Below are 72089 nucleotides of genomic sequence, written 5' to 3'. Positions count from 1 at the left end.
CCAAATCCCATTATTTCTCATCTGGTTCGTCCATGCTACTTCCATTTTCTCCCAAACTGAAACTGTTTCCTTTCAAAATTTAAATCTTCCAATCCGCCGTAAAGCTCGAATCTTTAACCCGAAGGTGTTGGAACTGCGTCGCATACAAGACAGGAACAATGCCGTTACTCTATTTTGGTTCCTGCATTCGACCCCTTGCTTATTCTCGATTTTGGGGTGTAAGTGTTCTTCCTTCTTTTTCCCGGTAGTATAGAATTTTAATTTAATTTTTTGTTGAATTAGTATTATCATTATAATAATCCCTTCTCTGTTATAAATATTGGTTGCAGTTAATTAGTTAAATGTTGTACTTAATTAAATTATTATCTACAACAATCCGTTTGTATAAAAGTTTATTTTTATTGCAATGAAAAATATAGTTCATCTAATATTATAAGTTTAGAGCAGGTTAAGCCGCATATCAATTTTGAGTAAATTTTATCAAAAACCTAATACTTTTACGATTTAAAAATTGAATTGTAATTTGATTTTTTAAATTTTAAAAACACCTTAGAAACACTTCTAAGCATCTGTGGACAAAAGTCAAACCTCTTATATTTCATTTTCGGTAAAATGACAAGTAAGAAAGGTTCAAGTAAGTTGTAGCATGGTGCCTTGCTTTCTGCTTTAATGTAAATATTTTGCTGATGTTTAAGGAAATTGTTGGTTCTATTTATAAAAAAGAACAGTCAACAGTTACTGCAGGAGTGCGGCTTTGGGTTGCCATAATGATAAACTATGAATTTGGATTCCATCTTTTAAAAACTCCTGTTTATATATTCTAATTGTATTTTGTATTTTGGAAATCGTAAAACTGCTTATTTGTTATTGGTTATTGTTATTTACCATGTGTAGGTCTAAGTATATCATAAAACTAGAGGCATTCGTATGTCTATTTTATATGTTAATGGGAATTATTATTGAAGTTGCAGTTGTTTATGCACCGAACTACCGAAAACAAATACTATTTTCGTTTGACTAAGTTTTATCTTAGTAGTTTTCTACCCTTAGATTTGACTAAGTTTTATCCTCTATAATATTTTTTGTATTCTTGTATATATTCTGACTTGTTAATACTTGTCGGCAGCCCTCTGCTGCATTTAATCAGTTACTGCTTCCTGCTCCTCCTGCAACTATATTGGTTCAACTGAAGCTGGCATTTAATCTTCGAATTGTGGAATGGTAGTGATATTAATAAAGTTTTTATATTTGGTTCAACTGACTTACATAATATTTTCATGTGCTAATCGTATAATCTTACATCTGTTCTAGGTACTATCGAGCACCTGAATTAATATTTGGTGCAATCGAATACACCTGAATTAATATTGCTTGGGTAGGTACATGATTCGTTGCAAAATTTATTTGCTTATTTATATGCATTTTCCCTTTAAATTACTCAACAAATACCATTTTTCTGACTGCAGCCTCTGTTTGCCAGTGAGAGTGGAGTAGTCCAGGGTGTTGAAATTATTAAGGTACCTTTTAGTTCAAAATTCTAATCAATAATAGTTTTATCATGATGATTTCTGAAAATTTAATCTTTTGGGGCTCCAATTATGTATAGATTTAATTGTTGGATTTCCTTTCAATTATTTGGACTAATTGATATGGTGGTATTATGGTGGTGCATACTGCTACTGCCGCTTCTTTTTTAATATATAATCATTCATCTATTACAAGTCTCTATTTAATTTATTTAAGGAAAGAATGCACATTTATTTAATTCACCCAAATACCATAAATATTTTGGGAAAAAATGTCTCAGATAATGGAGCAAATTTAGACAGTAGTATAATGTGGAATATTTGATTTGATTTTGTATAAATTTTGTATATTAATGTATAGGGACTAATTGATGATACTTTTACTAAAGGAATCTAAATATAATGTTTTCATGTGCCCTGCCATCAGCATTGCCGTTAATTACAGCATCGATTACTGCATAGGATTCGTATGACCCAAATTAAATAAATAATTAAATTACATAATTGTATAAAATTGGGAGTATCCTTTTCTAATCTAATTTCTTTTCACATTTAACTTTCATTCATATCGATTATGATACCCTGTTTAAATCTTCTTCCATTTGTCAACTATTTCATTTCCAAAATCCATTTGTCAACTATTTCATTTCCAAAAATATATTTTGGTTTGTTCTCTTTTATTTTTTATTTACCTAATTAAATAAATTTTATTTAAAGTTATATTTTAAATATTTTAATTTATTTTAATCACGAATTTTTTAAAATATATTTTTTTAAAGTTCAAATTTCATAACTTACGTATTTTACATCATTTACATAATTCATAATTTACAAATTTAAATATATAATACTTGGTTCTACATAACTTATTAATATTTATATATAGTTTTAATACATATAATTTTAAAATTATATATCCTACATAATATCCTAACTTACATAGTATCGTACATAATAACTTACAAAAACTTACATAATAACCTACATAATAACTTATATAACAATACATAACCTACATAAATTAAAAAAGTTCTACGCATAACACACAAAAACAATAACTTACATAACTTACATAAATTAAGTAACTTACATAACTTACATAACCTACATTAGAGGTGCTCATGGGCCGGGCGGCCCGGCCCGGCCCGATGGCCCGCCCGAAATATGGGAGGGTTTGGGTAAAAATATAGGCCCGAAATATGGGCTTGGGCAAAAAAACGAGGCCCGTTTAGAAAACGGGCCGGGCCTCGGGCACCACTTTTTCAGCCCGGGCCCGGCCCGGCCCGGCCCGATATAATAAATATAGTTATTTTTTTAATTTTAAAATATTTTTTACATACTTTTTTAATTTTTTTTAAATTTTAAAATATTTTTAAAATACTTTTTTTAATTTTTTTTAATTTTAAAATATTTTTAAAATACTTTTTAATTTTTTTTAATTTTAAAATATTTTTAAAATATTTTTAAAATACTTTTTTAAATTTTTAAAATAAAAATGGGCCGGGCCGGGCCCAGGCTTATGATTTTTTTCCCGGGCCGGGCCTAGGCAAAATCTTAGGCCCATATTTCGGGCCAGGCTGGGCCCGGGCCTAGGATCCGGGCTGAAATTTTTTTATGGGCCCGGCACGAACCCGGCCCGGCCCGGCCCATGAGCACCTCTAACCTACATAAATAAAATAACTTACATAACTTACATAACCTACATAACTTACATAACTTACATAAACTTGCATAAATTAAATAACTTACATAACTTACATAACGTACATAAATTAAATAACTTACATAACTTACATAAATTAAGTAACTTGCCCGTGCAAATTCTTGTCAACGTCAGACTTCAAGAATTAAGAAATGGACCGGTCTTGGATGAATTTGTCAAGGGTTAGCAACGACTATCGAAATGGAGTACAGTATTTTCTAAATTTTGCATTTCAATATGCAAGCCAAGAGAACATGATTCTTTGCCCCTGTAAGAAGTGTGTCAACATAAACTGGCATTATCGTGAGGTTGTATATGAGCATCTAATTGTTGATGGGTTTATTCGGGGTTATAGACAATGGTTATTTCATGGAGAATGTCCGCCTAGTATTTCCTCTTCAAGAATGGATGTGTCTTATTCTGGTACTACTTACCATCAGTCTGATAGAGGGGATGACATGGAAGGTATGTTGCGGGATGCATTTAATATGCACAATCATGGTGTCCAGTCGTTCCCAGCGGACTTTGTGACTTCCGAGGATTGTAATATTGGGAGAAATGCTTTTACCGAACCGGGAAGTAGTGTACCTCATGAAGAGCCGAATGAAGAAGCGGTGAAGTTCTACGCGCTACTTAATGACATGAACGAAGAACTGTATGAGGGGTCAAAATTTTCAAAAATGTCTTTCTCTGTTCGTCTTTTTCAGTTAAAATGTTTGGGAGGGTGGACCGGAAACTCGTTGACAATGCTGTTAGAGTTTTTACGAGAAATGTTTCCGTTTTCAAAATCCCTCAGTCATGCAAAGACATGAAGAAAATGATAAAAGATTTAGGCCTTGGGTACAACAAAATCCATAGTTGCCAAAATGACTGTATGTTGTATTGGGGCGAGAGAAATGACCAACAGTGCTGTCATGTATGCGGCCAATCCCGTTGGATTAGTAGAAAACAGAAGATGGGAAGGACGATGAAAATGGTGCACAGTCGAGAAAGAAGCCAGTCAATATTTTGCGGTATTTTCCCCTGATACTAAGGCTTCAAAGGTTATTCATGTCGTCCAAGACAGCGGAGTCAATGACGTGGCACCATGATGGACGAACCGATGATGGATTACTAAGGCATCCGACAGATTCTTTAGCTTGGAAATCATTTGACAATAAATTTCCAGGCTTTGCAAGCGATCCTAGGAGTGTGAGGCTTGGGCTAGCATCTGATGGATTTAATCCTTTCAAGATCATGAGCACTGCGTACAGTACTTGGCTAGTAGTGCTTGTTCCTTATAATCTGCCTCCGTGGATTTGCATGAAGCAATCTTCCCTTATCTTATCTATGATTATCCCTGGTGAGAAAGGGCCCGGGAATGATATCGACATTTATTTACAGCCACTTATTGAAGAGTTAAAACAATTATGGGCTGGTGTCGAGACATATGATGTGGTGAGAAAGAAGAACTTTAATTTACGTGCGGCTTTGATGTGGACCATTAATGACTTTCCCGCTTATGCCAATTTATCTGGTTGGAGTACCAAGGGTCGTTATGCGTGTCCTTGCTGTGCTGCACAAACATGTTCGCAATGGTTGTACAATGGGAAGAAGTTTTCTTACATGGGGCATCGTCGGTGGTTATCGGAAAATCATAGATTTAGATTTCAGAGTTCTGTATTTGACGGCACTGAAGAGTTCAGAGAAGCTCCTTCCCGGACCAGTGGCTCTGAAATCTTGTTCATGTTGGAATATATGAATTTTATATATGGGAAGATGAACCAACCGCCAAACACACAGAGAAACAGAAGATCAAATGATGAAGCTGATGAAAGCTCTGACGAAGAGGACGATCCCAATGAGGCGGACTTGTAGAAAAAAAGAAGTATTTTTTTGAGTTACCTTATTGGGAGCTTCACCTTTTACGACACAATCTTGATGTTATGCACATTAAGAAAAATGTCTGCGAGAACATTGTGGGTACAATTTTGAACGTCGACGGAAAATCAAAAGACAATCTTCAGAGTCGACTTGATTTAGTCCAAATGAGAATCCAACCTGATCTTCATCCCAATCCACTCCCGAATGGGAAATATCGGTTGCCGCCTTCTATTTTTTCAATGTCGAAGATGGAAAAAGACGTGTTTTGCACGGTGTTGAAGGATATAAAGGTTCCAGATGCGTATGCATCAAATATATCTCAATGTGTTAGTGTTAAAGATCGAAGATTATATTCGCTAAAATCACATGACTATCACATCTTGATGCAAGATTTACTGCCAGTTGCTCTACGATGTTGTATGTCGAAGAAGGTAACGTCTTGTATAATTGAACTGTCCAATATAATGAAAGCCATTTGTGGCAAAGTTTTGGATGTTCAAGAACTTCAGAAGGTACAAGATCGAGCTGCTTTGACTTTATGCAACTTGGAGAAAATCTTCCCACCTTCTTTCTTCACTATTATGGTTCACTTGATAATCCATCTCCCGCATGAAGCAATTCTTGGCGGACCTATTTTCTATCGATGGATGTATCCCATAGAAAGGTGTTAATTTATTTTTAAAATTTTTCCTCATTCACCTAAAGTTGTTTTAGTTACAACTTTTGATAATTTGTATATTGTTTTTAGGGTCCTATCCAAACTAAAGTCTTATTGCCGCAACAAGCGTTATCCAGAAGGATCGATTGCTGAAGGCTACTAGGCAGAAGAATGTATGACCTTCTGTTCAAGATATTTGGAAGATGTTGAAACAAGGTTGAACAGACCAAGTAGAAATGTTGGACTCACGGAACATAACTCTACCGATTCTTATCTGTTCCAAAGTTTTGGAGAACCAATCGGCAAAGTTGATATTGCAGAATTAGATGATTTATCGTGGGTACAAGCACATCGATATGTTCTGTTTCACCATGAATCAATGGAACCATTACGGAAGTAAGTTGTAGAAATTTGATAAATATTCATCAATCCAAAATTGTTTATATTCTAACAAAGTGAACATTTTTTAACATAGTGAGTACAAACAAATATTGAGATCTCGTTCGCGCTCCCGAAGAACACAACATCGAGATTCAATAAGTTGTTCACTGAAACTTTTCATGAATGCTTAAGCCAAACGGTATGTAATTGGAGCTTCATTTAAAAATAATAAAGTTTTCTCATTACATTTTTAATTACTCAGTTTACTTTCCATTCAATAGGTTTGGAGTGGGAAGAATGTGAATGATGAAGTTAAATGGCTTTCCCAAGGTCCAAATCGAGTGGTTAAAAGATATAGTGCATTCCTCATCAACGGATTCAGATTTCATACAAAATATCGCGAGAGACTGAGGAGAACGCAAAATTGTGGAATAGTTGTTAATTCCTCAATTACAAGTTATGCTAGTGCTAGGGACAATAATCCTGTCCAGGGAAATGTGGAGTATTTCGGACTTCTTACTGACATAATTGAGTTAGATTACTACGACAAATGGAAAGTTGTCTTATTTCGAGGTGATTGGGCCGATGTTAATACTGCTCGTGGAATTAAGCAAGATCAATTTGGTTTTACAATGGTCAACTTCGCTCGATTGATTCACACAGGACAACAACTGATAGATGAGCCGTATGTATTCTCATCTCAAGTCAGACAAGTTTTTTACTCAAAAGATCCAACCGACGAGTGTTGGTACGTTGTACTTCGTAACATCCCTAGAGACTTGTTTGATATGGGCAGTGGAAGTAGAGATAATATCGATGATAGATCAGAAACTGTGCCCTTTCCGGAACAACACTTAAACGAAAATATCCCTAGTACTAGTACGCAATTTCAATGGGCTCGCCAGGATGCAGATGAAGATATTTACGAATAATGATGTAGTAAGAATATACGATTGTTTAATTATATGTATATCATAATTTAAATCTTGGTCTTATTATATATTTCGACTATTTGATATTCGCTGTTACTGTTGTAATTAGTTACTAAGTTTTCAACTATTTTATATGTATTGCAGTTCAAAATGCCCAGAAGAAAATGCGAGAGGTAGGCATTGTTCAAAGTGCTCCAAACTCGGCAGAAATAAATAGTGAAGAACAGACAGGAATTGGATCTTCGAATGTTCCGATTATACCTGAGGATCCTACAGAAGTTCAAAGTAATTTTACATTTAATTTACATACGTGTTGACTTGTAATTGGTTTATTTTTCAAAATCTTATATTATAATATACCATTTTTCAGCTGAAAATGGTAGGACGCGCAGAGGTCGAGGTCGTACGCTACTTAGCGAGTTGTACGAGTTAGATCCAGTCGAGTGTCAAAGTATGCAGAAACAGTTTTGGTCAGCCTGTTGGAACAGAAGCTCGACTATTAGCAGGATACATGGCATTTTAGCACGAAATGCGAATATGTTGCCTATCAACTACGACTCATGGCATCAAATGCCCGATAGTAACAAAAATCAAGCCCTCGATAATATTAACGTAACAAAACGTTAATGTCATCTGTAATACTTGGGAATTAGTTTCACTTATATTTACTTTCTTAACTTGTGTTCTTTGTAGGCGAGGTTTGCCTTAGAGGTCTCGGATGCCTATGTAAAGAAGGCATTGGGAAAAAGATGGAGAGACCATAAAAGTACTTTAAAGAGAGATTATTATAAGGTAAAAACAACCCTCGATGAGAAATTGCAAAATGTCCCGCCGGGTATGCTGAGGTACCAATGGGAAGATGCGGTTAGATTTTGGCATTCGAAGAAAGGCGAGGTATGATGTACTTCTAAACTCTTGTAATTATTTTGGTTTATTGTATTTACTATTTACGTACTAATAATTTCATAACGTAGGATCGTGAACGGGTTGGAAAAACAGCAGGGAGAAACAAAATTCACGCACACAGCCGGGTCGAAAGTTTTGCTTGTGTAGCTGAGGCTGAGGTATTTTTAATTTTTTTAATACTGTCAAATATGTGTTACTTTCCATTAAATAATATTTTTACTACTATATTGTAGGAACGGTCGTCCGGTCAAAAAGTTGGACGCCTTCAACTTTTTGAGATTACACATAAGAAGAAAGATGGATCTCCTATGACTCCTGAAGCTGCAGAAATAATTGTACGTTTACTTAATACGATTTTCTAATAGTTTAATTCATTGCTTGTAATGCTACTATTGTTAACTTGTGTTGCATTTGTTTTTTTAATATATATTGTGTTCCTAAATATGTGATTTATTTATTAGGAGAAACTAAATAATAATAAAAAGGCAGAGTACGAAGCGATTGCTTCTAGTGATAGTTCTGTTCATCTTGAAGACATTGATAACCGGATTATTACTGAAGTTATGGGTCCTGAAAGGTATGGCCGGGTTCGATTTCAAGGATCTTTTGTTAGCCCAACCCAATATTTTGGATCCAGCTTGCAGCAATACATGCGTTCGGGGAGTCTGGCTCAAGCTAAAGTTCAGAGGTTAAAAGACCAGATGGCTCAGATGCAAGCGACCACAGTTGAGGTTCAAAAGAAATATGAAGAACTCCAGCTACAACTTAGAGCAGATGCGGCAGCGAGAGAAGCAGAGGTTCAAAAGAAATATGAAGAACTCCAGCAACAACTTAAAGCTGATGCATCATCCAGAGAAGCAGAGGCTGCAGCGAGAGAAGCAGAGCAGAACAGAAAGTATGACGAACTCCAACAACAGCTTCAGAGTATGATGAAGATGTTTCAGCACTCCCAACCTCCGTCGTCATAGTGTATTGTATAAATATTTTTATCATTTTAACATTTTTGTGAAATAATAGAATATTGATATTAATATTATATTATTCGTTTAATTTGAAATATTATATAAATTTATTGCTATTGGCTGGTCTAGATTTAGTTGCTTTTGATTTGTTGCTACATGAGGGTTGAAAAAAAATTTTGGTATTTTTAAAAAACCCCAAAATTAGTGGCGTTTTTTAAAAAAGCGCCGCTAAAACAACCAAACAAAAAGTGGTGTTTGTGAAAAAAGCGCCGCTAAAGAACATTAGCTTTAGCGGCGTTTGTGTTAGAAGCGCCGCTAAAGAACATGTTCTTTAGCGGCGTTTATTTTTAAAAGCGCCGCTAAAGAACATGTGCTTTAGCGGCGTTTGTGTAAAAAGCGCCGCTAAAGCAGCTAAAGAACATGTGCTTTAGCGGCGTTTGTATAAAATGCGCCGCTAAAGAACATGTTCTTTAGCGGCGCTTTTAAAAATAAACGCCGCAAATATTTGTGGCGTTGTCATTAGTGGCAATTTTAGTGGCGCTTTAGGAAGCGCCGCAAATACTTTTAGTGGCGCTAAAAAGCGCCGCCAAAGGCTTAAAAAAACGCCGCTAAAAACTTGTTTTGGTGTAGTGCCTTCTAACAAAATACACAGATCATTACATCAATTTTAATGTGAGAAGAAAAATTAAAGAGAAAAATATGAAAATGATTTGGGTATTTTAGATTGAGATATCTGGAGTATCTAAATTTCAATTTTCATAACTTCTTTTTCCGTTAAATTATGAAAAGTTTTAAAATAGTTAACTAACTATTTAATTTTATGTTTTTTAGTCACCAACCGTTAAATTATGAAAAGTTTTAAAATAGTTAACTAACTATTTGATTTTATGCTTTTTGGTCACCAACCGTTAAATTACTAAGTTAAAAATAACTTGACAACTTTTAAAATTGGCATAATAGTAACTTTAACCTTCAACAGTTATATGTTATATCAATTTAGTATTTATTTTAAAAATTTAACCCTCAACATTTACAGATTGTTTTTTTTTGTTTGTAGCTTTGTTTTTGAATTGTGATACTAGAATGTCGATAGTGACAATGTATCGCAAAGAAAAGAAAGAAAAATAGAACACACAAATTTTATGTGGAAACTCTTTCGGGGAAAAATTACGGGCAGAGGAGAAGAAAATTTACTATGTTGAATTTGAATAATACAATAGGAGAGACGACTACGTCTATTCATAGGTTTGTAAAACCATATTCTAATCAAAGTCAAATAGAAGTAATGCAGTAAGGTTAAAACACTTTATTCTAATCAACATCAAATAGAGGTAGTATACTTCTATACGAATTTCACTCCGGCCCTCGGCCTTCGCCCTCATAGATCCCTATCTTGTCACTTGTATTTTAATTTAACAAGAATTTAGGTCACATATCTTTAACCTGATTTAAAGTAGATAGATGACTAATTTGGATGAGGTTGGTAATTACAAAGACGTAGAAGGGTGATGGTGGGATGGCAGTGGAAATCCTCAAAAATGGGTACTGTCATGAATTGAATCAGCTCTCACTTGCATGGGATATAGGGGAACACTGCAATCGACAATGAAGAATTCGTGTACAGCAACATGTGTATGGTGGGGTGGAGAAACCTGGTTAATTGCTGATTATGTTGCAACCTAAACCAGGGATGTAGCCCTCCACCTCCTCACTTTCCAAAGCCCTCAGCTTGAGTTTGTGAGTTGTTAACGAGGTCACCTATGATTATAATATATAACATATTTAAATGGATTATTATTTTCTATATTACAAGTGATTAATTTCGTAAACATATTTGAGATAATGATATGTATCTTTTAAAATATTTTTGAATTTTAGAAAAAATGAACTTTTTGAAAAAAGAAAACTTTTCATTAGGAGGGTATATAATAATAACCCTATTTTAAATATAATAAGCACATTTAATAATGTTGATACAAGATTTTAACAAGGGAATATTACAATGAAAAAAAATGGTAGGGGTTTGAAATGATTCACATGTGTAGAATAAAGAGCCATCAATGATTGAGATAAAATGAAGAAGTAATGGACAGTTCTCATAGTGGACGAAAGAGCTAAAGAGATATGTATTGATACGAACTCACTTACGGGATATAATTGAGTCGTTTGTTTGCCCGATCGTAAATTAAGTAGTTTTTGTTTTGGTTTAACAAAAGGCTAAATTTAAAGAAGATAGTTTAATAAGCAGAGGATAAAAATAAATATAGTTTCATGGAAAGATGGATAAACAAACTTAAAACAAGAAAGAACCCTTAATAGCGATTAAGGACCCAAATCTTATAAGTTTTAAGGTGGAAATGGTTTGATGAAAACGGACCATGACCCACTATCTAATAAGATAGGAACCAAACGATATCAAGATGAACGCCACACTCGGAAGAGTGATAAGTTTAGAAAAAGAAACAAGTTTGACGCCACTAGCTTAGCTAGATAAGTCAAGTTGAATCTCAAAGAAAAACGAGAGTGAATAACTCACAAAGTTATATTTCATATATCAAAGTCTTATATTCTGAAATGTTTACAAAAGGAACTATTTATAGCCTGAGGAATAACCAATCGAATGGACAAGAATTAAATACAAAGTAATTAAGCTGAATTAATTAAATATCCAGCTGAAAAACATTCTAATGAATTCAGTAAAGTGAGGTATCGAACAGCCTTGGTTCATGGCTTCGATATGTGAACTGAATGTAGCTTGATTCGGTGAATGAAGATAATGTCTAAGAGGTGCACCGAATGAGAAGTAAGCTGGTGAATGTACTTGATGGAAGCCAAATGGTCTTTGGGTGTGAACATTTGGTTATGAAGGTGTGAACAACAATCACCGAAAGGTCACTTGAAAAGTTAGCTAACTCATAACCGTTGGCTAAGGGTTCATGAATAATTCGGTTGAGTGAATGTAGAACCAGCTCTCTAAATGCATGCACAATTGGGTGCATTACTCTTCATTAAATAGCTTCAATGTATCAGCAAGATACATGAATGTCCAGCTGAAAAATAGCTCCCATTGTTTATGCACAATCGGATGCATGCTTCATATTAATGAACTTCAATAAATTAGCTAGATTCATGGATGTATGTTCAGCCGAATATTGGATGTTCAGCCGCCCATTCCAACAACCTATTAAGACACAATTAAACACACAGTTAAAGCTTAACTAAGACAAATTGAACACAATTAAATATATAATTAACGCTATTGACACCATTTTTTTTGATAAAACGGGGTCAACTTGGATTTTGAAAACGAAAACGAATACGGGTCGCCACCAATATTTTTTGATGAGGTGTGATCGGGTCATCTCGAAAAGTGGTTTTTTTAATAAACGATTTGATTTTATTAAAACAACGATTTTGGTCCACAAAATTAAAAAAAAACGGGTTCGGGAGTTGATTAAGTACGATGAAGGATTAGCACCCTCGTAATGCCCAAAAATTGGTACATAGTTGATTAATTAGTGTCTTAGTGTCGAAGATTAAAAACTTTAAAGAGTTTTAAAAAATACGATCCTTAAAAAACTCAAATAACATGGATTGGAATTTAAGATTCTCTTGTTCTGAAGGAATATCACATCGAGCACGTTAGGATACAAACTCCAAACCCTCGAAACCAAGATTATCTTATGAGTAAAAAAACCATACTTTGAAGTTTTAAGAGGATATTTGGATATTTAGTCAAACGAGAAATCGAAACTCAGCACATTAGGGCACGCTTTCTCGAATTTCCAAATGCAAAATATTACCTTTATTATTTTTTAGAAAAATCCTCATCTCGAGAAAACAACATGTCATATCCAATACGTTAGGACACAACGTATCGAATTCCCAATACGAGAATACATGCCGAAAAATTTACTTATTTGAAAGACATTCGATTATCTCGATTTTAAGAAAAGACCATATTCCGTAAGTTAGAACACAATCTGTTATTAATTCCTGAGATTATAAAAAAAATTATGTTTGAAAAGATTCGTGTATTTGGATTTATCGAGAAAATCGAAACCCCGTAAGTTAGGGTACGACTTTTCCTAATCTCAAAATACGAAATGATATTTATTTAAACAAAATTTGATATATCGAGTAAAATGGAACGCGATGTCATAATAAAAAGAATGCGAAAACAAATTATATTGTTGATATGCATAACAGAATAAATACGAATGCATTAATATGAACAATAATATAAAGAACGAAAATGAAATAAAATAAACAAGTCGAAGATAAAAGGACGAGTATTAAATATGGCAAATTTACGATTTGAAACTAAAAAGCTGATATTAAATAAATGAATAAAACATAAAGCAATTTAGAAACGAAAATATTAATAACGACGATAAATAATAATAACCATAAACAATTTAAGGCTATGCAATATAAAAAAATAGAAATTATGTAAAAAGATACAAAACTAATATGTAAAAATGCATTTAAAGAACTAATATATAAATAAGACAAATGTATTTAGTATGAATATAAAAAATGTAATGGAAATTATGTAAAAGAATAATTAATTAAACAATGTGACGATAATAAATATATAATAAAAAGGGGAACATAATAATAATAATAATAATAATAATAACATCAAACACATTAATATTAAATAAAATAACAAAAAAAATGAAAGACTAAATTGAATTTTAAAATAAGATTAGGGGCTTTAAATTGCAGTGAGTTAGAGGCGCAAAGGAGATGTGACATGACGAAGGCGTGCGAGGGACGGTGGCAAGTGCGCCATTTGCGCTGATGGCGGCAGAAGTCAGAAGACCCTAGGTGCGGCGCACCTAGGGTTTGTTTTTGCTGTTTATTTTTCTGATTCTGTTGGGCTAGGGTTGTTAGGTTATTTGGGTGTTGGGCCTGTTGTAATTGGGTTTAGTTTAGTTTGTTGGGCTGGGGTATTTTGGGTTAATGTTTTTAGCACTAGACCCGGGTAAAATTGGGTTTGTACAAACGCTATAAGAAACTTAAACAAAATTAATATAATTATTGTAAATGAATTGTAAATGTCTTAGCAGCTGAGTTAGCTAGCTAAGTTAGACTAGCTAAGTTAGGTTCAGCTTCAAATAAGTTGAAAATGTCCATTGCTGAACCATCTAGGTCATGGCTAACGAGTCCACTTGTAGTTTCCTTCCAAACTCGATCAATTAAAGTCGATATTGACTCCTTAAAACGTTTAGCTTGTGCTCAGTGATTGGTCCAATAAGAAGCTTGATAGAATCTCGATTGGAGTCAGTTGAGTCCTTAGGTTGGTTTGTATTATTCCCCCCCTCTTCAAGGCAATTTATCTTCAAATCAGCGGCTATATCAAGAAGAGACAAAGCAGATACGTTCAAACTCGCATTGGCATGAGACTTACCTAGTAGGTCCAATCGATATGCATCAACAATTGGCTACAACACTTGTAACGGGACATCATCTCTAGGCAACATTACTTCAAAACGATTCATTATTAAATCGGGCCATTTGCTGGAAAAGAAATTTTGTTGTTCACGATTCCTTGAACTATGTCCTCCTTTCATCGGGTTGAACACAAATCTTTCCGGAACCTTAACTCCGAGATCAAAAACAAGGTTTTATCTTACCATTTCAATTTGACTCCAGAGTTTCATAGCTGGCAACATAAAAGATACATGAAGTAATTAAAGATTATAAACATGCCAAATATGCCAAATATGTAGAATAATAATCTCCGCAATCAAAAAGTTGATTTTGACTTTGTACTTCATCAGATTTCACATACTTGATTTTCGAAAATAACGATAAATCATGGAGCAAATGAAAATGGTCGATATGTTTATACAAATTAGAACTATGATGCTCACCTTCTTTCAATGATAACTTAAGAAAACTTGCTTCGGGTTTAAACACATGGGTTTTCTGGCTTATTTTCGAAAACAATGAAAACCTTTCGTTCAGCAACAATGCAAACATGCTAGACAAATAGGAATTAGGCATGGAAATGTTCAAACAATCAAAACTATCAAAATTCCTTTGAATAGAAAACTATATCCACAAAATTTTCTCGCATGGAATTAAAGAATTTGAATAACAATCCAAATCAAATAGATCAAGCTTGTTCCGTGACAATCTTTTTTCACTCATGACAATGGAATTTTGTTGGCCTATAGTTGAAGCAATAGCAACACTGTTCACATCCTTATGCAATTGGATGTTGTTCGAATCAACACAAAACAAATAATGATAGAAACATTTCAAGACACTATTCGGAACAAATTCAACAACTCTATTCAACGAATAACAACAAAACAAGTCATTATAAAGAATTTTTTTACGATAAACAACATGGGCAAACTTGTCAACGAAATTCAAAAAGTTCCAATCTAATTGAATCTTGAAAGGTTCCTTACCTGGCTTACCTTCGGAGATGTTAAGAAATTTTTACTCTCCAACTTACCCTTTTCGATCAATTGAAATTGTCGCTTGTCAGTAAGGTAGTTAAGTTGGAACTTGTCTATGGGTGAAATTTTATGAACCTAAAATGAAAAGAAATCACAAGGAAAATTCGAATGGGGGTTAGCAAAAATATTCCTCCCTTGTGTTTGAATACTTTCTTCACTTGTTTCTTTTACAAGTTCTCTTTCCTTTTCACTCGTTTCTTTTTCAGTCTCTCTTTTTTCGCACTTTCTTCTATTTTCAAAAACTCATTCTCACTCTTCATTCCACTTTCTTTTTCAACAACGACACTCATTTCATTCACATTTTCTTTTATTTCTTGAATATCAATGACATATTCATCTTTCATATTTTCTTTTCTTTCTCTCTCGTTTTCCTCTTTTTCATTTTCAATCTCTTTTTCAAAGTTCCTTTCTTGCCCGCACTCTTTTTCTTTCTCTTTTCTTTTAATTTCTTTTTCATTTTTCATTTTTGTTTCTTTTTCATTTTTCTTTTCTTGCTCATTCGATCTCACACTCTCTATAGAAGCCTTCATCTTGAGTTGATCTTCGTAGACTTGTTTTGGAGTAAATAGTACTAAGGTTACTTTCCTCCCTTGATGCTTAAATGTATACCTATTGGTATAGTTGTCATGAATGACCCTTCGATCCAATTGCCATGGCCTTCCTAGCAGCAAATGGCAACGTGCATAGGCACCATATCGCATAGGACTTCATCTTGATATCTTCCAATGGAAAATGAAACAATGACTTGTTTAGTCACCTTTAATTCGCCACCATCGTTAAGCCATTGTAGCTTATAAGGATACAGATGCTTGGTAGTGGTTAAGCCAAGCTTCTCCACCATCGTCGTGCTGGCTACGTTTGAGAAACTTTCACCATCAATGATAACTCTACCGACTTTACCTTGTACATAACAGCGAGTATGAAAGAGATTTTCCCGTTGCTGCTCGTTTTCCTTCACTTTGAAGGTTTAAAATTTTTGTGATGACAAGGGCTTCGCCATCGAAAGCATGTTGCAAATCTTCTTCTTCTTCATCAGATGGTTTATGAAGCTCTACTCCTTGTCTGTTTTTCCTTTCATTACAAGATGGAGTTGACATGAAAGAGTCAGAATAAGAAGTTTTTTGTTTGGTAAAAGTGGAAAGATTGTCATATGAGACACAATCAACTCTTCGTGATTGAACCTCCATCGATGAGTATTTTGGTGCACTCGAATAGATACTTGTGCCTTCTTGTTTGTAACCCCGAAAGGCTTCAAGCCCGTGGTTTACTTTTCTTCGACTTGAATCCCTCGACGAATAAGAATCTCGACATGGATCCCTTCTCAAGAAATCATAGGACGATGGACTCCTTGACAATCTTGCTTTTTTACGATCTAACTTTTTTTTGCATTTTCTCAATTTCAATTTGCATAATCATTTTCATTTATTTCCTCATCATTTGCAATTCAAACTCGAAAAGTTCTTGGGACATGATTTCAGCAAAGGATTTGTAACACCCCTAGCCCATATTCGTCGTCGAATTAGGGTCACGAGGCATTACCGACCAAAACACAACTTAGAACAGTTTTTCATTTTAAATCATGCACAAATATATTAACTCAATCCAAAAAATTTTAAACTCGAATAATAACTAGCAGCTAAATCATATATTTCACATTCGCACATATAGATAACTTAACCAACTAAAAACCAATCATGCTTTACTACTTTTAATACATAAACAATTTATGCTTTAAAATTTAAACATATCAATATTATTTATTTAATCACCTATTTGACCCAATTAATATGCATCATATCATAATAAATATACTATATAACTCCAATAGCTGAACCTTATGACCAAAGATCATGGCACTCGAAAATTCAATCAATCAATACTCTTAATCTTTTTAAAAATTTGTACCAAGCTATCATACATGAATAAAATATTACATGCTTTACAAACCTATTATTCGAACCTATTTACTATCATATTCATACCATTCAAATATTTATAATATATTCAAGCTTATATCATTACATCATATTTACTTAGCTTATGTCAAACCATCCATTGCATACATTTATTTCATTAGCAAACTTCTAGCCATACTATTTTATAAACTATGCACATATGCATACTAAGTCATAACAATCCATATATTTAACTAATTATCAAACATATCATTTTATAAGATATATATACATGCGCATAACACTCTAAAACAAAGCCATTTCTAAAATCAAATACCAAATCATGGCTAACCTAATTCATTAACTAATTTATAAAAATAGCAATTTGTATGTTATGCATATGCGCACATTTACTTAGGTTAAGCTTTTCCAACACCTTATTAGGCATATAAATAAGAAAACATAAGCAAGCTTCATTATACAACCAAATACATTTGTAAACATTACCATCCTATGTGCATTATACCGTAGCCACGTTAAACAATTTTTGAACATAAGCAACAAATTTGAAGTACACCAATTCGCATGCTAATTATCATGCCCCAACACATAAACACAACAAATCAATTATCCCCATATTCGGTCATTAAATTTAGCCTAAAATTATCAAACCAAACCATTTTAAAATATGTAGTTAATCACCATTTCAAATTGTACCCAAATAACCATTACACCATCAATGATGTGCTCATCTTTCTGTCTTCTTACCTATTTATTCATGTTGAATCATGTTATCATATAACACACAAAATAACCACATATCATACTTCAAAAATATGCTACCTATAAGGCCGAAAAGCATACACATCATTTACTACCTTCAAGCCAATTCACTAAACAAATTGTACATCCAAAATAAGTCAATAATAAGCCACACCAAATACCAATTTCACAATTTATAGCAAAGCCATCACATAGCTTATAGATACATGCACCATGATTCAAAGACACATCCATCTACTACACAAGTTATACCATAAACCACATTTCTGTATGAGCTAATTTGTTAGCCGATTGTTCATCATACTTTTTATTACTCATTGCCAAATCATAAAACCAAACCCTTCAAGCATGTAAACCATGAAACATACCTCCAAAATAAGTATAAGTCATACCACATACACACAAGCCATAATATTATAATCAAGCCATTTTCGCATGGCTATATATGTATACAAATTCAAAACCAAACATATTTAATCTAACCTATACATGCCATACGTTCAATGTTTAAAACTTCAAAAGTACCTAATGATAGTCGATAGTGTGATGATGATCCTCGACGATCCCTGAGCTTGTAACTAGCTTCTAAAATCTATAAAACATCAATCGAACACACACACAATAAGCTTGGATAGCTTAGTAAGTCATAAGAAAATAAATCATCAAATGAACATTAGCATTATAATTTCAACTTGGCCGAATATAAACTATCTCATGTACACATAAATCACTCTTTTAACATGCATATTTATATCATCATCTCAAGTACTATACTTACCTTATGTTCATAAACATTTAACTTCTCACATACCTGATCCATTTAGCTCGATTTCACATTCGATCTTAACTCAACATTGCCCGTTGAACCATTCGAAATTATTAAGAATATTCAGATAGCTCTACAGTTCATACAGTGCCATTGTTCCAGACGTGGTCTTACATATAATCAAATATCGATGCCACTGTCTCAAATAGGGTCTTATACGAAGTCATATACGATGCCAATGTCCCAGACATGGTCTTACACGTAAATATCAACTCAAGGCCAACGTTCCAGACATGGTCTTACACAAAATCACATACCGGAATCCTAGGGTTCGTACGGGGCTTTTGGACATCGTAATTCAATCGATTCATATTCGTAACAAATCATTCCATGTTAAATTCAATTATGCAATGTAGTTATACATACATACAATTCAATTCGGCTATGTACAAAATAAATTCATACAATTTAACATCATTTATTCACTTATGAACTTACCTCGGACGGAGACGAACGGATGAAATCGACTACTCGACCACTTTCGACTTCTCCCGATCTAATTCCGTTTTCTTTTGTTCTTAATCTATATAAATTCAAATTTGGCTATCTAATAACACATTTAATTCAATTCAAAACACAAACACATAATTAGGGCATTTTGCACTTTAGCCCCTAAAATTCACATTTTTGACATTTTAGTCCCTATTTTATAAAATCACAAAATACACAAAATTTCATATTTCCCATGCTTGGCCGAATATTCATATAGTTCATATAAGCCCATATATTTCATTTACTTTACATTTTAACCCTTAAATTTCTCATTTTCACAAATTAGTCCATACTAAGCAAATTCATCAAAAATCACAATACAAACAATATTTATCTATCATCAAGCTTTCATATTTTACCATTTAACATCACAAAGCTTACAAAATCAACAAAGGCATAACTCAAATTCATCATTAAATTCTGAAATTTAAGCATGGGCTTGATAAAAAAACAAAGCAACGATCTCAAAAATGTAAAAATTATCAAAAAAACCGAACAAATTACATACCTTAATCAAACAAAATGAGTGTCGAACCTAGCTTGCTATTTTTTTATTTCTTTTCCTTTTATAGCTTCAACAATGGGAAAGATGAACATGCAAAAATTTTCATGTTTTATTTATTTTATTATCATTTAATATTCATTTACCAAATTAACCTTAATGAAATAATATGAAAGCTTTATAAAGGTTGTCCATCTTTGTCCACTCAAATATTTAATGGTCAATTTAAAACATAAGGACTCCATAATTAATTCATCAAATTAATTAAGCACTTTAACATATAGAAAGCCACTTTTACATTTTCTGCGATTAAGTCCTTTTTCATAAATCAGCACACAAACGATAAAATTTTCACACGAAATTTTCACACATTAATTCACATACTGTAAACACCAAAAATAATATAAAAATAATTCTTTAACTTCAGATTTGTGGTTCTGAAACCACTGTTTCGATTTAGCTAAAATCGGGCTATTACAAGATTAGAAAACAAAAGACAAATTAGATAGAAAATGAACCTCACCAAATTCAAAAATCCTCACCAGTCTCTCACAAAGAAAAACAAAGATGAACACTCCTCTCATGTTTCGCTCATATATTGGCTTTTACCTCTTAATGAATTCTTCACTCGTGCCTTTTACCTATCAAATTCACCTCTCGAAGTTCTTGAAGATTTCTTTAGACCTATTAGAAACCACGTAGGTCAGCTTCAAAAGGATAAAAACAAAAGGAATGATGACAGGTGATAGGCAGGCTTGAAAGAAAACAATTTCGAAAAGTGTGGCAGAAAAAGTTTTTTTAAACAAACAAGAAAGATCGGGAAATAAAACACTTTGTAAGCTAGCTTTTCTTTTGTCGAAATACACAAAACCCGAACTCCCACTTTTGTATACTTTTTTTTAAATTTTGTATTTTGCATACTTTTTTTTATATTCGAACTATTTTTTTAATCAATACTTTTTTCCTTCAATCCGAGAGTATGAAAAACGATAATAAGTACTTAATTTCAAAAAATCTGATACCAAATGATACGAACTCACTTACGGGATGTAATTGAGGCATTTGTTTTCCCGATCGTAAATTAAGTAGTTTTTGTTTTAGTTTAACAAAAGGCTAAATTTAAAGAAGATAGTTTAATAAGTAGCGGATAAAAATAAAGATATTTTGATGGAAAGATGGAGAAACGGACTTAAAACAAGAAAGAACCCTTAATAGCGATTAAGGACTCGAATCTTATAAGTTTTAAGCTGAAAATGGGTTGATGAAAACGGACCGTGACCTTCTATCTAATGAGATAGGAACCAAACGGTATCAAGATGAACGTCACACTCGGAAGAGTGATAAGTTCAGAAAAAGAAACAAGTTTGACGCCACTAGCTTAGCTAGATAAGTTAAGTTGAATCTCAAAGAAAAACGAGAGTGAATAACTCACAAAGTTATATTTCATATATCAAAGTCTTATATTCTGAAATGTTTACAAAAGGAACTATTTATAGACTGAGGAATAACCAGTCGAATGGACAAGAATTAAATACAAAGTAATTAAGCTGAATTAATTAAATATCTAGATGAAAAACATTCCAATGAATTCAGTCAAGTGAGGTGCCGAACAGCTTTGGTTCATGGCTTCGATAGGTGAGCTGAATGTAGCTTGATTCGGTGAATGAAGATAATGTCTAAGAGGTGCACCGTATGAGAAGTAAGCTGGTGAATGTACTTGATAGAAGCCGAATGGTCTTTGGGTGTGAACATTCGGTTATGAGGGTGTGAACAGCAAGCACTGAAAGGTTACTTGAAAAGTTAGCTGATCAGCTCATAATCATTGGCTAAGGGTTCATGAATAATTCGGCTGAGTGAATGTAGAACCAACTCTCTAAATACATGCACAATTGGGTGGATTGCTCTTCATTAAATAGCTTCAATGTATCAGCAAGATACATGAATGTCCAGCTGAAAAATAGTTCCCATTGTTCATACACAATCGGATGCATGCTTCATATTAATTAACTTCAATAAATCAGCTAGATTCATAGATGTATGTTCAGTCGAATAATTAGATGTTCAGCTACCCATTCCAGCAACCTATTAAGACACAATTAAACACACGGTTAAATCTTAACTAAGACAAATTAAACACAATTAAATATATAATTAAGGCTGTAAAAAAATTAAACAAAATTAATATAATTATTGTAAATGAATTGTAAATGTCTTAGTAGCTGAGTTAGCTAGCTAAGTTAGGTTCAGCTTCAAATAAGTTGAAAATGTCCATTGCTGAACCATCTAGGTCATGGCTAAGGAGTCCACTTGTAATTTCCTTCCAAACTTGACCAATTAAAGTTGATATTGACTCCTAAAACGTTTAGCTCATGCTCGAGTGATTGGTCCAATAGGAAGCTTGAGAGAATCTCGATTGGAGCCAGCTGAGTCCTTAGGCTGGTTTGTATCATGTATTTTGAGTAAAGAATAGAGTAGAGGAAGAATTCCCTAAAAGACTTTCTTTTGCCCTAATCCCAATAGGTGTATATAAAAGGGTTGGAATCTATATTGTAGGTAATATGTTTATGTATAACAATTGTCTTCTCCTAGTTGAAGGGAGGATTATAAAGTGACCTTGCTCCGCTCACCATACCAATTGTTGATATTGGTTCTCAACAATGAGGAAAATGTGACGAAGATAGGAATACTAGTTCACCAATGATAGGCAAAAAGCCAGGGTTAAGGTATTCAAAGAGAGGAAAGAGAAGAAAGGGAAAGAAAACGTGGAGGTTAGGCTGATACTTAATTTTTCTTGGGGAGGAAAGAGATCCTTAGTCTCTTGTGCTTTGGGGCATATATAGGGGGATTGCCCCTTGTCTTGTAGTACCACGTAGCTGACAATATGAGGGTAGGAATAATCGTGTGCTCAACCAGGTGGCAAAGTCGTTCCAAGTCAATTATCACCATATGGTGTACTATATGGTCTTGCTTTGAAGTTCTCCACCATGAGGTTGTACAAGGTTGTTGTGTCTCAGTGGTCCCCGCGAGGGGGGATGTAACAAATCATTTTTGAGGTGATTCAACTAGGATATGCGGAGGGTTTCTATAGATCACCCTAAGCGAGGGGTCATCGCGAATGGTTCCCAATAGAGGATTGTGTTATTCTCAACAGAGGGTCATCTGCGGCTTGTTCCATGTTCTACCACATGTCCTACTCTTGTAGGGGTATAACATGTACATTTTTTTGTTACACCTAAAATAACAAATTACCTCTAAAAAAACAAGTGGGATCCACCTAAATCAATTTGTAGGTTTTTTTTTACTTCACTGATGATGTATTGGATAATAATCTTATATTTAAAGTTTTGACTTGTAACAAATAAAAAAAAATTATAATTTATAATATTTAATCTTGTGATAGCTATTTTTATAACAATCTTACCCAAGGTTTTAAAATCATTTTGGTTGTTGAATTGGTTTGGCCACCACTTTGTCGGTCTTACTTATATGTTTGATTCAATTAAATAAATTATTAAAAATTTAAAAAACAAATATTTAAAAAATTAGATTCAATCGATTTTTACCTAATTTAACTGGTCTATATTGATTCTCGAGTCAACTAATCTATTGGCCTTCTCCAAACTGATACCTCAATTTATTCATGGTTTCAATCTATTGATATATTTTCATACTCTTTACAAATTTAAAATTTAGTCATTATATTTTTATTTTTAGAAAAAAATTTTACCTTTCAGATTTTAAAATTTAAATTTAATTGTTAATCCTATTAATTTTTTTATTAAAACGATTGATATGACATTTTAAAATTTAAAAGAAAATACTCACGTAAATGATATTATAATGAATATAAATTTAATAAAATAAAATAAATAGTTGTGGTTAAATATTAGAATATAAGGAATAATTGCATATATTAAGGTAAAATAAAAGGCAAAGCTCCCAAGTCTTGGTGAGTAAGCTAAAACATTAAAGTGTATTTGGCAAGTAATGGTGAATTATAATATTGGAAAATTGGTGGAGTGGAGGCTTCACCAACCCCAAAACGCTATATACATAACATATATTGCAGCTTAAAGCAAGTTTAAGCACGCAAGTAACGAATTTCAACAATAAAAAAGTTATATATACTTCCCCTTTCTTGCGGTTCTCTCTCTCTCTCCCTCTTTCACCAACTGTTTTTTTTTTGGTCCACAGCTATTCTGATCGAAACCAATTAAAGGAATCGCAGGTGGGACTGATAGAGGTTTGTGTATTGCCTGCATGGAGACACCCGCAATGGCTACGCAGGCACCAAAACTTAATCAGAAATTGAATTATTCCATGGTTGGTAAAGAGAATGATATGATGATGATAGGTGGTCTAATTTCTAAGAAGTCTGGTATTGATTTGATGCAAAACTGTGATCTCCCTCCACCTCTCAAGGTGTTCGCTGGGTTGGATAAGGCGGTGGAGTTGATGTCGTCGAATAACAGGGCGGGTTATAGCATCATAGGACAAGAGGACGATAAAAACGATGATGGGAAGTTGGAGATTTTCAAGGCTTTAAGGTTGTCGCAAACGCGTGCGAGGGAAGCGGAAAGGAAGGCGGCGGACTTGGCGGAGGAGAAACAACGGGTATCGGATGCTTTTATGAAAGAATCGTTGCAGTTGTTTGCTTATCGGCAATGGGTGAGATTGCTTGAGATTCAAGTCTGGGTTCTGAAATCACAAATGGTGGAGAAAGATAAGAATTTTTGTGATAAAACAGAGAGGCAAAGATTGGTAGAAGAGGGAATTGAGGGTGGAAACAATAATGGGGATGAAATGTCATTGATTGTTGCTTTGGCTATTTGCCTTGGGATTGCCAGTGTTGGTTTGGCATTTGGTTGTAGATATTTGTTTTGAATGATAAAGGAAGAAAATGGGTATTTTCATCTGTTTTTCTCTTCTTTTTTTGTCATTTATATATACATACATAAATATATATATATGAATGATAATCCCATTCTAGAAAGGAAATCATTTCGAAAGTCAACTTCTATGATATAGAGTTTATAATAACATTAACAGAGATGGAGGCATGGGTAGGAACTGTGAAATGGTTTAAATCATTTACTGGAGCCGCAGCACCGGCACCAATCTGTTTGACATGAAAGATCTATTTTTCTGTACCTAGATGTATCTCTATTTAAATTGTATTACTGTAACCGAGTTTTAGATGATCGCCATGTGAACAGCCCTCAAATGGTTATAACAATCATCACTGCAGGTAAAGACCTCTAAACAGGCCCAGCAAACATGTCTTCCACACTTGCATTCGATATGGTTACACCCATCGATCTTCTCGATTGTATATCCGCAGACGGGGCAAGTTTTTACCTGCTCTTTCCCTTTGCACCACTCTTTCAAAGATATATCTGGATCTTCCTTGAACTCCCGGTACTTCTCACATGACAGATAAGGATGATACTCCCCATGGCACCTAGTACAAGTCTCCGTGTAACATGCTCCACAGACAAATAGCTCGCCAGGAGTCTCAGGATCAGCAACACGATAAACTGAAGGGCAATCGGGAGACGGGCAAAACCTGTACGTGCCTTTACTGGATGCAACAAATGCCCCTAAAGAAGCCCGAAAGAGTTGCTCCAACATCTCCGACAAAAGGAGAGACTTCAAATCAGTAAGCAATATGGGGACTTTACACCCTTGGTGCGCACAGCATATAGGGAAACTATCCAAGTTTCTGATTGCAGACTCGCATTGCTCCACCAAACACGGACGGCAGAAGAAATGTGAACAACCTTCAAGCCAGTAGCCATCTTCTACTTCACACAAGCAAATAGGGCAGGTAGTATCACAATCAGATTTCTTGGCTAAATCTTCACCTGTCTCTGCAATGTCAAGGACAATCAATTCAACCTTTCTCTTTGTTTCTTTGTCCCCATGGATTGAAATAACATGAAGCCTGGAGTCAAGTGTAAACTCGGACCCAGGTATCTTCTCTTTCAGCCCATGAAGGTCTGGCCCGAATTTCTTAACCACTTCCTTCATCAAGTCAGGTGGCAGACCCGGACCACGAAGGCAAACCTCAAGCTGCTTGCTCTCATGGTACGACAAAAGAGATTGAATCATTTTTTGCTCCGCTACAGCGGCAGCATCTGGAGAGCCAAAGATTCTTACACCCAGACTATGCCTGTCGAAAGAAATGTAGGTTCTTGTCTCCCGTTGCAATGACCTCATAAGATGAATGCCATCTCTAGAGAACAAATGCTGCAATATAGAAGGGGTGAGGCCGGCATGTTTTATGGTTCTACCATTCATTAGCTCTTCAAGTCGCCTTCTCATCTCTGCAACAGTTTTGGTGGCATTGGCAGATATTCTCACCCGATAGGAACCATTTCCATTTGCCTCTATAGAGCAACCTGCACCTGTAAAAGATGTATTTCATGCCCATCAGCCTTTGACAATTTCAGAAGAAAACAAACAAACTCCTTAATTATACTGCTGAAATACTTGGTTGTCAAAAGGAACATGCAACCTCCAGTCTGTTACCGTTATCGGAGGGAAGTGCTTAAAAATTTTAAAAATAAACCTTTCATCTTAAAATCAGCACAACAGCAGTAAAAATCCTAAAGTTTATGGGATTGAAAATAACCATTTAAATCATTAAACGTACACAAAGTAATATGATTAAGTACTTCTGCTGGTCACCATTAACAGGGGGACCAACATTTGACACTAACGCGACCAGCTTTTGCTTTGGTTGTCACCTATCTCATGATATAGTTGCTCATGTCAGCATTGGTATCTTTTATCCAAGCTTGAATTAGTACTTATAACTAGAGTCTCGTAAACAAACGCACATATATCTATGTGTTACCACTTTGCAGAAAGTGGAAGGAAACATAAAAAAATATAACTGGAACATGAAATACAGAAGCATTTCAATGACGAGCTCTGGCCACCAACACGCATATCTAGAGACCCCAGCACAAGCAGAGGTATGCAAATATGGCCAAGATGAACTTGTACAGGGTTGTTAAATGAAAATTTTTAAATAAATAAACAAATAATAGTGCTGCCAGTATGAGTACCTTTTACACGTTTGAAGCTTGCAAGTAATGAATCTAGCTGCTTCTTAATAACAGCATACACAAACGAGGAGCAGGATATATAGCTATGAAACAGTCGCTGGCACGTTATCTTTTGCCATGACAGACATCTCCGTAACACTTTCCCCTCTAAATGCTCTAAAGCTTTTGCAGCTTCCAAATGTAATCTTCCATCAAAGGTGATCAAGGCTTTCATAAAAGTCTCCTTTGGTTCAGGCTGGAAAACCTGAACCCAGCAACAATTTGTATGGAGATTCCTTTTAGGCATAAAGTAGGATATTTCTCTATGGAGTGCCTCTTCACAAGCTCCACAACTTGGATTTTCCACAGCATCTCCTCTCACCAGGAAAAAATCATGGATTTTTCTGTTTGTTGCCCCCTGTAGGGTATCCCAAATTTCAGCTTCAGAAAGCTCTTTATCAATTCCACGTATCAGTATGGCATCATCGGATTTCGAGCTAACATCACAACGAATAGTTTTACTCCCTACTACCAGATTATCGAGATCATCAATAACGAAACCAACATCAAGTAGATCACACTTAACAAATCCAAACCCTTTACTCTCTCTGCGAGGCCAATAAACTTTTGCTTTGACAGCAGGGAAGGAAATCATCTTATGATCACCTCCGAAGGATGTTCTTGAAGGAAGTACCTTTAGTGCAGAGCCAGCAAAGTCAACTCCATCCAGCTCAGCAGCTTTTTGGGCAGCATCAGGAGTTAGGAACGTTATCTTGCCCCACTTTTCCTTGTCATCACTCTCCTGTCCATTGGCTTGAGATTTATGAACAGAGCAAATACTGCCATTTGAATATCTCTCAAAGAACTTCAAAAGCTCCTTATCATCAAGGGTATTAACATTTGAATGGAAAACGTCAATGGTCAAACATCTCTTTTCAACTTCAAGATGCTTAATCTCAGCTCCTGCTCCAAAAAGTGCGATAGATGATGAGGCATTCGGTCCATGATATAAAAATTTCTCCATGCATTCATTAAACAACCATTTCCTTTCACATTCCAGCACCTCATTTACAAAAGCCAGAACCTTCTGCATGTCCACTGACAGGGCAAACAGTCGAATCTCATTATGATCAAAATTGACTTCAATACCAATTCGTTCATCCATACAGGCAGTCCTAATCCGTGACAGAAGTGATTGAAGATTATGGTTGGATTTCCCACAAATTTTTTTTAGCAGAGTACTGCCAAAACCAGCCATTGCCTTTACTTGCAGCTTCTGGCTTTCCATCTTAGATGCATCAAACATGGGCGGAGGATGGAGAATGGCTAAAGATTCAAAATCAAAAGCTGTTACACAAACCAAATATTGATTAGTTACTGATAAAATTTCACCAAAAACAACCCAATGTGGTTTCTGACCAAATATCAACAATGAACAAGAAGGATGTAACTTAATATGTTGTCCGGTCAATGCCACTTCATAACCAAGTTGGTCATATCCAGAATACATGGCTACATTTTCGGAAAGGGAAGAAAGTATAATTGCCTTCAAGCACTTATCATGCTCAGTAGTCTTATCAGGATCCCAGAACCAGTAACTTGGAATAACAACAGCAAGCTCCTTTTGAAGACAAATTTCCAATTCAGTGACTGTGTCTTGGCATCGCCGCATTGATTTAGCATTTATACTGTTCTCCCAGCACCATTTACTTTTTCTATTGGCCGGGAGGGCTTCCCATTCCTTGTACACAGAGAGCAGAGTAAAGAGATCACCATCTCTGTGGCAAAATTGCACCTTAAAACAATCAGCTTTTACCTTATCACGATCATTTCCCACCCTGCAAAATATGCTACTAGCATCTGCCATAACAGCAGCAAGAACAAGACCCTCTCTACAAAGACCATAATGGAAGCAACTGAGAACCAGTTTACCAAGACGAGGCTCAATCCCCAACTTTACCAAGTACCGCCCTTCCACCGTTAATTCAAAAACTCCATTATCCTCCCCAATGGCTCCCAACTGGATAAGATTCCTAATGGCCATGTCAATGGCTTTAGAACTAGGTGCATCAACAAAATCAAAACTCTGAACCTTTTTGACTCCCAAAGCAAGGATCCGCAGAACTGCAACACCAAGATGAACTCTGCGAATCTCAGGCTCTTGATTAGAGGGCATTGACTCAAAATCACTTGCTGCATATAGTCTGTAGCATCTTCCAGGTTCTGTCCTCCCAGCTCGTCCAGCCCTCTGATTGGCAGAACTCTGGCTGATCCAGCACACTTTGAGAACATTCATTCCAGTGCCAGGTTCAAATTTACGCTCCTTCACCAAACCAGAATCAATCACATACTTTATCCCAGGAATAGTAAGTGATGTCTCTGCTATATTTGTTGCAAATACGACTTTCCGTTTCCCAGGGTAGCTCTGGAAAACACGAAATTGTTCTTCAAAGGATAGCTTTCCATGCAATGGTAAAGCAACTGCATTTGGAGCTTCAAAATTCTCAGAAGCCCATTCAACTTCAATCTTTGATGTCAAAAATGCAAGAATGTTCCCCTCTTTCTCCGTTTTATGAACCTCAGCAGCCATCCTCAAGACATCAGAAACATACGGAGCAACCATACCAGAACCAGAAGTTACCTCAGTTGCACAAGGAACATATTGAATATCAACAGGAAAGTTTCTCCCAATCACATGAAATATCGGACAACAAAAGAAGTAGTCTGACAGTTGATCTGCATTAGCCGTTGCAGACATTATTATGAGCCTTAAATCAAGTCTTCGACCAAGTAAATCTTTAACCAATGCCAAAAGAAGATCAGTATTCAAACTTCTTTCATGGGCCTCATCAACAATGATGCAAGAAATTCCTGACAAATTCCTATCATTCATATAATGCTGCAGTAAACAATGGTCAGTCATATATATTAACTTGGAATCAAACTGCTGAGCAGATGAAAATGTTGGATAACATGTTACAAAATTATCATCATAACACCCAAAGCTTTCTTCTGTGACTCTTTGTGCTAATGAGACGGTGGCAATCTTCCTTGGCTGAGTACATACAATAGACTCATTAGCAGCAATTCCTGAATCAGCAAGAAACTGAACCAGCTGCGTACTCTTTCCAGAACCAGTCTCCCCAATCAATACAATTATCTGATCATTTAATAGTTATTAGAGACACATTGAAAAATACTACACTGTAATTAAAGTTAAACACTCAAGTAGTATAGGAACAAAATAAATAAAATAGCAAAGAGAATTTCCTAATCATCTTGCAGTTACTATATACTAATTGCATGGGACAATAAAAGAGTTTTTTTTATTTCTTTCTAAGGTATATAACAACCATCGGATTCAGTTTAGGCCTCTCTACCAATTTAGCTGCAGCTCCCTACTTGCTCATTTGCAACGACTAGCCTATGTTAATTTTCAACCTTTATGGTATCTCAATGTTCAAGTCCACTTTATCCCAAATCACATTTCAAGCAATTGAACAGCCTCTCCATACTATCCTCTGAAGATTATCCTAGGAGTTAGCTACTTAGTACTGAGATCCTCGTTAATTCCTGAGAACACTAGGGAAAAAGATGAATAGACGAAGCCTATCGAAAGGTTGTAAATTTCTTTACTTGCAATTAAATGAACGCGATACTTATTATAAACCCAACTATGGATAGGTGTGTATCACCCTATTAACCCTTATTGGAGAGTCTAAAAACTCCACCAACAATGTATTTATAATTTCTCTTTTAAAAATGAGTAGTCAATTACAAGATAATAATTCTTCCATGGTTTTACAAGGCAAGGATATGAACTTACTTTCACTCTGTATTGTAGTTGGAGTGTACTTCAACCTACTCTTCAAGTTATTGAACTCTAATTACATGGTCTCAATATATAATATGATAATCCTTTAAATGACAGCATCTCATGCATATAAACATGTTATGTATTTCTGATAAACAGCCAAAGACCCAGGCATAATCCAAATTACCTACCCGCGACCCATACATGGGCCCTACCAGTTGATGCATGAAACCTACGTAGAACGTGAATTTCATGAACAATAACCGTGTAAATAAATACCCGATTATCCTCTTCAATAGGACACAGAAAAAACACTCAAACAAAACATAGTGCTTTTAATCTCCAAGATATATGAGTACAACCAACATTTCAAGTTTTCGACTTGTATTACCAAGTATCTATACTGCACTCCAATGTATAAGATTAAACTCATCTTCTAAACTACATCATAAAACCCTAAAAGGAGCTCAATATAGAACACAAATGAAGGGGTTTTAGGAATAAATTTTCACCTGTTCACCATGTATTCTAGTGAGAATCTCTTGCCTGTGAGCATAAATAGGCAAACCATCGGCCAATCTCCTACATTCCCTCAAAATCAGCCGATGAATTCTCTCCCAATCAAGCTTTCCATCAACCCTGAAAACATCGACACTTTCCTCTTGTTCCTCCTTCCCGATTTTCTCATCTTCCAAACACCGCAGCAAACTCCTCATCCCTCCCTTAAACTCATTCAACCGCTTCGAGATCATCAGGCTCTGTTCATTCAAAGCTTTCTTCTTGTCATTCAGCATGAAAAACCTTCCCATTGAATAATGCCTCTTACCCATTTGTCCCGATACTTCAGCAATCTGATCAGACTTCTCATCGAATTTTTTCTGCCATTCCTTAACCAATTCCCCTTCCATCAATCCCTTTATATGGTTCGAGAAAAGGGTTTTCAGGTCTTGTTGGAGTTCCAGATTGTCGGAAGGTACGAGGACGTTGGAAATAAGGTTGGGAGTGTAATTGTGAGACCCCTCAAGGCGGGAACGCCAGAGTGAAATAATCGAAGAGAGGGTTGTAGTCCATTCCTGGAAATATAAGGAAGCAGCGATTTTTCCAGTAGGGTCAATGTGGAACTTTTCCGGGGATGGGTTGAATTGAGAAAGTAGAGTTTGTAGGTTGCTGGGTTCTGATCGGAAGGAAGGAGAGTCCTTTAAGAGTTGAATCATGAAGTTTGGGGGTGGGAGAGTGTTGTTATCGGTGGAAGAAACAGCAGTTGATGGCAAAGGAGGGTATCGATTATTGACACCCGGGCATGTGGGTTTCTGATGGTTGTTGTTCGAGTAGCTGTGGAGCTGGAAGGATTTATGGCCATCCGATGGAGGCGACGGGTGGCAGTTGTTGGAGGATGAAGTGAGATTCATCATGGCATAGAGAAACTAATAAAAATCAAAAGGATAAAAAGAAAAGACTTGGTTGCATAGAAGAGAAGCGAAGATAAGAGAAGAACAGTGAAAGAGACGATAAGCAAGTAGAAGTGTAGGGGAATATCGAACGTAGCGAGTCTTTATATATTTCTGTTGAAAGCTTTTATAATTTTAATATTAGTGTTTGAACTTTAACGGGTAACTTCCGCCGCAAGTAATGTAACTATCCTTATGTTTTTTTTCCATTTAAAATAGTTAACCAATGAATGGTTTGACGTAACAAAAAATTTAGTCGTAAATAATTATATATTTATTATATCAATCTAGTCATAATATAATATAGATATTAATAATTAATAAGGTATTTATCATTTTAGGTTAAATTAGATTGTTGGCCCAATAAATATGATTGTAGGTTGTTGGTGAAGATATATCTTTAGCTAAAAATTTAAATGATGAGTTGATCATTGTTGAAATACATGTCATAGCCATCATTTTCTTTGAATTCAGCAGTTTATTGTTCAAAATTTTCACCCCACCCGTTGGTTGCGGATTGCAAAACTATATTAACGATCTTCCGGCGAAAGCAATTGGTGATGTTAAAACACTACAACCCCTACCATCTTCAAAACTTTCTTTCTCCTGACTTTATTGCTTTTTATGAACTTTCCTAATTTTATGGTTAATTTTGTTAATGCTGATTAGGCTGGATATCGGCCCTATTTGTAAATTTCCTTTTCGAGTCAACTTACCAAAAAATAGTGTATACTACTACATAAAATTTTAATCATTCCCAAAGTATGATCAGAGAGAATATATAAAACTTTATTAGCAAAATAAAAAGTAAAAACATGTCATGGAATACATATGGTAAACCAGTATTTTTCAGTATGGTTGTTTGTCATCAGCCTCATTGTATGAACACCAAGATCTCTTACCAGCTGCACCAAATACAACCCCAAATTCACTAACATCTTTTAAAATAAAACAAAAAATGATGAGAAAATGTGGGAAACAAAAATCATTCTTGTATCTCGATATATGTATTTATTGATATGTTTTTTTCAATACCGTTTTATATTGGTATGCATCGATCTGTATCCATTGATATAATATAAAATGATGCGGAACATCTTTCAAAATAATAAAAAAAATTGATAAGAAAAATGCGGGGAACAAAAATTATTCTCGTATCTTAATATATGTATTTATTAATATGTTTTTATCAATATCGATTTATATTGGTATGTATCGATCTGCATCCGTTGATACAATATGAAATCATGCGAAACATCTTTCAAAATAAAAAAAAATGATGAGAAAATGCGGGGAACAAAACTCATTCTCGTATCTCAAGATATGTATTTATTGATATGTGTTTATCAATATCGATTTATATCGGTATGTACCGATCTATATCCATTGATACAATATAAAATCATGCGAAACATCTTTCAAAATAAAAAAAATGACGAGAAAATGCGGGGAACAAAAATCATTCTCATATCTCGAGATATGTATTTATTTATATGTTTTGATCAATATCGATTTATATCGGTATGTATTTATCTGTATCCATTGATACAATATAAAATGATGCGAAACATCTTTCAAAATAAAAAAAATCATGAGAAAATGCAGGGAACAAAAATCATTCTCGTATCTCAGGATATGTATTTATTAGTATGTTTTGATCAATATCGGTATGTATCGATCTGTATCCATTGATACAATATAAAATGATGCGAAATATCTTTCAAAATAAAAAAAAATTGTGAGAAAATGCGGGGAACAAAAATCATTCTCGTATCTCGAGATATATATTTATTGATATGTTTTTATCAATATCGATTTATATATGTATGTATCGATATGTATCCGTTGATACAATATTTTAATATTTCAAACCAATTTCTAATTTTTTTGTCTTAATTATTTAAAAAAGAGTTTCAATCAAAAAGGACTAAAAATTGAAAATTAAATATTTGTAAAATATATATATATTGTTAAGATATTATTATGAGATATTATCTTTTATGAATATCTAAATATATTGTATATTATTATATACTTTTCCATATATTTAGGAATATATTATATATTTTTCCTAGTACTATGTGACTACGATAGTTAGGCATAAGATAACGAACAATTAGTATAACTTTAAACTTAAAATTAGAAAAATGATGACTAATAACTCTTGTAAAAAATAAAACGTCTTTAAAATAAGTAAAATTTTAACCTTCTTTCTACTAAAAGCAAGTTATAAGAGTGGTTAAATATTGCCAATTAAATTAGCTTATTGTATGATGCAAAACATCTTTCAAAATAAAAAAATGATGGGAAAATGCAGGGAACAAAAATTATTCTCGTATCTTGAGATATGTATTTATTGATATGTTTGGATCAATATTGAGTTATATCGATAAGTATCGATCTTTATCCATTGATACAATATAAAATGATGCGAAACATCTTTCAAAATAAAAAAAAATGTTGTGAAAATGTGGCAAACAAAAATTACTCTTGTATCTCGAGATATGTATTTATTGATATGTTTTGATCAATATCGATTTATATTGATATTTATCGATCTGTATCTGTTGATATAATATTTTAATATTTCAAATCAATTTCTAATTTTTTTGTCTTAATTATTTTAAAAAGAGCTTCGGTCAAAAAGACCAACAATTGAACTTTTTTTTTTTGAAAAGTAAATTCATTAATTCATTCAATGAATGGAACCATACAATTCAGGAGAAAAAAATAACTCGTTATAAATGGTGAAGAACAAGCTTCGTCACAACAAAAGCTTTAGCCTTAGCATCAATAGAATATCATGGCACGTTCACTACACCAAAACAGGCTTTTAGCGGCATTTTTAGTGGCGTTTGGGTAAAAAACGCCGCTAAAAATCGAGCATTAGCGGCGCTTTAAATAAAACGCCGCTAAAGATCGACCTTTCGGGACATTAGCGGCGTTTTTAGAAAAGCGCCGCTAATGCTCTGGTTTTTAGCGGCGTTTTTGGAGAAGCGCCGCTAATTCTCTGGTCTTTAGCAGCGTTTTTGGAAAAGCGCCGCAAAAACATTTTATTTGTCTAATTACTATTTAATTTGTTTATTTATATTAATTAAAATTCTATTTATTTTAATTGAATATTTGTTAAAAATGGATAAATTTGAAATAATGACACTTAGAAATAATTTGAAATAAAAAAAAGAAAAATATTTATTAAAAATGGAAATTTTAAAATACTATTATTTTAAAATAATTTTAAAGTTTTTTGGGTACATTACTGAGTGTTTTTATTTACATATTAAATAATTTCTTATATAATCGTAAGATATAGTATTAATTTTAAAAATTGAATTAATTATCTCTATAGTTTAAGGTTTTGGTTTAGGGTATATGATTTAGAGTTTAAGGTTTAATAGTTACTATTTTAAGGTTTATGGATTATGAGTTTAAGGTTATGGTTTATAGTTTATGGTTTAAGATTTAGGGTTTAAGGGTTGCGGTTTATGGTTTAATGTTATAGGTTAAGGGTTGAGGTTTAAGGTTTAGGGGTTGAAAGTTAAGAGTTAGGGTTTAGGATTTAGGGTTTAGATTAATTAGTTTTTTAAATTTATATATTAAATAATTTCTTATATAATTGTAAAAGAGATAATATTAAATTGATATATTAAAATTATTATTATAGTTTAAATTCTTTATAAATAATTTATATATTAAATAATTTAATATATTAAATATAGTGTTCTTGGTACATGATTGATTGTTTTTAATTTATATAATCGTAAAAGAGAAAGTATTAATTTTAAAATATTGAATTAATTATGATTATAGTTTAGGATATATGGTGTAGGGTTTAAAGTTTAAGAGTTATTATTTAAGGTTTATGGATTATGGGTTTAAGAATTACGGTTTATGGTTTATTGTTTAAGGGTTGGGATTTAAAGTTTAGGGGTTAGGGTTTAGGGGTTTAGAGTTATATTTTATGATTTATGGTTTAGGGATAGGGGTTTAGGGTTTAGATTAATTAGTATTTTTTAATTTATATATTAAATAATTTCTTATATAATTGTGAAAGAGATAATATTAATTTTAATATATTAAAATTATGATTATAGTTTAAATTATTTAAGAGATAATCGATAAACTTTATATATATTAAATGGTTTAGGATTTAAGGTTTATTTGAGATTTGTTAAATGATGAAATTTTATACAATCAATTAATGCTTTTATATTTAAATATTTTTAATCTAAACCATTTGATATATTTAAATATTAGATTTAAAAAAATTAATAAATAAATAAAATCACTTAACTAATAATTTTTAATAAATAAAATAAAAAATTTTAACAAATAAATAAATAAAATCACTAAAAATAAGCATTAGCGGCGCTTTTCGAAAAACGCCGCTAAAAATGAGCATTAGTGGCGTTTTTAGAAAAGCGCCGCAAAAAACTAGGCCCAACAACGTCATTTTATTGAGTTTTTGAGACTTTAGTGGCGTTTTGGAAAAAGCGCCACAAATACTAATATTTATTCTAAACCATTTGATATATAATCAATAACGGCGTTTTTTTTTAAAACGCCACAAAATTTATTTTGCTTAAAAAAAATTGGCACTGCTTTTTTCCCCAAATTTCCCCCTAAAACCCAAAAACTAAAAAATCCCAAATTCGCGCTGATTTGTTCACAAAATCCCAATCGAAAAAATTTGGAGGAGCAGAACGACGCGCTGCGATTCCTCCCTCTGCGATTCGATTGTTAGCTTCTCCCACTCTATTTTCACAGCGGATGCACTGTTCTCAGCTCGTTAAATCTAATGGAAAGCGATTGTTTCTCATCGACACTTTAGCTTTGGTAAATTACAATGATTCCTTCTTTTGTTTTAGAAACTGTACTTTTGTTTGATTTTTGGAATCTTGAAAATATCTGAAGACATGGTGCTTATACTTATAGGTTAGGAGATCAGAGGCGGAAGGTCTGCCTTCGAAGCAAGCCGAGGCAATAATAGCAGCCATGACTGAAATTTTGAATGACAGCTTAGAAAATGTGTCTCTTTCAGTTGTTTCCAATACTACTTGCTCAATTCCTTCCCTTCCATTTCAATGAAAAAGAATTCAACCATGGTTTACCATTCTATTTATTTAGAAAAAAAAAAGACAGGAAATCAGGTATATTTAATTGTTTAATTTGGGTTACAAACTTTATCTGTTTTTTATATGTTTATCTCACAAATTTTCTTTTATCTGCTTTTTACATGTTTATCTCACAAAGTTCGGTTTATCAATTGTTTTACCTTCACTTTTTAATGTGTTTCATGTGTTTATCGGCTAATTTTGCTTCTATTTATTATTATTTCCACTGAGAACAAAACTTGAGGGATTCATTTATTATTATTATTTGATTCATTGCACTGTGATCTTTGGATGGAAAACAAGTTTAATCAGGGTGGCTTATGTGGTAAGGTTTAATGGTTGCCCGTGAGATTGAATTATTTATGATTAATTCATATATATTTTTACCAGACATCGTAGCGGGTTGTATGGTAAATATGGAACTGTTGGTTTTCTTTTGGTACATATCTATCGTTATTTAATAAAAATGATGAAATTCAATTCTTATTTTGTTCTTCCCAAACTTTTATCATTTTCTTTTGTAATTGTTCTTCCCAGATTTGTTTATATTCTGATATGTAATTTGGGGTCTTTTACAGGATGCTGAAGAGTGTTGGACACAACTTTTATACACTCTTTCTCAGTCTCTTCGATCAGCTGGTTCTAGGTAGGTTTCTTGTTATTTGTCATTTAGATATACTGAGTTATACTTACTGGCAAAATTTGAGCAAGTCCATGGTGCCTTTAACAACTGAAACAACTGAAACAGTTTGAAGCTGTTGCTTTTGGTTTATCAAACTTTTTCTTCAAAATTAGGGATCTCTTATTTGGAGCAGTGTTACCTTGCATAGTTCTTTTGCCACTGCAATGCTTCTCTAGCATATATATTTCTAATTTAGCAGCAAACATCTCTTTTAGAAAAAAATTCTAATCTCTCGCTGTCTTTTTTTTTTTTCTTTCTATAGTGAAAATATAGATACTGTAAAGGACCTTATTGGTATTGACCTTGCAAGCAGGTAGATATCTACAGATTTGATAGTCATTTTTTTCTTTTTAATAATGATGACATTACCTAGTTAGACAATTTATATATGCTGATGCCATTTTCTATAACTGTTGAAGAATTGTTGTTGCTATTCAAATTTTCAAATACCACTAGTGCCGTTCATGTAAGAAATACATGTAAAAGTATATCATCTTTATACCGAGGGAAAAGATAAAGAATTTCAAAATTCAACTAGTCTAAACAAGCAAAACCAGAACATCCTTCTACTTATGCCTACATTGATATAGTTTATGCAGTTTTTAAGTTCAAATCTGTATTCCTTTTTGTCCTAGCCACTGTTCCATGCAGTTTTCGTTACAAATTAATGATTCATCCTTCTGTAGCTTCATTGGCTTCCAATGAAGAATACTATTTCTAATCGTTAACGCATTTATTGTTAACATGAGTTAATAATATTTCTGTATTTTGGGTGTTTGGTTGATGAGAAAATATAAGAAAATTTGGTAAAAGATTTTTGATGAGAAAAAAATTATAAATTTATAATTGTTAACTAGTAGAAAAAAAATTTATAATTGTTAACTAGTAGGTTGAGCTAGGTAATGGTGGTGGTGCTAATTTGCCTGCAATCAAAGAGAAGTTTGGTCAGTACATGGTGAGTAGGTGCTCCACCTTTACGGCGCAAACATGTTTACAATGCATGTAAGAAATAATTTGCTACTATTTTCCTTATCTTTGTATGTTCTACAGTGTATCTCCTATTTTAATTTCATCTAAAGCTGTCATTTAATTTGCATTATAGAGACCAAATGTTCGATTCTTTTGTTATTATACATTAATGAATAATTGGTTTATTGACTACTCTAAGCTTGTCAGATTGGGATGCAGTGAATAGGATTAATGATTATTTGTTTATATAGGAGCTAGAAGGGATTGTGTGTTGGCTATTGTAGCTAGTTTGCGGTAAGAAATGACTCCTATTTCTATTTTATGGTACCTGGAATGGTTTAATACTTCACCGTCTATAATATTTCACTTGGGTAAAATAATTAGGTGGAATTTCTTTATTAGGGTTTTTATGTCTCGTCTATGCTTGATAATTTCTGACGAATAAACTTGAAAACCTGATGAATTGAATGTACGGAAGTATCATATGCTTCAGGTTATACATGATTCTCTTTTCATGCTAATGTCAACTTATGCAATTTAAGATTGTGATACCCCCTTAAATTTTGCTAATTAGTCTCTTTATGAAATGATTTCTGATATTGTCAATGTTATTTTCTGTTTAGGAAATTGTGTTTTGTTAGTTAATTTAAGAAGAATGAGATTAGAGAAGTGCTGGTTTTGTTCCTCCACTGTATATCCGGGGCATGGTATTCAATTTGTTCGCAACGATGCCAAGGTAGGAGTTTCTTTCTTACTTTTACATGTATTCAAAGGTTATATTACTTTATTGCTCTTAAAGGTTCTTCGCTTTTGTTTGTTTCTATTTAGTTATTATCCATATTGGCTTATCATGCTACACATTTGGTTTGATTCTATGGAGTTGGCCTTTGGTTTGTCCAGAAGTCGCCTTTCTGTCTTTCTCATCCATTTTTTAGTTACTCGTTGCAGTATTTTTCTTTTTTGTTGCATTTCTCTATGTAGTGGCCTAAAATTTGATACTTGGTATGTGTTTATGCTTGGCAGTGTTCAGATACATGCAGTTTTCAGCAACATTTATGCCAGATTGAGGGCATCAATTAAAATAATTTATAGTACTATGTTCCCTACATGTCATTCGTGCTGTTTGCATTGATTTTAATTTCTGATGGTCCAAACATTTGCAGATTTTCCGTTTCTGTAGATCGAAATGCCACAAGAACTTCAAGATGAAGAGGAATCCCCGTAAAGTAAAATGGACCAAGGCCTATAGGCGTTTGCATGGAAAGGACATGACACAGGTGATAGACCTAAGGCATTGATTTGGACTTTTTATTGCATTATTACAATGCTTATACCAAAACACTGCATGATTTCTATTTCTTTTCTTTTTGCACCAGGATTCAACATTTGAGTTTGAGAGAAAACGTAATAGGCCGGAGAGATATGATAGAAACCTTGCAGAGAATACTCTGAAGGCCATTAAAAAGATTGATAAAATCAGATCAGACAGGGCATCTGACCACATCAAAAACAGGTTGGTTTGTGGTGCTTTCAGTTCCCATTGAAAGATATTATAACATGCACTTTAGTAAATAATAACCCTTCCATTTTTAAATCTTTTTCCAGGCTTAAGACAGGCAAGGTCCAGAGGCAGAAAGAAGCAAGGAAGCAATTGGAGCTGGGCATTCACTTGGTCAAAGCTCCGCTCGCACTTGCACAAGATTCATCTCTTTGTCTTCCAAAAATCAAAGTCAATGTGTCCCAAGCACAGACAGAAGAGAATCAGCCCATGGAAGACTGAAATTGCTTCTGCTGTTCCTCGGCTTGGTATTTTTGTCCACCAAAATCTTATGCATGCAACTCGTGGCTTAAGTTATCAAGAGGTTTTTTATGTTGTGTCTAGCGGTCCAGAATTTTGATTAGCATGTTCAAATGTTATTGTTTTGAGTAGCATATTTTGTAGTCACTAATTATGGAAAAGTCATTAAAAACGGATTATCTTTGTTTTTCCCTTTTAAATGTGGTGTTGAATATCTAGACTGATAATTTCTGGGGATAGTCTAAGAATCTTAAATTTTATAGAAAGCCAATAAAGTGCTTGCTGGACGAAATGTGGTGATTAATTGAATTGCAAGGTCATACATGCCGTTAATTTTTTAATAGCTGATAAATGAGTATGACATAGTGCTCATAAATTTTCTATGAAGGATGTCTTTAGATGAATGGAATTGTTTGATAGCTTGAGGTTATAAATCTTTGTATTGATTTTTCTCAACAATCTGAAGCCTGTCATACTTAGCAAATTTTTCTGTGAGAATGGGTGTTTAAGAATTGTGAATTGTCTTGAAATATATGCGGTTGTGATGGTTGATATATTATCAAGCATGCAATATATATCACTGTCATGACAGGTTTTTATAGGAAATATTTGAAATCGGTACGAATTTATATTCCTGTTACATAGAAATATATATTTAGCTTTATAGTTAAAATTTTAATAGAAATTTTAATTTAATTAATATTTTTATCCTTAAAATCAAAACAAAACATAATATAATAATTATCATACAAATAAATATTATTTAATTAAAATATTTTTTCAAAAGCCATGTTTTAGCGGCGTTTTTGGGAAAAGCGTCGCTAAAGGTCAGGGTCTTTAGTGGCGTTTGTCGGAAAAGCGTCGCTAAAAGTCATCGTCTTTAGCGGCGTTTGTCGGAAAAGCGACGCTAAAGATCATGGTCTTTAGCGGCGTTTGTGGGAAAAGCGCCGCTAAAGGTCATGGTCTTTAGCGGCGTTTGTCGGAAAAGCGTCGCTAAAGATCATGGTCTTTAGCGTCGTTTGTGGGAAAAGCGCCGCTAAAGGTCATGGTCTTTAGCGGCGTTTGTGGGAAAGCGCCGCTAAAGTTAGCGACGCTGTCATTAGCGGCGTTTTTTGTGACGCTTCTCAATGCGCCGCAAATTCTTTTAGCGGCGCTAAAAAACGCTGCTAAAGGCCTAAAAAAGCGCCGCTAAAAGCCTGTTTTGGTGTAGTGGTTGACAATTGGCTTTCTCACAACTCAAGCACGACATATCTGAAGTGATTGCAAGCACTTAATACAGTAAGGAAATCAACCCCGGATGTTCCAAAGCGGCGAGCAAAAATCGACAAAAGAGTTGAGCATTCACCAAACTAGAGAGAACGACAACGAAACCATTCCTAAATTCACTTGTAAAACTAAGGTTACATGCATAAGCAAGACTAAAAAACGTGCTACAAAAAAAGATAAAAACTTCTAAAACTGAAAACTTATTAACCAGTGGGAAAACAAACAAAAAAAATATAAAAATTAAGACAACATCGACTCGTGAAACCATTTATTATTATGAAATTCTCTCAAAATAGAAACAAATTAAAAAGCTAACGGAGAGCCACCCACTTTCCAAGAAAAGCTACTGGTGGCTAGTAGAGTTTTAACGAACGACGGGCGCTGTCATCTGTCCATCACAACTTGCGAATACAACAAAGATACCCACAAAATAGATCTGTAAATTAAAAAGATAGAAAACATATGGAGTGAATGAGAAGAAGAAAGAAAGAAAGGGTTAATAGGAGGTAGAAAAGGTGGGCGATAGCCAGCGCGAAGGTTAGTACCGCCACTTAACAATTGAAAAATTAAACATTAGTAAAACAAAATCATATATTATTAAAATGTTATTATGATATATTATGTTTTAGGAATATCTAAATATATTGTATATTATTATATATCTTTCCAGATATTTAGAAAATGTTTATTAATATATTATATATCTTTTTTATTCTTAACGTATATCAATAAAATAGGAAGTGATTACATTTCAAAATTATAAAAATGGGCAAATAAGAAGAAGATATAATGCAAAATTAAAAATTAAAAATTAAAAAGGGTTTTTAAAATCCTAATTGCTAAGCCATCAATTTAATGATTAATAACTGAATGGGTCTAATTTGGTTAATTTTGAAATTAATGGCACCTTAAAAAGGTATTTAAATAATAATAATAATAATAATAATAATAAATGAAAGTTATGGCTCAATTTTTCTAATTCAAAATTGGCAGGGACAGAATTGTGGAATAGTTTCCTTTTAAGAAGCTACCAACTTTTAGTATTTTCTATTTTTTGGATTTTTCATTAATTTTAGTTTTCTTTAAACTTTATTTTTAGGCCATTTTTATTTTTGAAACTTTTTCTTGCAAGAAATTTTCATCTTGTGCACACAAAAAAGTCATTCTTCCTATAATTTTTTTTAATATTTCGCTTGATTATTAATACAATAATATGAGGAAAAAAAATTATTTATTAAGTATGTATTACGATAGTTAGGCATAAAATAAAGAACAATTAGTATGAATTTAAACTTGAAATTAAAAAAATAAAAATGAGTAATAACTCTTGTAAAAAATAAAATCTCTTTATAATAAGTAAAACTTTAACCTTCTTATAACTAAAAGTAAGTTATAAGAATCCATATACTAAAACATGTGTAAAAATAAATTATTATGTTGTAGGTATAAAAGTTTGGGTTCGATCTAAGCAACCTCATTCTCCTCTCCTAATTTTTTTTAAACAATTTCATTATTTGTTCTGATCATATTTGTTCTTTTTAACACAATACCTAGAATTACAAATAGTTTTTCCCCAACTCATAGAAAGAAGGATAATTTACTTCAACACACTTGAACCATTGTCTTTCTACATTACAATAATACTCATGCCAATCAGTCTCCTCTAAATTATTTAAAAAAAATTATGCATTAAGATTTAGACCTTTTTACTAAGATTAAGAATGTGTTTTGGGTATGATTATGTCGCCCAACTTGGATTAATTTGGTTAATTTCAAGCTTAATTTTATTGTTGGATTTTGTAGGCCATTAATGATTATGTGGGAGGACCAATCCTAAATGAATTGGGCAGCTTGGGAGCCTACAATGCAAGACAATTCGGTCTCAATAAGCCCAAAGAGTGGCCAGCCATAGACGGGCTTACTTAGCCCAAGAGTGGGCAGCTTGGTAAAAGGTTTTTTTTTTTATCCTTTTCAATTCGATACTAAATAAATTTGTCCCTCTAAAAAAATCAAAACAATTTAACTTCTATTCGTTTCGAAGGTGAGTAACTAGAGACAATTAATCACAACATTAATACTTTTTGTCAATTGTACATAATTTTTATTGGTATAATATCAAATGTAACTCTCAAAGTTTACACATTTTGTCAATTTGGTCTTGATTTAACAAATTTAGCTTGTGACATTTACACATTTTGTCAGCGTGACTATTGATTAACAAATTTAGCCTGCAACATTTGCACAGAATATTTAAACATCAAGAGCTAAATTTGTGATTATACCAATAAAAATAATGTACAATTTGTGATTAATTGCCCTTAATTGCTCAATTTCAAAATTGACATGGATTAAATTACTTCAATTCTTTTCAAAAAGGATCATTTTACTCAATATTAAAATCGAAAAAGACTAGAAAATTCTTCTTATTTTTCTTTTTTATGCAATCTAGCAATTATTTTATTTTAGTTTTGGGCTGTTTTCAATGTCGGGCTTGGGAGCTGCCTCAATTTGCTTCATTGCTAATACAAAACTGGTTCCTACAATCACATCAAATATGCGAGGCACTCTGTGAGTATAAACAACTTTTTCTCCTTTGAATCCAATCTCAATAGCTAAAAAATTGCATGTTCAAAGCTTTGATTTCATCAGATATGTATAAGTATTTAATTAGTTTTTTCATATATTTAACATATCATAAAAGTCGATGCATGATATAAGTTATTGATTAAGAATGAAATATGACATATGAGTTAGAAAACAGTTGAAAGGTCAAAAACTCCGATCTTATGATCGCAAAAAAACAAAAACCTGGATCTTAATTAAACCCAACAGGGACTCCATTAAAACAAGTTCTTTTTTTTTCTGCGAATCAAACTGTTTGTGTTTTCTTTTTTCTTATTGTGAAATTCTATGATGTCATTGGACTGTTGGGAGTAATCAAGCATGAATTCATTGTCAATTATCAAATATTTAAAATCTAAATTTAGCTACCAAAGTGGGTTCACTTTTATCATTTGACATTAGTTACTTTGAAATTGAAAACACCATGAGACATTATTTATGTAATGATCTATATCCATATGTTTGCTTCTCTATGATAATTCATCTGTAATGTGATTTCTTAACATCTTCCTTAGAATCTGTTAGTTAGATATTGTATCTCGAGTTTAAGATGAAACATCTTGCAAAATGAAGGATAAACCATAAAAGCATTGAAGTTTGTACTTTGTGATACTCTTCGATTCTAAAGTTAGTGAGAGATTAATAATCATCGAGAGCAAAAAGAAATTTTAATAAAATAATATTAAAATGAAAGAGAGGATGGATAATAAAGGTGTAGCTAGATATTTTTGTAAAGATTTCAAGCTACCAAAGAGCTACCTTTGCATAAGGGTGCATGGGAGTAAGGTTGCCCATGCTTCTTAATTTAAGTTAGATATTTTTATATATTGTTGAGAGTGTTTGTTGGGTTAAGTGTCACATTTCACTTATATCAATTGAATATTCATGAAGTTAAAGACGTTAATTAATTTTTTTTTAAAACTAATATAATACATTTACTCTCTTTTTTAGTAAAGAAAAAAATTGTAATCACAACAAGAAAATTATAGAAATTGATATTTGAATTTCAAAATTAGAAATATATATTGTTTAGCCTTTTCCACTTAAGTAAGTAGAAATTCACTTTCCCAAACTTTATCAACTTAGCTTTTAGAGAGCACCCACAAAACATAAAAGAAAGCAAAAGAGGAAAAGCTGCCTACCATTAAGGGTACTCTACCCTCTTAATTTCTAAAAAGCTCATCCACCCATTCAACCTTTTCTTCCATCTTTGGCCCCTCATATTCCTTTTCCTTTTATTTTTAATTTTTTTCCCTGTTAGATTCTGTATACAGTTGTTCATATATAGCCCCTTTGGACTTTATAGGTAGCTATCCAAAGACAAAAAGACCTCTCTCTTTCCTACTACTCTCTAAAGTATGCAAAGAAAAAAAACCCAATTTTCAAGTGCCTCTTTCCTGTCACTTTTAGAACATCTTATTCAACTCGGTTATCTATCACAAAAGGCCATGTGGGTATGGTCGCATCTGAGTTTTGGGTTAATTCTCTTAGTTTTTTTGTTCATGACTATGTTGTTGCAAGGTTTGGTCGTGAGGGGGCCTTGTACAGGTGGTGGTTTTAGTGGTGAGCTGGTCATGAGTCTCAACGAATAGTTGTTTTACTGTATAAGACGGGTGATAGAGTCAAATGAGGTGTCTAATAAGAATATGATAGGATGTGACCATATCCTCCTAGAATGTGATTATATCGTAGGTAACTTCTTATAAAGTCTTTGTGATGCATGTGAGGGAACACCAATGTCGTGAGGGTTTTTGGGAGGTCACTAATGATATCATAATGATTTAAGTAGGAAAAAAAGACTTGCTTCTTTTGGATTAGTGGTTTTAGTGGTGAGTTGATCAAAGATCTCAATAAATAGATGTTTGTAGAGAGTCAAATGAAGTGTCTAATTAGGATGTGATAAGGTACGACCAGATCTTCTTAGAATGTGATTGACTATGTTGTAGGTAGTCGGTTGCAAGATCTTCATGATGCAAGTGATGGGATGTAAAGGATGCGAAGTTTGGGGGTCCCTAATGATATGCTAGTGGTTGAAGTAGAAAGACAAGACTCCCCTTCTTTTGGTGATGAGGAGAGCCTTGTATGAGCAATGGTTTTAGTGGTGAGCTGATCATGGATCTCAACAAATAATTATTTATAAAGTCAAATGAGGTATTCAATTAAGATGTAATAAGATGTAACTAAATTTTCTTAAAATGTAATTGACTATACTATAGATAGTCAATCATAAAGTCTTTACGATGCATGTGATGGGAGGCAGAGAATGTGATGGTAAGTTCCCCAAGCAAGTGAACCTTTGGCCGAGCGACTAAGTGATTAAGTTTGCAAGGGCAAACCAAAAAGGTGTCCCGTGCACAGTAGGAGAAAAGGCTAATTCGTTGTATCTGCTATTGTAAATCTTCAACATCCTGTTTACCAAACAAACATGAACCCTTTTTACAGGTTTCAAAATTAATTGAAAATAACCCAGAAACAAAAAAAAATGGAGATCATTGTAGGATCTTGTAAACCAGTAAAGATTATTTTTACCCATTCTTCAGTTCTAAAACAGTTTCACCTTGACATTGTTGCATATGCTTATAAGGTTGAGCTGTTTAGGGAGATAAGGTTGGGCAAAAACATGAGCAAGTAGATGCCCTCATTCTCATGTGTTCCTGTTTTGGATATGCACTGATAACTCAAATGACTCGTATGATTAGACTGCAAGTTATGGTCACTTGCACAAGTACCATATTCTCTTAAAGGGGCAAATTTAATCAATAGCACCAGTCATTTTTTTCCTCCCCCCTTTTTGTAACTTTCTTCAAAGGAGTCCTCATTACCCAAATCAAGAAGCTTTTCAACAACAGCTCCTAGTTGTCATAATGTCCATACATCAATGATGAGTGTACGAATCCCAACAAAATTCTCTGAAGTTTATTATTATTTTTTAACACCAGTCACCCACACCAATCAATGTGCCCAATACCTTAATCTTTCCCCATACTGGCATCCAAATATATAAAAGAGAAGTGTCAAAAGCATATCATTTCCTGTTTGATATAGGATTTCTCATTATTTTCTTCATCAAGGTTTCCTTCAACTCTTTGATTAAATCTTTGAAAACAGAGAGGGGTTGTATAGATGACGAAGAACCATCTTATAGCATCATAGCAGACAGCCTTTCTTTTCTGATATGCTTTTGTTTCCCTGGAAACAGGGAATTTTTTGGTTTTTTTCACACCAAAAATTCCAACTTTTTTTTTTGTAGATCTCACATGCACACAACTCATAATTTTTTCTTCTTTGTGTGGGTTTCCTTGAGAACCCAAGAAAATATAAAAACCCAACTCACACGTGTTGTTGTCATCAAAGAAATAATTCCTTCGTCCCCACTTTTTCTTTTTCATGGTTTTTCATAGATGACCATCATGGTTTTTTTAATAAATTTATTTTAGGGGGTGGGAAAGCTGATATACATGGTGAAAAAATTGACAAAACAAGTGCCTTTCAATGACAATAACTCATCAATTCGTCTTCACCACAAATGGATCAATTGGATTCAAAACATATCCCCTTTGCTTTGAACATGCATTCAACAAAATATTGAATCCTTTTAAAAAATGTAGATTTGATTCAGTTCAGACACAGTATGTGAATTGCTGTTTTCACCAATGAAGGAAAGGGTTTTCGTTTTACCAGATATTATGCTCTGAAATAGATGATAAATGATAAAATATCCAATAATTCTGCAAGTCTTATCAGCTTTTTTTTATTAATCAGGGCCTAGCTTTTAGCTTCACTTTAACTCAGTGAGTGCAGTTCTCATGATTTTGATTCTTTTTGGTGGCCCTATGGTGAAACAATTCTTGAGTTTTGTGTGTGTTCTTTGCTGTAATTCTTCTTTTTGCTCTTTCACGTCTTAAAGAGAGTTTCTTAACCATCTCCATCTACAGGTATCAACTTTTGAAAGAATTAATGTTTATGAATTATAATCAAAATACCTTCATGTTATATAAAAAAAACCAAGTATTAATCCAGCAGATTGCACTCATTTGTATGCTGAGTTTAATTCTTTGAAAGTGCATCTGATAATAGCAAAACCTTTATGACACCAGCTCCATGGCTAATGGGCTAATTCCAGTCATCACAAAACAATTAATCTCATTCATGGACATATTTACGTTTCAAGTACAAATTATGATTTTTTTAGGGTAAACTATAAAAATAGTCACTTTTGTCTGTATTAAATTATATTTTAGTTACTTACATTTGAAATATTACGTTTTAGTCACTTACGTTATCGTTCTGTTACCAAGTGATCATTTTACAGTTAAACTCCATTACCTCCCTAACGGCAGTCCTACGTGGCAGTCCAAATGGGTTTTAAACGCCAACTTGGATGTTAAGTTGGGATGAAAATAGGTTTTTAATTAAATAAATTTAATTTGGATTGCCATATAAGACATCTAAGTTGGCATTTAAAACTCATTTAGACTGCCACGTAAAATCGCCGTTGCAGAAGTAACGTAGAGTGGTCAATTCGTAACAAAACGATAACGTAAGTGATTAAAACGTAACATTTCAAACATAAATGACTAAAATATAATTTAAGACAAACAAAAGTGACTATTGATAAGAGTAATCACGAACTCCGAAAGAATTAATAATTATAACTAGTAAAACAGACATAAAAATATTTTAATTATACCAAAAAAAATGAAAACAATCCAAATAATATAAAAAAAATTTGTGTAATATAAATTACATTTTGATTTCTCATAATTTTATAATTCAAACTCCATTTTTCTTCAAAAAAATATTCTAAAAACATGGTATGAAATCTTGATAATATAAATTATTAATATATGAAAAATTATCTAAATATAAAAATTATATAAATTTTGAAAGACATACATTTCAAATGAATTAATTAAGAAAAAATGAGACCAAAATCTTGTGGAGAATCTCCTGCTTGGAGTTAAGCTCTAAGATTGAGGACTTAATGGAAGTGGGCAAGAAACACGTTGCACAAACATATCGACTATTTGCTTCCAAGAATATAATATATATATATATATTACTTGTAGTAAATTATGTAAAATCAATTTAGATTTTAAAATAGTTGCAATAGAAAATATAAAAGGAAAATAATATATAAACTTTAATTTAATTTATATCAAATGAAGATGACATTTCCACAAAGATATAAGCAACAAAATGTATAGAATGATGTGTTTACTTGTGCAAACGATATCGGAAGTGTAATTTCGGGTTTGGTTCTGCCTTTGAAAGCCATGCAAGTTAAAGTATTTTACACATGTGCATACGAGCTCTTTTTTTTTTAATATTAACCCTGAAATTTATTTAATTTTATAAGTAAATTAATTTTAACTTTTATTTATTTATTTTACACCCAGATACGATAGCTCAAGTGACCAAATTCACGAGTAATATGAACAAACCCTTCATACGAACCCTTAGACTTACAACTTGCCTGATAAATGGATTTACTCAATAATTACCACATGAGTTCTCAACTATCACATCTATCTAAGGTAGCCCAATGCATGTTATAGTCTCACTCTCCCTAAACCTATGATACTAGACTATTTGCCTTTGACCTGACAATAATAGATTGACGTGTGACACTTTGGGATACGGGACGACATGTATATAAGGCCTGAGGCCTAAGGATAAGACTAAGCAACTTGTTTCTAGCATCCTCATCTCCCCTTTCTTTTTATTTTAACTACCTTGCCCAACAACTCTCCGCTCATTCAAAAGCAGGGTGAATCATTCATCTCTATCACTTACTCTCTCTTATATCAACAATTTTATTATAAATACCTATCGTAGTGTTAGAGGCAGTGCTGAAGGTTGACAAAGGCCTTAGCTCCCTTAAAATGGATAATTACAATTTTGATTCTATAAATTTTATAAAATTATAAATTAATACATGATAAAATTACACTTTAAACTTCTAAAAATGATATTTTTTTAATCTTTTAAAAAATAAATTTATAAACTAATAAAATAGAAACAACAATTTAACTCCAAAAAAAAAAACTTGTAAGTTAGCCCCCGTCCCAAAAAAGTTTTTTGGCAAGTAGTGTTTTTGTGTACTTTTTCTTTGTCCGCTAGAAATTGACATCTATATTTGTGCCCTAATTTTCTTTTGGCTGAAATATTCTTTATTTAAATTCATTTCAAAATATATAAAATTATGAAGTATTTTTGTTTATATATATATATATATATTCAAAAAGTTAGTCTTTCGATTTTAATTTATTATAATTTGATTTTTATATTTTATAAAAATTAAAAAAATCAATTCAATCGTCATTAAATTATTAATTTAAAATCAACAATTAGTTAAAACCAGCCATTTAAAAATTATATGCAATAATAAACTAGCAAAAAAAATGACATTTCAAGTGTAAAAAAAAAGACTGAATAAATCACAGTTTCATATAACTTTTTCTCTTCAAATACACATGTTTACCAATAACTGCTTGAGAAAAAAATTCTAATAAAGTAGGGTAAAGATATAATTCATAAAAAAATGTTAATTTAAGATGGATTTGAAGTCCTTACCATTAATAAAATATTACATAAAATGTGTAATTTGAAAATAAAAATAAAAAGTAGGTTTGTGAATCAATCAATTAATGGAATAAAATTAGAAATAAAGAGGTTTTGAGTTTCAAAATGATTCACTGACACACAAGTTTTTCCATGAAATTATAATTTTATGAAATATTTATGATAATTGAGAAATAATAATTTATTTATGAAAATAAAGATCGGCGATTAATCGCACCGACCCGATACGCTGACACCAACCAAACCTTTTAAGCTCAAAAAAATAAACAGCGCCAAGCCGTAATAGGAGCCGAGCCGTACCACCGCTTTCCAATTTCGTAGTAGTTTTTTTTTTTTTTTTACTTTTTACTCACCAAAATAAATAAACGGTCGAAAAACCGGGTACGCCAATAACCGGTGAAGAAAAACAAAATTGTGCATTTGGAATGAATTTTATGTTAATTTGCATTTTGGCCAACTGTGGGTACCTAACCCCAGTCAAATTCTAACCCAAATGTGACCCCTCTTTTGTTTTATTTAAAGTGATGGGAACTGGTTATGACCCCCGCTGGGTTCTTCTCCTTTCTCAATACTCAATTACTAATATCTATTCTTCACTTCTTCCATTTCAACACTCTCAAACTATATTCTAATTTTGAGGTTGTGTACTGATGTAAACACAAAAAACAAAAAACAAAACATATTGTGGGGAGTTGTTCATATTACATGTTTTTTGGGTTTTCTTGAAAGCTTTGTCTTGTTGGGTTGTGTTTTGTTTTTGGATGGGAACTGAGAGAAGTGAAGAAACTGTGTTGAAGAAAGAGAAGAAATATAATGGTGGGGAAAGTGAGAGAGGGCAATGGTTGTTGTTGTGCAGTTGTAAATTTCTACAACCTTGTACAAGTTGGTCTTGTTTTAGACAAGGGTGTTACTCTTTTTACAAGTGATACTACAGCCATTTTGCATCTCTTAAATCTTGTATAAAAACAAAACATCTGTCCCAGAACAATACACAATTAAGGCTCTCTCTCTCTTTTTTCTTTTTCTTTTTAATCTGTTTGAAATTTACCTAAAGGTTGATTCAACCATGAAGAGGTCACTTGGCAGCTCAGATTCTTTGGGTGCTTTGATGTCCATCTGTCCCACAACAGGTTTAATACAAATCCCATTTTTGAAACTTTATTTATTTCTCTCGGATCTACTCTAACTACGACTGGGGTATGAATGACTTGTGTTTTGGTGCAGATGAACATAGTCCTAGGAACAACCATGTTTACAGCAGGGAGTTTCAGTCGATGTTAGATGGATTAGATGAAGAAGGGTGTTTAGAAGAATCAGGTCATGTTGCTGAGAAGAAGAGAAGATTAAGTGTAGATCAAGTTAAGGCCTTGGAAAAGAATTTCGAGGTTGAAAACAAGCTTGAACCTGAAAGGAAAGTGAAGTTGGCTCAAGAGCTTGGTTTGCAACCAAGACAAGTAGCTGTCTGGTTCCAAAACCGACGTGCTAGGTGGAAGACCAAGCAATTGGAAAGGGATTATGGCCTTCTTAAAACCAGTTATGAAACTCTTAAGGCCAATTATGAAGCCTTACAACATGACAATGAAGCTCTTCTCAAAGAGGTAATAATTAATAATTAATAACCCAAAGTGTTCAATTTTCCTACATCTAGTTTGAACATGAAATGATTTGTTGCAGATAAGAGAGTTGCAGGCAAAGCATAGTGGAGAAAGCACTGAGACAGAGAGCAATGTTTCAGTGAAAGAAGAAGTGATTGTATCTGAAAATACTGATAACAAAACACTTGAACAAAGTGAACCAGCTGCAGATCTCAACTACGGATCAGTTGTTCTTGGTGCAACCCTTTTTCCAGACATGAAAGATGGATCATCGGACAGTGATTCCAGTGCTATCTTAAATGAAGACATCATCCTCAACACCAACACCAACAAGGGCAATAGCCCTAACAACGCGGCTTTTTCATCATCTGGGGTGTTAGAGCTAGACAGCCAACACCACCTTTTGATATCATCTTCTTCGTCACCAACATCCTCCATGGATTGCTTCAATTTCACAAAAACAAGCTATCAACCCCACCAGTACGTGAAGATGGAAGAACATAATTTCTTCACTGCAGATGAAGCTTGTAATTTCTTTTCAGATGAACAAGCTCCAAGTCTTCATTGGTATTCTCCTGAACAATGGAACTAAAATGAAGCTCCAAGATTTTTGTAAGATGGGAATTATGTAAGAAGTTAAAAATTAGTACCCAATACCATGATCTTCAGCCAGTGATGGAAGTCAATAATGCAGAAAAGAAAAGAAGGGAATATGGAGAAGAAGAGGAAGACCGGGGGGGGGGGTTCACGTGGGATGGGGGCAAAAGGTGACAAACACCAAAAAGAAGGGGCGTGCGGGAATGATTAGATCGTAATTGGGACCTTTTAATTTCTCTCTTCTGCTGTAAATGGAAAATTCTCCATAATCCATTGGTGGAAAGTGAAACTTCCTTTAATGGAGAGAAGCTGAACCCATAATAATATTATTATTATTAATAATGAACATTAATCATCATTGCTCCTTTATCTTTATTTTTCTTTCTTAGTTTCTTTGTGCAGAACCCAGAAAATGGAGGGATCTTTTAAGACATGATATTCACCTGGTAGTCAAAGAACATAGTTGTGGTTTTTCCTAGCATTTTTTTTTGTTTAAATCTGCTCTCAGTACTTGTGCCTTTTGAACTTTTAAAATTTAATTCAATTTAATCACTCTAGTTATCTTATTTAAAAACTAAAAGTTTAGCTTATACCACTATTAATAAACTTTCATTAAATTAGTAACATATTTAAATTTAATCAATGTTATCAATCGAATTTAAAATTAAAATTTTTTAATTTAAAAATAGAGCGAATAAATTTTTGAAGGATAAGAATATAAAAATTAAATATTTTATTGGATAAACAATACAATATATTCAATTTACTTTTTGTTTTATATTATAGTATTCTTACAATATTTAATTTCACCGTTATCATCTATTTTACATTAACATAACTAAAATTTTTCTTTTTCAAAGAAACGAATGTCTATTTGAAAAAAAACAATCATCCTACCGGGGGGAAATTGGTTAAAAAGCGATTGGTTTTACCCAAAATTCTAATGTGGCGGAATATTTGCTTTACATGAAAAGGAGTGCTTGTTTTGACAAAAGTATCGTTTTGGTAGATTTAATTATAGATGGTTTCTTTTTTATTTTCTTTTTTGTTGAAGAAAATAAAAAAATTATTTTATTTTAACCTTTTTGTAATAAATTTTCACTTATAATACTAATATTCATAGTTATGAATTACATTCTTTATTAAATTAGTTTATTTATATCAGCATATGGTCTAAAATTTTAAGTAAAAGTATAGCTATTTCATAAACACAAGTCTACTAATCATTATTTATTAAACGAAAAATTATCTTAATTAATATATTATTAATCATATTTTATTGAATGAAATGATCTTCAATGAGTGAAATTAAAAATATCAATTGAGTAGGAATCTATTTATCTTCCAACACATATCATGGACAACACCTGAAGTGGTGAAAGTTTCTAGTTGCTGGGGCTGTCACTACGACTCTCATGTTAGAGATCACATTAATAACAACCAGGGATCTAATTTGACGGTCAATTCAGATGATACTTGGGTGTATTTGTCCACTGATGGGGCTGTGGCCTGATATTCTGGTTATGCTGCAACAGGAGGCGTAGCTCGTGATCAGGATGGAAATTGGATAGTAGGATTTAATCGATTCTTAGGCGTGTACTCTCCGTTTGAGGCTGAAGTCTGGGGCATTCTAGATGGGATCCTTATTTTATTTAATAAGGGCTACAGACGGATCATTATTATGACAGATAATCTTGAAGTTCCCCAAATCTTGACTGATATGGATTTGGAAGACTCAGGAATTACTGTGTTTCGAAGAACTCATTGCATCTTGCAGTCAGAAAGAGGGTGGATGATTAAGCATATCCCAAGAAATCAGAATTTGGTAGTGGATCGTCTTGCTAAACTCAGTTTCAGTTGGAAATCAAGCTTACAAGTTATTGATGAGGCTCCTAAGGATATTTTAGACTTACTGCAAGTGGATAAAATGAATGGTTGTTTTATGTAATTGATGTTTTCTTATTTCACCAAAAAAAAATATCAATTGAATAAACTATTAAGTTCTCTAATTAAATATTCTACTTTGAATTTGGAATATCATAGACTTATAAATTGATAACTTGAATTTAGTAACTCACGATAAATTAATTTATTTATTTTTATAACTCATATTTATTAATTGAACTTGTTATATTTATGAACTTTATAATTAATCATGTGAAATAATGTAAAATAAAATATGTATAAAACCAATAATTCATGCACCTGTTGTATATGTTTTAATTTTGTTGATTTGATTCTAACTTTTTTATTTGATAGAAATTCACGATATGAATTTTATGGTAAGTTTACAATGATTATCTCTCTATAATAGCATGTTGTTATATGTGTATAACAACCATCCACCTTTCTATAACAGGCAAAATCTGGGCAGACAAATAGAGATGTTATAGAGAGGGGTGACTGTAATTTACAATGATTAAAACATTTAACATTGGTTGTAATTTTGGCTATATTAGAGGGTGAGTGCCATTTTTTATATACATCATGTTATCTTAATTAAAAGTAATCATGTGTAACACCCCACACTCGGTCTAGACGTTATGACCATATCTTGAGGAATTGCATTACTTGTTTTAAAACTTTAGATTTAATCCTTGATAACAAATGTTTCGAAAGCATTGCTTTTAGCAAATCTCTTACAAGTTTTTACAAAATGCGTGTAAAACTTATTTATTTTACAGGAAAACACTTAATTTTACAACGGAAATTTCAGAGTTGTTAGTTTGAAAATCGTGATTCCAGTATGTGAAAACGTGTGATTTACAATTTAACAAAACCAAAATCCAGCAGAAAATCCAAAAAGAAACTAAACAATAACGTCTAAAACATTTATACAGCCCAAAAAGTTCAAAATTAAGTTTAAATTTATAAACCATCTTTTTATTTAGCTAAAATCCAATCTGAGCTCGCGTACGCCGTCCGATCCTAAGTTTGCTGATTGCCTGAGAAGATAAATTATTGGGTGATCTTCAAAGCTCAGTGTGCAACTCAACCCACATACAAAACCAGATAACAGATAGTCATACAGAAATCAATAACCGTACAGACACAGATGACATGGCGTATTATACGATACAATATAACAAACAGATCAGATACAAATGACCTGGCGTTTTATGCGATGCAACATAATAACCAAATTAAATCATACCCCTACCCGTTACACACCGTCCCCGTCCCACACAACACACCAATTAGGGAAATTAATACCCATCCAACCCCACACACAAAATTAGTGATTGTATGTCACTATATAGAATTATGCAGTCAAACTACCATATATAATGTGGAAAATTGCAAGAATTAGATTTATGCAGTGTTTAACTACTAGATAAAGAAATTTGTGATGTTATCGCCAGAAATTGCAAAACATAGTCTGCCAGAACTTCTTCTGTCACATATCATATCCTATCCCAATGCACATGCAAAGACATATTGTATGCACATATTTATTTAGACTATCATGCTCATTTATTAACTTATCAGATCAGATATGTGCTTTTATAGCATACAGCTTCACAGACTAGAATTATGCACAACAGTGAAATCAAAGATACAATATAAACATGCTTACCCAAATACTCATGCAACAAATATACAATTTTAACATATTGCTTGTACTCACGAAATGTTTCCATTTAATCATCATGTATAACCTAATGGTTTTAACCAATTTTCAATATGACCACCTAACCATTACGGAATTTTACGAACCACGCATTCAGACCACTTAACCCATGAAATCAGTCCACATGCCCGTGTGGCCCACACACCCTCAATGTCCAGCTTGTGTGGTCGACATAGCCAGACACACGGTCGTGTAGCATCGACTAGTAGATTCAATTTTATGCAATTTCACAGTTTAATTAAGTTCGAGTCACACACCTGATGATTTTCAGAACACCGACACTACAACACACTTCCAGACCCTGTGTTAATGCACCAAAACATCACTTATTCTGAAAATCAGTAATAATGCACCAAAACATCACTTGTTTGACCTAAACAATAAGGCATTCTCCCCTAGCTAAAAACAACCCATAACTTGGCATTCGAACACTTACCCCAAGAAGAAACAATTCAAAGGCACTCAACTCACAAGGGGAGGGCGCACCTTACGACCTTCTCCTATTAGAAACACAAACATAATTAGATCACTCCAATCGAAAACTTGTAACACCCTATACCTGGTCCGATCACTGTTCTGAGCTATAAGATATTACAGCTATAAAAATTTAACATAATTCAAAATTTGAAGCCAGACATAATCAAAATACTTCATCACCAATCATTTCCATGCTTTTCAAATAATTTGAGACCTAAATTGAACTTGCAGAACATTTAAAACAAGCCAGGATCAAATCTGGATTAAATTGAAACTTTTACAAAATTTTAAGTGAAAAGTGAATACAGGAGTCATACGGCTGTGTGGCCAAGCTACATGAAAAAGGTTAGCCCGTGTGTGACTACCCCACACGCCTATGTGTGTAACTAACTGTGGCCGTTTCTTCAGGGTCACACGACCGTGTCCCCAGGCCGTGTAACTCACTGTGCCCGTGTGAACCACCCTACAATGAAAGATAACAAGACATATGGTCATGTGGCAGCCCGTGTGTACTTAAAAATGACTTAAAAATCAAGACAACTTTCACATATTATTTGGGCAACAAACCAAACCTAAAACCTAACATTTTTATACCTTTAAATGCATTTAAACAAGTTCAAAACATAGCAAAACATACAACCTAAATGCCAAAACATTATGCCTAAATGACACCACAATTCAATTACCAACCAAAAATCACATTACATATCAATTTAGTTTGCATACAACAATTCTCAAACACATTCATTTCATCCATTTAATTAACATGAACCAACAACATATTCAACAAGCTTGAAATCAAAAACCCACCCAAGTACCATTACAAAATGACTATTAACGTACATTACCAAAACCAAAAGGTCATTTTTAACAAAACACATATAAACTTTACACACTAGTACATTTACAATCAAAACACCAAAACATTCACTACCTTAACAAAACAATATTTTAGTTACATGGCATTTATAAGTGGACCAAAATTAACATATAACTACAAAATAGAATGTCAGATAGTATGATCTCCAAAACTTCCAATCAATAGCAAAAGCCCGACAACCTACAAGGAAATACAACCAAAACCAAGAAAGCTTACATATAGCTTAGTAAATTCGTATAATAACATCACATACCTTTTACTAGAGTATAAAACATACAAAGTATGAACTAACCATTCTTGCTAATATACCAATGTTTTAACACTCCGAAACATTTAAAACTGGATAATTTATACCATTAACATAACACATGACAAACTATCATAAATCAAATCATTGTTATATTAACATTTCGTGTCAAATAGTCAAAAGAATAATACTCACTCAAGTCAACTTTAAAACTTTAACCGACTCACGATGCTGCTCACACAAGCTTCAGAGTATCCGCAACACATGCAGGATCTCAAGCCATCGTTACAATCTATATCACCGGTACATGGTACTTGCTAAATAAATTACCGGCTTAAAGCCTGATAAATAACCACCAGCTCAAAACCTACTAAATAAACACCGGCTCAAAGCCTGCTAAATGACCATCGGCTCAAAGCCTGTTAAATAATCACTGGTTTAAGGCTTACTAAATAATCACCGGCTCAAAGCCTACTACATAAAAACCGACTCAAAGCCTGCTAAATAATAACCGGGTCTAGGCCCGCTAAATAAACACCGACTCAAAGCCTGTTAGATAATTACTTTATTCATTTACTATTTATTCCATAACCATTCAATAGATAATAAAACATTAAATCTAATTATAATAAAGTATATGATAAGTAAAAATCATTAAAAACATAGGAATAGTAGTATGAACTTACCTCAAGTACAACATTTATTACGACAAAGTCGAGAACTAATCTGAGACTTTTGATTTCCCACAGTTCAAGTCTGATGTAACACCCTTAACCCGTATTCAATGCCGTAACAGGGTTACGAAGCATTACCGGACTTATAACTCAAACAATCATACATTTCATATTCATTTCTCATTACAAACAAAAGCCATTCAAATTCATTCATATAGTCTCTAATACGATCCCTCAAGGCCTTAAATAGACATTTAAAAGTGGTTCGAGACTAAACTGAGTACTTAAGGAATTTTTAGAAAAATATGGAAAATTTTGAAAGTACAGGGGACACACGCCCGTATGTCTTACACGGCCGTGTCCCAGCTTGTGTGTTTCATACGGTCATGTCCCAGCCCGTGTCTAGCCCCGTGTAACTCACTGACTTGGGTCACACGGCCAACCCACACGCTCGTGTGCCAGGTCGTGTACCCTTCGAAATGGCCATACATGCCCGTGTGTTAAGCCGTGTGCTAGGCCATGTAAAAACTAGAGGGTATACTGACTTGTGCCATACGACCAAACCACACGCCTGTGTGCTAGGCCGTGTGAAGCTACTGACTTGATTTCTATAAAAGTGTCAGGGGACACACGGTCGTGTCATCTGGCTGTGCGTCACACACGGCTGACACACACACCCATGTCTCTACCCATGTGGACAAAAATAGACCATTTTTCAAGCCATATTTCTCACCCAATGTGGTACCAACCTAAGCTCAACAATGCACATACAACCATGGCCTAAATAAGCATTCAAAACCAACCAATATCAAGCTTATAACATGTTATAACATCACCTACAACCATGATATTTATACACACCTCAATTAGCCATTTAAAGCATACCAACATGTCACCAAAATCTACCTAAATGGTCCAACATATAAATGTGCATATTTGTACTTCAAACTTAACATATATGTCACTTATCAAGATGAACCAAATGATACTCAAAACACTAATTCACAAATAAGGCATTTACATGGCAACCATACACCACATATAATAAGGCTATTTACATATATATACATACACAATGTACCTCAAATACAAGCGAAATCAAATGGCTAAAAACATAACAAAACATGTAGGCTATCATTAGCCAAAATGACCTATACATGTCATTATAACCAAAATTATAAAACCACAAATACCAAAATAGTTGATAGATAATGTGATGAAATCTCCGATATCTAAGTACACAAAGAAACTAACACAAAATAAGCATGTAATGCTTAGTAAGTTCGTAATTCAAAAATAAAACTTACCACTTCAATTTATAAGCATAATCCACTTCAGTCAATCCAACATATCTTAACCGTAGCTTAAACAACATTAGCCTCTCAATTTTAATTATCACATAAACTAGCAATCATCTCAAAACATCATAGCAAAAGTACACATTACTTAAGTACATTCACATTTTCAAGCATGTGTCTAAGCATATTTCGATCATCTAATAACTTATACCTTTCCATGCTTTCATAGCAATTCTAATAGAAGCATTTGCCAATCATTCCTTCTTCTCATACCCATTTAACCACAATTTAAGTAAGTAAAACAAGGCATATCACAACTCAATTTAGCCCAAAAGCCTAACACATAATCATCAACCAAGTTAGCGATGCCATCTATTCATAAGTCATAAATGTATGCCATTTCCACGTATTTCACGTACATACCTAGACTAGTTCATACCGAACTCGTATGACCTTGTAACGATACTGTGCCCGTTGAACCACTTGGAAAACTATCAGATACGCAGGTATCTCACACACTATGTGAAAACATGTGGTTGAAACCACTATAATCTCATATCTCGTATCAATGCTCTCTCTCGAGCCATAACTGGGTCCGCTCACACAAGCTGATAGTCAAGACGTAGTTACACGGTGTTGCTCAGACAAGCTGTCAAGTAACCGCAACAGATGCCGAAAACTCAAACATTGGTAGGATATACGAGACGAGCACCCAAAACATGGTAACCACTAATGAAATGTTATTTGTATCCTATCAATTCCTAAGGTTCAACCAAGATCCTTACGTCGTCGAAACTTCATTGAATATTTCTGTGGAGTCGTATCATCACAATTATAATAATAAAGCAATTAAAATTCATATAATTTAATGCTTATTAACATACGAACTTACCTCGAATTAATACGGAGAAAGTCGATCAATTAATCCACTACTTTGTCTTTTCCCTGATTTAATTCTGAAGGTTGCTTTTCTTGATCTATATAATCAAATTTAAATAATTTAATTCTTAATCTAATCAATTCAATCCAAAATTCATATTATGCTAAAATTACTATTTTACCCCTAAACTTTTGAATTTTTTATAATTTAGTCCCTAGGCTTGCAAAAATGGAATTTATGCAATTTCCCTTACAACCAAGCCTAGTTTAATTTACTAGATGCTTATAGCAACCCATACATTTCACAATTTCACACAATTTTCACATTTCTCAATTTAATCCCTATTTGACGATTTCATTAAAAATCAGTTAACTAAAGTTGTTTAACTAACAACAAAGATTCATTTTCTTTCATTAAAATTTAAAACCCTAATATATTAATCAATGGAAAATCTCAAACTATTCAATAGTTTTGCAAATTAGTCCCTCAGTTAGTTAGGTTAAGGTACAACGATCCCGAAAACATAAAAATCGACAAAAACAGGACAAGAAATCACTTACATGCAAGGGACTTTCTTTTCAAAATTTCAAACTTTTCCAAGGCTCTCTTATGCTGTAAATTTCGGTTGAGAAATGAAGCAAGAATATGGCCATTTTGTGTTATTTAATTTTATTAATTTATTACGTAATTATCATTTTAACCTTACCTAACTTTAAAATAACAAAATTGCCAAGCCATGCACATCCTCTAACTCATTTAGTGGTTTAATTACCATATAATGACCTCCACTTTAAATTTCTATAGTTATTTAATACCTTTAGCTAATAGAACACAACTTTTGCCATCTACGCGATTTAGTCCTTTTCATCAAATTGAACATGTAAACATTAAAATTTCTTAACGAAATTTTTATACTATAATTCTATCATGCTGTAGATATTAAAATAATATTAAAATAAATTTTTTGACTTCGGATTTGTGGTCCCGAAAACACTGTTCTAAGTTCACTAAAAACGGACTGTTACATCCGATTGATCCTTTTCTTGATATAAATAATCATTTTATTCAATTAAATAATTCAAATAGCTTAATATCATTAATTCTAACTTATAACCCACTTTATTACGAAATTACCTTAACATTTAACTTTTATGCAAATTAGTCTTTAAACCCAAAATTTACAATTTAACCACAGTTAACAAAATTTCATGCAAGCCAGTTTTTATAGGGCTCCTTAACAACCTATATTTATCAAAATTTCACATTAACTCCAATGAATTTTACTATTTAAACAATTTAAGCTTATTCCTAACAATCAAACTTAATATTCTATCAAACTTATTCACAAATACATGTAACTCATGCATGAAAAGTCCGTAAACATTTAACAGTGTTACAAATTGACCCCTAGGCTAGCTAGATTAAGCTAATACAATCTCAAAAACAGACGAAGCTCAAAAACATACCATGCATTAGAAATATGCCTTGACTGAAGCTTCCTCATTATATTTCAATCGTGTTTCTGTTTTCACTTAACAAAATAAGGAAGATGATTTTAGCTTACTAAATTTTATGTTTAATTACTAACTTACCATTTTACCCTTGTTAATAATTAAAAATTTCAACTAAACATTGTCCATAACTATCCACTAACATATTATATGGTATACTTACCATATAAGTCCATTAGATTAAGATTCTGCATCCATTTGATCCTTTTACCTAATAGAAATGAACTTTTTCACCCTTTTCTTTAGTCCTTTTTACTTAATTAATTATTTAAATCTAAAAATTTCTTAACGAAAATTAAATATGATCCTCATATAACCCTATAGACATTAAATAAACGTTAAAAATACTAGTTCATGCGTTCGAATCGTGGTCCTGAAACCACTATTTTTGACACCACTGAAAACGAATTGTTACACAACTACACCGAATACTAACCATCCACAAGAAAACGCATCAAAATAGAAATCACCAACTGAAAATCAATTGTACTTACCAATTATTTCCACACAGAAACTTAACACTCCGATCAACACGTAAGAAAAATGAACATAAAATAGAGCGACAGAGAAATAAGGGTGCGTAAACATTGGTTTAATCAACAGAAGGATAGGGTGACGGTAAAGGACCAAACAAGGTGATTAATGGGAAAAATAAATAAAAGGGTAATCGCAAAAGAGAAATGACAGAGAAAAAGAGTTTCAGTAACACAAAAAGAATAGAAGAAAACGAAAAAGAAGAAAAAATAAAAAACAGAGGAAAAATGATGGAAACCGTAGATGGGGGAAGTGGGAAGAAATAAGATGACAAACAGGAAGACTTTTGGGTGAAATTTTCTCAAAATTCAAACAAAATAAATTTGATAGCATCCCTACAAATCAAGTTAGTTGCTATCCTATCAGGCTTATCAGAATTTGAATTAAACCACCTTCTACTACTTTGGACGGCACAACAAAAAGGAGCTAAAATAATTCCCCTCTTGCACTCAATAGGATTTGAACTTGAGACTAAAGGGCAAGTTAAGACCTTACCATTGAACCAGTAGGCTCATTCTTGTCAACAAACACTCAGAATTTAAAGATAAGCCAAATATTCTAAATCAGGGATTGGGACAAAAATAGTAAAAATTCAAGAGAAAAGATTTGAACACAATACCTTAGGCACATAAACAGAAGTCTTAACTACTGGAATAGATTAATCACTTGACATAATGTAACAATCCAAAATTATGAAATTTGGGGCATTACAACTCTCCCTTTCATAGAAAAATTTCATCCTCGAAATATACCTGACGCAAATAGATGTGGATATTGCTGTCGAATTAAGTCTTCCGATTCTCAAGTAGCTTCCTCAGTACCATGATTTTGTCACAGAACCTTAAACAAAGGGATATTTTTCCTTTTTAAGACTTTTACCTCTCAATCTAAAATCTTCATTGGCTCATCCTTAAAAGTAAAATCCAACCTTACCTCAATTTTCATAACCAACACAATGTGAGATGGATTAGATCGATACCATATTAACATAGAGGCATGGAAAACATCATGGATCTGATCCAACTTCAGAGGTAACTCCAATTGATACACAACTGGCCCTATTCGCCTCAAAACTCGATAAGGCCCAATGAACCTAGGGCTCAACTTGTTATTATGTCCAAACCTCAAAACTTTCTTCCACGAAGATACCTTTAGAAAAACCTAATCTCCTACATCAAACTCAATATCCTTTCTTTTAAGATCTACATAGGATTTCTATCTACCATTTTATACTTTAACTATCGTGTATCATTCACTTTTTTAATTAGTGGAAACTGATCTTTGAGGACCAACTCTATTTTTTTGTTATGGCTTTCAATATTACATCTCATTTTATAACTATATTCAAGATATACATAGATTTATTTTTTAAAGTCAAATGTTTTTAGCCTTCCTACAATTCAAAAAACACGTTGAATTAAGCCTTAATCACAAAATTAAGGAGTTGCAAACTTATGGTAAGGGTGAATTTCTCAATTTTGCTCCTTGTCTTGGTAATTTGGTATACGTCACAAAGTTACTTTTGCTTACATTCTTGAACAAAATGGAATTATGGAAAAAAAATATTGGCACATAGTGAAACTTGGTTTAACATTATTTACTCAAGGTTCTTTACCCTTGTCACATTGGTATGATGCATTCTATTCTACAATTTTTTATAAACATATTATCCACCGATGTGTTGAGTTGTATGTCTCCATTAGAGAATGTATTAACAACGACTTAACTATAAGTTCATTCATGTGTTTGTAGGTCTCTGCAATCCTTTTCTCACATTTTATAATAAAGACAAATTGATCTTTTGTTCAACTCCATGCATTTCCATTGGATATAGTGAGCAATACAAGGGTTATAAATTCATGGATGCCAAGAGAAGAAATTATGCCACCAAGCATGTATATTTTGAGGAAAGAGTGTTTCTTTTTTTTGCGTAACCAACAATTAAATTTCAGAGATGTTTTTACTGCCAAGGTTCCTTTTATTTCTACTCAACTGCTTATTGTCACAACAATTAGAGTCAGGTCGTCCCATACTATTCACACTTTAGAGTAATTAATTTCTGTACAGAATTATGCATTACCTTATGGAAAATCACAGTGTAACACTCTTTAATCCGACCCGATCGATGGATCCGAGTTACAAGGTGTCACATTCATTGTTAAAGCAACTACGAATAACTTATATTTAATTACAAACCGTTAAACATTCAAATATAACTAAAATAAGTGTATAAAATGATACATAATCATTTTCAGGTCTTATACGAGCTTACAAAAGCTCTTTTGCTAACCTGAGGTTGAAATAGGACCAATTGTAAAAGTTTTAATATTTTAGGTTGACGTCACGACATTGGGGGTTCCTCATTCGTTGTGACGCAACTCTCTGTTATGACCTTAAAGCAACTGATGTGTCACGTTACTAACTAGACTAAGGCAAGTGCACCTATCAATTAATAGTATAGCTACGTGAGCAAAGATATTGTTCCTACGAAGACTAAAAGTACTAGTAATTACTCTCTTTCTATTATTTAACAGAATAATTGGAGTGGTTGATTAAAACTAAAATTAACTAATTTAATTAACTAACGGGCACGATAAAGAACAAATCACAAAAATAATCGATTAACAACCAAAAAGCTAAACAATACCCAAGAAAGAATTCGTTTAGATTTCATATGTCACTATCAACCTAAATTACACAATTTCTTTACTCAGTATCTTAATCCGTAGAAATTCCTAAATTATGCTAATATCTCTTTTGAGCATAAGAGCAACTGACTCTAGGTTGGTTAATTGAAATTTTTTTCTAATTAAAACCCTTATTATCGCATTAACTCATGCTATGAATTCCCCTGTTAGATTTGACTCTAATCTAGTAGATTTATGTCATCCTATTTCTAGGATTGCATGCAACTCCATTCAACCACCGATTTAAGCACATCAAACATGGATTAATAATTTAGAAATACTAAACCAAGATTTAAGCACACATAATTGAGAATAAGAAACTAAGTATTTATTGTGTAAAACAAAAATTAAACTATAGAATTCATCTTAGGGTTCATTTCTCTAGGTATTTAGAAAATTAGTTCATGCTTAAAAAAAATCCAAAATACAATATAACCAAAAGAACTAAATAAACTCATGATAACTTCCTATGAAATCAAATGAGAATATTCAATCTTGACGGAAATCTGCTTCTAAGTTAGCTTCAATGGTGTTTTTCGAGTTGTTTTCTTAAATATTCTATGATGGCTCACTCATATCTTCTTATTTTTGTCATATATACATTTTAGAATGCTCAAAAAACCTAAAAATTATGATTTTTCACTACTCGATGTGAAATTTCATGAAACCAACACGACCTACCACACGATCGTGTGGAATGGTTCAACTCGTGTGGCTTACAGCTTGTTTTGACGCTCTGATTTTCACTCATTTTTTGCTTTTTTTTCTTCCAAGTGCTCTATTAAGCATTAAAACATGAATTTAAAGGATTAGGGACATAAAATTCACAATTAACATTGGATAATCACCCAAAAACGTATTAAGAATGAGGTTAAAACATGTTACTTTTAGCACTTATCAGTGATGGTGTCGCCGCACGGATTTTGCCTTGTTTCTCATCACGACGTCAATGGTTCGTCGTCATGACGTAACTTACTATTTTCACAAGTACCAAATTAGTGCAAGTTTAAAAGGCTTGAAATAATTTATATACACATTCCATACAACCATATTAACTATATACTAAAGCACTCAAGACAATTAATGCATAATTGGCACTTCCAAATACAATCAAATTACCAATTTCTAACTCAACAAATCAATCTAATTTATATCATTCATATGTTCAAAAACTAACCAAATTTCATTTATAGTCTTAAGGCTTAAAACTAACTAGATGAACACATCTTACACAAATTCAAAGCATTAGCATGAGATTATATCATGTACAACTTGACCATTTGAGACACTTAGCCAAGAGTCCTTAGGTACACGCAACAAAACCGAAACGTACGAACTAATACAAACTTTGGTAAGTTAAAAACGTCGGTCTAGATGCTAGGTTCAATTCCTGGGGCTTCGAGAGGTACCTAAACCTACGCATAAAGAAAACAAACTGTACGTTGAGCAATAGGGCTCAATGACACATTTATAATTCAAAGCATATAACATAAACATTAGCAAATCATTTCAATTTAATACATATATATTTATATGCACATAAAATCCTACTAACTTACTCTTTTAGATACCATACTTTTTTATCAAAAATCTCTAAACCTAAGTATGCATATACCTAAATATTAATCCATCCCAATTCAATTACAACATTAATCATTCAAATATAAGTATTTTCTACAAATCACTTCATGACACATAATTCACTAGTTTCTGGAGTCTATTGACTCATTCGTATTCGTTTCAGGCCCTAAGGCTCAATTTCATTTAATTTGTATACTCAATTTTGTGATTTCAACATTTCTTTGATATTTAAGTACAATCCATTTCAATAGTATCAATTTATACACATTCGTATCATCCACCAAGTTATATTTTGTAACCTGACTCAGATTTAGATGGATACTCGAATTGTCCAACCAAGACACCAAACTGGCACTAAAGTGCATCACCGAATAAACTGAAATAGGGTAAACTGTCACTTATGTGCATAGTGGCGCACGAAGAGCATCTTGGCGCACAAAGCGTGTATCTGGCACATAAAGTGCATCATGGCGCACAAGCGCATAACCCTGTACTCAGTCTTATTCTTAGCATGCCAACTATATCCGACTCAACCCGGCTACTTAATAGGTTATCAATATTCAATTCCTTTTTACAATTTAATACACATATCATTTCCTAATCTTTTTCACTATCAAAATCCAATTCAATAACAAATCACATATATCACATATCATTCCATACATTTCACTTAATATGTCATGCTTATAGTGAATCATGCTATTTTTATATTTTATTCAATTTAGTCCTCTATTTCGAAAATTTACTTTCCCGCTCAATCCAACAACTTATATTATCACTATATACTTACCACAATACTCTTGTATGCAAGTAACATGAAAATGTGATTAATTATATGACTAAAAATTATAAACATACAAACTAGAATTTTCAGCTACTCGTTAACCACTTTCATTTTTTCTTTCCTTCTCAATGGTTCTGTGTCAATGTTAGCTACGGATAGTCATAAAATAGAAAATACTATCAGATTCTAGCCAATTCACAAGCAATTATCAATTCATGTAAAATTTTCAATTTAGTCCCTAAAAGTAAGACTAGCATAATTTTGGATCTAAAGCTTCGGAATAAAATTTGATTTCTTCTAAATTCATTTCTCCTGGTAATAGAGAAAGGCAAGATTGTGTTCGATTAATCACTATTGTTGTGCTACTACTATGATTGTTTATTGTTGTATCTTGGGAAACAGACGTCCAACGTTACTCAAAACACTGAGGAGAGGTTGAATCAGTCTTAAGGAAATTGTTCATACAGGCCTCAACAAAATTCTTCTTCTAATTTTCAACTCTGTCTGATTACAAGTATTTTGTTGTGTTACTGCTACTGCATTATATTGCATTATCATAGTTACTGACATATTAATACTGCATACAATATTATATATTCTTACAATCTTAATACAGATTATTTGTTGTAGTTTTAATCTAAGGTGTACAGATTACAATCGTTTTGGATTTTTATTTATTTATAGATTTTGGTTTTTCATTCTGATTACAGAAAAAATGTCTCGTACATCAAACAACTCATCTAATTCAAAGGCTGAGGCGATTGTCACTGTTCAGGCTCAGGCTGCGAGCGAAACGTTACTTGTGACTATGAGTCATAATGAAAGGCCTGCAAAATTCACTGGAGAGGATTTTAAAACATAGCAACAGAAAATGTTATTCTATTTGACCATGTTCAATATGGTAAAATTTTTAAAGGATGATCCTCCTATTTTTATAGATGATAAGAAAGATGTTATTATTGCCTTCAACATTGTCGAAGAATATGACTAGGGAAGATGGGTCAACTTTAACAAAAACAAACTTCAGAGACTATTGAGAATTAAGACTTTCAACAAGAAGTTGAAGTCGAGATAGAACCAAGAAGAAGCAAAAGGGTGGAAATGTCCTTTGGATCATATTTTCTAACCTATATGCTAGAGACTGAACCTCAAACTTATAGTGAAGCTAATGCTCATCTGAAAGCATTTTTTGGAAATATGCTATCAAAAGTGAAATTGATTCCATCATGAAAAATCATACGTGGGAATTAGTGGATCTATCTCAAGGAATTAAACCACTAAATTCTAAATAGATTTTCAAAAAAAAATGCAGATGGAACAATTGATAAGTACAAGGCCAGATTGGTTATAAAAGGTATAGACAAAAGAAATGCATTGATTACTTTGATACATTTTCTCTTATATCAAGAATAACTTCTATAAGGATGATACTTGCTATTACCACTTTGCAGAATCTAGAAGTTCGTCAAATGGATGTTAAGACACCTTTTCTAAATGAAGATATTGATAAGGAGATTTACATGGAACAACTTGATGGTCATGCAGCTCTAGGGCAAGAAAGAAAAGTTTGTAGATTGGTGAAGTCTTTGTATGGACTTAAGCAAGCACCAAACTAGTGGCATGAAAAGTTTAACAGTGTCACGATATCAAATAGATTTAAAATTATTGAGTGTGACAAATGTGTGTATGTCAAAACCACTATTGATGGATATGTAATTCTATGTTTATATGTTGATGACATACTCATTGTTGGAAGAAACAATGAAATGGTAAAACGTACCAAAAACTTGTTAAATTCAAGATTTAACATGAAAGATATGAGACTTGTTAATGTGATTTTGGACATCCAAATCAAAAGGTCATCTGAAGGTCTCGTATTGACTCAATCACACTACGTAGACAAGATTCTTAAGAAATTTTGCAAGGATGATTTTGGTGTAGCCAGAACTTTGATAAATATAAATCAACATCTATCCAAAAACAAAGGTGAAAATATTGACCAAGTGGAATATGCAATAGTCATAGGTAGTCTAATGTACCTTATAGTTGTAATAGACCTGATATTGCTTTCATTGTAAGTAGTTTAAGCAGATTCATAAGCAATCCAGGGGAGAACCACTGGAAAACTATTGTGACAGTACTGAGATATCTCAGATATACTCGGAACTACGGATTACATTATACCAGAAATCCTGCTGTGTTAGAAGGATTCTTCGATGCCAATTGGATATTTAATATTCAAGATACCAAATGCACAAGTAGTTATATTTTCACATTAGGAGGAGAAGCTGTGTCATGGAAATCCTCAAGGCAAATGATTATAATCAGATCTATAATGAAATATGAGTTTGTAACTCTAGAGAAATCTGGAGAAGAGACAGAATGTCTATGAAACTTTTTAGAGCATATTCTTGAATGGCCAAAGCCTGTGCCCACAATATGCATATAGTGTGATAACCAAGCAACAATCGGTAGAGCACACAATGTAATATATAATGGTAAGTCGAGACACATGTGTCGTCGACATAATACCGTTAAACAACTGATCTCAACTAGAGTTATCTCTATTGATTTTATATGATCAAAAGATAACACTGCGGATCCGCTAACCAAAGGATTAAACTGAGATCAAGTTGATAAAACATCGAAAGGAATAAGACTAAAGCCCATGAATATTTAAGGCGCTATGTGAAGGAAAACCCAACCTAGTTGATTGGAGATTCCAAGATCTATGTTCAATGGGACAAGCTACTTGCATAGACCTTGTGAGGTCAATGTGGGGGTTCTTATCCTGAGTCCATTCCTATGATGAAAACAATGATTAAAATGGGGAAAAGGCTAAGCAATGCTTTTAATGACCATTGTTTGTTTCGGTGAAACGAACAACACAAGTCACCTATGTGAGAGTGAAGTGAGGCTGCTTCAAGGAGACTATTGGGGCATAGTTCTCTAAGATCTTGTAGAACCAGGAGGATGTTCACAGCCTTATAAACATACCCATGAGAACCCAAAATCTTGCCAGTGAGGTATTTGCATGAAGAATATCATCATTTACACAAGCGACAGAACAGTTCAAGGACATCGCCTCTACTGGTCAGAATATATAATATCGTATGTAGTATTAATATCTCAGTAACAATGATAATGCAATACAATGCAGTAGCAATAACACAACAGAATACCTCTAATCGGGCAGAGTTGGAAATTAGAAGAAGAATTTTGTTGAGACTTGTATGAACAGTTTCCTTAAAACAGATTCGACCTCTCCTTGGTGCTTTGAGTAACGTTGGACATCTGTCTCCCATGATATAACAACAAGCGATCACAGTAGTAGCACAACAACAGTGATAAATTGAACACAATCTTGCCTTTCTTTGTTACCAGGAGAAATGAGTTTAGAAGGAATTTTTATATTGATGGTTTTTTGATGACGTGTTCTTGAAATCTCCTAACTTG

General features: G+C 33.1%; 4 protein-coding genes and 1 long non-coding RNA gene across 5 annotated transcripts in view; 4 read left to right on the top strand and 1 right to left on the bottom strand.

Moving 5' to 3' along the window:
• LOC107950895 (uncharacterized) overlaps nucleotides 1-1640 on the top strand; it is a 1739-nt gene extending 99 nt beyond the window's left edge. Inside the window, exons 1-4 of the long non-coding RNA XR_005911086.1 lie at nucleotides 1-218; nucleotides 1127-1221; nucleotides 1312-1375; nucleotides 1467-1640. The exon at nucleotides 1-218 is cut by the window's left edge and continues 99 nt beyond it. This is a non-coding gene — a long non-coding RNA (uncharacterized lncRNA). The remainder of the gene's footprint in view (nucleotides 219-1126; nucleotides 1222-1311; nucleotides 1376-1466) is intronic.
• Nucleotides 1641-23994: 22354 nt separating this feature from the next.
• LOC107950001 (uncharacterized) lies at nucleotides 23995-25296 on the top strand. Its single transcript, XM_041089664.1, has 2 exons — nucleotides 23995-24811; nucleotides 25156-25296. Exon 1 carries the CDS (start codon nucleotides 24168-24170, stop codon nucleotides 24789-24791), a length of 624 nt encoding a protein of 207 aa, XP_040945598.1. The 5' UTR covers nucleotides 23995-24167; the 3' UTR covers nucleotides 24792-24811; nucleotides 25156-25296.
• LOC107950424 (ATP-dependent RNA helicase DEAH11, chloroplastic) lies at nucleotides 24976-32286 on the bottom strand. The gene is made up of 3 exons (XM_041089663.1): nucleotides 31286-32286; nucleotides 26981-30119; nucleotides 24976-26314 (listed from the first exon to the last, which is right to left on the bottom strand). The coding sequence occupies exons 1-3, from the start codon at nucleotides 32183-32185 to the stop codon at nucleotides 25101-25103; spliced, it is 5253 nt and encodes a 1750-aa protein (XP_040945597.1). The 5' UTR covers nucleotides 32186-32286; the 3' UTR covers nucleotides 24976-25100.
• Nucleotides 32287-39609: 7323 nt separating this feature from the next.
• LOC107950426 (probable ribosome biogenesis protein RLP24) lies at nucleotides 39610-41088 on the top strand. Its single transcript, XM_016885272.2, has 4 exons — nucleotides 39610-39722; nucleotides 40150-40263; nucleotides 40363-40499; nucleotides 40592-41088. Exons 1-4 carry the CDS (start codon nucleotides 39642-39644, stop codon nucleotides 40764-40766), a joined length of 507 nt encoding a protein of 168 aa, XP_016740761.1. The 5' UTR covers nucleotides 39610-39641; the 3' UTR covers nucleotides 40767-41088.
• Nucleotides 41089-51705: 10617 nt separating this feature from the next.
• LOC107950427 (homeobox-leucine zipper protein ATHB-6) lies at nucleotides 51706-53807 on the top strand. Its single transcript, XM_016885273.2, has 3 exons — nucleotides 51706-52387; nucleotides 52482-52855; nucleotides 52932-53807. The coding sequence occupies exons 1-3, from the start codon at nucleotides 52324-52326 to the stop codon at nucleotides 53442-53444; spliced, it is 951 nt and encodes a 316-aa protein (XP_016740762.2). The 5' UTR covers nucleotides 51706-52323; the 3' UTR covers nucleotides 53445-53807.
• The last annotated feature ends 18282 nt before the right edge of the window (nucleotides 53808-72089 follow it).

The sequence above is a fragment of the Gossypium hirsutum genome, chromosome D03 (genome assembly GCF_007990345.1).
Source record: "Gossypium hirsutum isolate 1008001.06 chromosome D03, Gossypium_hirsutum_v2.1, whole genome shotgun sequence".
In the NCBI taxonomy this organism is placed as follows: domain Eukaryota; kingdom Viridiplantae; phylum Streptophyta; class Magnoliopsida; order Malvales; family Malvaceae; genus Gossypium; species Gossypium hirsutum.
The sequence above is the reverse complement of the archived record's forward strand: the minus strand, read 5'-3'. Positions and strand labels throughout refer to the sequence as shown.

What these genes read in the sequence shown, in the direction of transcription:
- LOC107950427 (XM_016885273.2), top strand. Translation starts at nt 52,324, where the DNA reads ATGAAGAGGTCACTTGGCAGCTCAGATTCTTTGGGTGCTTTGATGTCC. An exon ending in GTCCATCTGTCCCACAACAG is followed by an intron (nt 52,388 to 52,481) that starts GTTTAATACAAA and finishes GTTTTGGTGCAG; the next exon opens with ATGAACATAGTCCTAGGAAC. An exon ending in ATGAAGCTCTTCTCAAAGAG is followed by an intron (nt 52,856 to 52,931) that starts GTAATAATTAAT and finishes GATTTGTTGCAG; the next exon opens with ATAAGAGAGTTGCAGGCAAA.
- LOC107950424 (XM_041089663.1), bottom strand. Translation starts at nt 32,185, where the DNA reads ATGATGAATCTCACTTCATCCTCCAACAACTGCCACCCGTCGCCTCCA. An exon ending in CTAGAATACATGGTGAACAG is followed by an intron (nt 30,120 to 31,285) that starts GTGAAAATTTAT and finishes TTAAATGATCAG; the next exon opens with ATAATTGTATTGATTGGGGA. An exon ending in AAGCTTCAAACGTGTAAAAG is followed by an intron (nt 26,315 to 26,980) that starts GTACTCATACTG and finishes CATCTTTTACAG; the next exon opens with GTGCAGGTTGCTCTATAGAG.
- LOC107950001 (XM_041089664.1), top strand. Translation starts at nt 24,168, where the DNA reads ATGGAGACACCCGCAATGGCTACGCAGGCACCAAAACTTAATCAGAAA.
- LOC107950426 (XM_016885272.2), top strand. Translation starts at nt 39,642, where the DNA reads ATGAGATTAGAGAAGTGCTGGTTTTGTTCCTCCACTGTATATCCGGGG. An exon ending in ATGGAAAGGACATGACACAG is followed by an intron (nt 40,264 to 40,362) that starts GTGATAGACCTA and finishes TTTTTGCACCAG; the next exon opens with GATTCAACATTTGAGTTTGA. An exon ending in TCTGACCACATCAAAAACAG is followed by an intron (nt 40,500 to 40,591) that starts GTTGGTTTGTGG and finishes ATCTTTTTCCAG; the next exon opens with GCTTAAGACAGGCAAGGTCC.